A 72,089-nucleotide genomic window follows, 5' to 3' on the forward strand; every position below is an offset into this window, starting at 1 on the left:
CACAGCGGAATAGTAAAGGATAACTCTCTTGTGAAACACCATCACAGGAAAGGTCAACTGGTTGACCACAAGCCTAATAATCTTCAGGAAACTCTTCGTACACATTGTTATCTGTTACCCATCCAGGATTTTTATCCAAATATAGAAAATAGCAAGCGTAAGTACATCCCGTACTTAACAAGTTAACATGGGGTTATGAAGTTCAAAAGGGTAGACACTGGTTTACTGCAGTTAGCACTTTTAGTAAGTCAAGCTTTTATTATCAGGTATTATCAAGTTATGCTTAAGCTCTCATTTATTCCCATATGAACAGATATCAGGGTCAAGTATATCATATATCATCATAGAACAACTTAAATGATCAACAAGTAATCAGTTATTCTGTGAGTTTTCCAGGCCGCTCGTGACCATGAGCACGGCTGCTATAATAGTTTGTTACCCTCTGCAGAGGTGGTGCACATTCACCGCGAGTTGTGATCCCCATATGCCCGGGTTAATTACTCCCATGTCACTGCCAAGGTGAGCGGGCAGGGTACACTATGAAGCCATTTCATAGGTTTCTCTAACAAGTTAGGGCCGCTAGGTTTCCTTAGCAGACAGATGTAGGAACCTCCCTTTCCTATGGCACATATCCATCGCGGCTATACACATAGGAACAGAGGCAGCCCTATACCCAACGTGGCAAGCCCCATTTGCGCCAAAAAGATAACCTCTAACTAGCTAGAAAAGGTCCTATTACTGAGCTAAAGTCAGAGCCATATGACTCTCCCGGTTGCACTGTCAGTCCCAGCTTTTGCCGACAGATAAGTCCTTATGGAGGGCCGGGAGCAACATGATCAAAAGTCATTTGCACCTTCGCCCTATGGAACAGTTGTTATAAATTATGTTAAACTTTTAGTTCCATAGAATCATTCACCATCATGTAAATCAAGTACAGTTAGAGCACTAGCAATCTACCCATATGCATTTACCCCATAGGAGACAAGGAACAGAATAAACAATCACTAGGATGCCCTTATGGGTATCAAATTAGACACATGCAAATGAGTAATTGATTAAAGTGAAATAGGACATCAAGGTAGGCCCATGCTTTACTTGCCTTGGTTCACAAACTCTTGCTGGTCCTGCTGGTCGTCGAAGAATTCTTGGTCTCAAACGTTCTCCTCACCGTCTGAACGCGACCAACACGGCAACATACAACATTCCAAAAGCATTCATGCAAAGCAAACATTCCTATTATTAGAACAGTACACCAACAGTATAGAAAACAAGATAAAATGTTTGTGAAAATGATCTACGTCTCGTTACGATCACGTCAACGCGAAGTTCACGAAAAACAGAGCTAAAATGCGAAAGTTATGATTTAAACGGGATTTCCTATAGCAATATATTTAATTAAATCTAACCATGAAATTTAAAAGTTCCAAACTTGACTAACAGTGGTTCTAACATATAGATTATGAAATTACGAAGCTAACGCGATTTGAACGGATCAATTCGGAGCTAAAACGACGATTTTATAAGCAAAACAGTTCAAATGGCATTTCTATAAATACTGAAAACGTATTTTAGACTAAAGCAGTGAACTTTACGCTTTCAAAACGAGAATGCGTACTCGGGGAAATGCGCTAAGGACGGCGGGCTCTATTTCGGGAAAAGGGGGGGCTCTTTAACAAATTGACCCACGAAGGGGTATCAGTCACTGGTGGCCGTCGGATTAGAAATGATCGGCTAGAAATGGATCCGGGGGAGAGAGAAAATGATGGCGGCCGGAACAGTAGCTTCAGGCGGCCAGGCGCCATGGCCGACGGCGAAGACTCGCCGGCGAGCTTCAGGCGGCCTCCGAGGCATGAGTGAGGGCGAAAATGGAGCGGGGAGAGGCAGCAGGGGGGCGGCTCGGGCGTGGCTTCGTTTTAAAGAGGCCAAGCGAGGGGAGGGGCGCTCCCACAACGCAAGAAGATCGGGCGCGGGCGGCGGTTTCTCCAGGCGCACGCGCGGCGGTTGCGGGATGCGTGGAAGGAGGTGGGGGGAGGAGCTAGCAAGCGGGCCCGGTCGATCAGCGGCCGGGGAGAGGGAAGCGCGGCAGTTTCCAGCGGCGCGCGTGACTTGGGCCGGCGTGGAGCTAGGCTGGCGCGGCTGCTGGGCCAGAGCGGGGCTGGGCCGGTGCGGGACGCCAGGGGGAGGCAAGGAGGGCCGAGCTGACGCGGCTGCTCGGGCTGGGCCAAAAATCCAGGAAGGGAGAAAAGAAGAATTTTCCTTTTTCTTTTTCCAACCAAATTTTTCAAAAGCATTTCAAATTCAAATTTCAATTCTCTTTGAAATTTTTTATCAATACCAATCATTCACAAAATAATATACAGCAGCATGCATGCATCACTTGTAGCTAATCTTATATTTGATTTTAGTTTTATAAAATTTATTACTTTCCTATGTTTGAATGCTCACATAAATTGCTTAAATAAATCAATTTGACTTTTTTTTTAGAAAATGAAAAATTAGGGTGTTACACTTAATTAACTACTTCTCCTTAATCTTATCTCTATCTGTCCTTGATGGACCACATATATAAAGAACATATATATGTATACTAGGAAATCATCAAAGAGGACCTTCTGTGACTCTTTCAGGATTTTCATGATTTGAAGTTAGAAATTCAATTATGGAATCATCACCCTTCTCCCAAAGATTAAAGATGCCAATAAGGTCCCAACAGTACAGACCTATTTGTATGTTGAATATGATTTATAAGATCTTCACCAAACAAAAGTAAACTACCAATCACCTTGGACCTTGCTAGGGCACTATGAAAATGTGTTGTCAAAATGCATGAAGTCTCGTTCGTGAAGAAAAAAATGAAAATGTGTTGTTGAATAAACACTAGTCTTTGGTTTGAAGATTTAGTGGCTCATACTAGCATTAATTATTAGCTTGTGAGAAATGAGGCGGTGATGGATTAACTCATTTTATTTGACAAACCAAACAAAAAACAGAGTGAGATGATGGACTACTTCATTCCATAAATAAAACACCCTAAATGTGGCAAATGACTTCATTTAGTAACTAAGAAAAGTAGTTTCTAAGTATTTGAATTTGAATACAATCTTAAATTTAGCGATGTAATTATATATGTTTTTTGAAACATAAAGATCCATTTACATGTAGTTCAGGCTCGAAGTAATTATATTGAACAGGAAGAAATACATTTAAATTATCATTAAACTATATTATTGCCTAAAAGTAAAAAATAATTTTTTCCCTAAACAAATATATGAAGTAAGTAAAGGTTACATTTGATAATACACCCATGTATTCATGTATGATTCAATGTAAAAATCTTATTTACAATGATCATTGTAGTAATTAATTATTTTAAATGAGAAAACAAATAAAATCCCTCGTCACCCTTGCTCTAATTTGAGGACAACCTCTCATAGTTCGTCATAAAGAAACATCCCAATTGAACATCAAATGGGCTGCTAGACTGCTACCGAGGTTTCCAATACAAAATCCAAAATATATCATGGATTAACAAATTTGTTGTAGTGCTTTCCATCTCAACAAGAACACCTAAGAGCATCTTCACCAGATCTCCTATTCTCTCATATGACCAGTTGTGGGAGATCTCTCAAAAATAACTTTAAGATATGAGATACATTTGCTCTAGCAGATTGCAAAAACCTCATCCTGATTTAGGAGATGAGAGATCTCCCCTTTTTTAGGAGAGATGGCCCGGATAAAAGATGTGAATAGAAGATCTATGGCAATTGTTACATTTCCGATTTAGGCCCTGTTCGCTTCTGTTATAATCCATCTTTTTCAGCTTGTTTTTTTAGACGGAACAGTATTTTTCTCTCACAACAAATCAGCTGGAACAGTGTTTCGAGTTTTTTCAGCGAAGCGAACAGGGCCTTAATGGATGGGGGGAGGGGGGCGGTATAAGAGGCATGGTGAAGTAATGTGCATTTGTTGACACAAAATGTGACGCACTGTGTCCTCACACACAGCAAGCCGAAAAGCGTAGCTTCAATCGGGTTCCCGGGTGTTTTCGTGATCCGGAAGCGTGCCAGTCAGTTTGACCTGAAAACTAACAAGGGATAAAACAATTAAATGTCAAACCGGAACATGTCGGGTAATACCGGACAGTTCCACATATACGGCCCTGAAGCCACTTACAACGACATACGGCTATAGAGAGCTGTCTGCCAACAAGTTCATAAACCATTCAGCTAACCGTAAGATGAATGCACATAAAGACCTAATTGCCGAATGCATGTGCATGGGAAGACATGTTTGAACAAGTGAAATTAATTATGAGTTAATGCATAACCAAGCTCGGCAATCCAGCCGAATTGGGGTCCACGAAGAAGGAACGTACAAATAAAAACGATTAAACTAAACCAAAACCTGCATCTGCCGCACGACACCTAGTTTCGTTAGAGCTTAAACGTGATTAACATGCATGAACCCGCAACATGTAACAATCTAGATTAAAGCAATTCAGCCATTATGAGCATGTTATCTATTTAGCAATGATCGTTGAAGCACGAATAAAACCACGAAGAGAGATAAGGCCGAACAATATCAATCTAGATTGGGACAGAAGTGTGTTACAAATATATGAAAGGTTTAAAACATGCAACACTGGATAACTTAATGAATCTATTTAGATTTGCCATATCTAATATAGAGCCGATAACTATCTCGCTTTCACTAAGCATATTGAGCAAACGCCTGCCGCACGGTATTTACTCATAAACAAAGCATAAGCGAAGACTTCTTGATTGTCAAGCAAAGATCCGCCGCACGACCATTGAAAACAAACAAGACTACTTGCATCACGTCTAAATCCACCGCATGATACTAAACATGATAACAAGGTTGTCGGAACTTACGGAGGTCGACGGATCGATGATTCCTCTCGAAGAACTCGACGACACGACAAAAGGACTCGAAAGTTGGCACGGGGCCGGTTGTATTGATTTGGTTGTGTACCCTTATTACAATGGTCGAGGGTCAATATTTATACCCTAGACAAAATGTGAGTCCTTAAGGACTACGATTTACAAAGGAACTTCTAAACAAACTTGGAAACTTACGATTCCTTACCCTAAACTTATAGATTCCTTTATTAATACAACTCTCATCTTTCCGATCGGTCTTGCCTGCCATCTTCTGTTTTCCCGAATGGAGTTACCGCCTTCCAGAGTAACCGACCGCACAAGCATTTAGCCGACCGCTTGTGTTGTTTGCCGAACACCCTTCTTCCCGCATGTGGGTCTACCTGTCATCTTCCAGAATCGACCAAAATCCAGTGTTAACACATGCCCCCTCAATTTCGGGATAAAAGTTGTTTTATTCTGAAATTGACCACAAGCTCTTTCATCCTCCTAGGTCATCACCGTTCAAAACCGCAGCCGCTGCCCAAAAATTCAAGCTTTCAGCGCAACTTCGGACCTCCTTCAAATCTTCAATGGCGACCCAAGATGAAATCCCAGAGGTAAACTTTACTTATATTCGGCAACTTTCGTCTTATCCTCCTGCTCTTCTTCTGATTTACTCCCCTCTGATTTCAATCGTCTTCTAAAGGAATACAAGAGCCAGATTTTGATCCCCTATGCTGCCAACCCCGACTCCTATTTCCTCGGCCCAATGGGAAATCCTGACGCTTCTGAAATCATTGAGAAGGAAACCCAAAGAATTCCTTTCAAGTCTGGGATCACCTCGTCAAACCGATGGCCAAACACGTTCAAAAATTGGCCATTTCCCCCAATCACCGGATGGCGTAACTGGTACAGGAGAATGCTGGAGAAAAGCAGCAGCCACTGGGAAAGTCAGGACATCAGTCATTGTCTGGAATTATCTTTAGCAGAGACACCCAGGAATGACTCCCTTCTGATAGCAGCTTCTCATTTTTGGTCTGACGCCATCAATGCCTTTATCTTTGGTCATGGTATTATGACCATCACTCTAGCCGACGTATTCATGATGACTGGCTTGAATGTGTCATTGCCAGTATATCCCTACAAATACAAGAGCAAAAGTAACCAAAGAGCCGTCAGCTCTGGATGTGGATGGGTCAGACATATTCAGAACTACATGAATGCATCTGGCGCCGTCTCTGACAAAGAGTTGAAAGCCTTCATGAATATGTGGCTATGCAGATTCATCTTCTGTGGAAAATCCAATGAACCAACCCTGAATCACATGGTAATGGCTGAAGACTTAGCTGCAGGCACTCAGATCCCACTAGGCAAATATCTCTTAGGGTCTGCTTATCATATGATGCATCAGATCACCCTTCAGATGCGCCAAGGTGGAGAAATTTCTTGTGTGAATGGTCCCTGGTGGCTAATTCAAATGTGGCTCCAACTATATATGCATCAGATAACCCCTGTGAGCCTCTTCAACCTAAGTTTCCCCTCAGTTAACTATGCTGAAGGCAGCACAGCAAAGGTTAAGGCTTGTCAGACTTACGGGGAAGCAGCAGCATCTATAAGCATTGATATAGACATTGGTCATTTCTTCAAGCTATTTTTCAAAGGATTCGGCAATGTGCTCTGGTTTCCTTACAGAGAAAATGAAGATCTGACTTTGCCCTGCAAGTTTAGCTATGAAATTGGTTGTTCAGGCCAAGAATCCACAGAGATTTTCAACTCCTTTATCAAACCTTGCACTTTGCCAGCCGAATTTCATCATGGGAGATTAGTACAATCCACCTATGAATTCTATTATCCAAACATGGTGGCCAGACAATTAGGATGTGGCCAACTGCCTCCAAAATTCCTCTTCTCAACAATCATAAAGTCAAGGGAAGTAATAACAGAAGGAATGGAAGCCAAGAAGGTCTTTGAATTAGGATGGGAATTGCCAATATACGAACCATCTCCATTTGGGCTAATAGATGTTGCTCATCCCTTCTTTGTTTCTTGGTGGCAAGAATGGCATGCTCATATCTTCAATATATCAGTTCATTCTTTATGCAAAAACTTGCAACCCGATTTTGCTTCTGACAGTGAGGTAATTTCATTATGCCCATCATTTCTTGTTCTTGAATTCACTTCTCATTTTAACATCTGGTCATGCACAGGATCTTGAGTTTACTCCCCCAACCAAAGCAATCCAGTACTATTCGGCTGGTCCCAAGCCTGCCCTGGGGTTTGATGCTCCAAACTTAAAGGAATTCATGAAAACTTCTGCAACTTTGGATTTAGCACCTCTAAAGGCACTCATGAGAACTCCTGCTACTTCAGCTGCTGCATCTTCAAGAGGAAAAAGCAAAAGGAAAACACCTGAAAGTTTTCTCTTACCCAAAAAACCAAGGACCAAGAAAGCCAGATTATCCCTTAAGGCATGAATCTTTTATTTTCTTATCAGGTCAACAATCTCACTTAGCAGTAAGCCTGACTACCTCTATATTCATTACTTCCATTGCAGCCACAAGTCGAAATTCCCACACTGGGCAATACCTCAGCGTCTGCAGAACTAACCCCTGAAGTTCCTACTGAAGATGAAGAAATTCATGATAGCGAAATTTCAGAGACTCATGAAGCTGAAGGTTCAAAGGCTCATAAACCTGATGAGACTATAGGTAACATTGTTCAACCAATTCTCCTTTTCTTTCTTTTTAATAACATCTACTCTCTTATGCTCATTATCATTTACTTCACTGAAAATAGATGAAATCTTAGATGAACTGGCAAGGGAAACCTCTCCTGATCAAGCTCCAAACCTGTCCCCTCTGAATCTTCAGCCAAGTTCCCCAGCAAGCCAGGGTATAACCCATCCTGATGATCAATCATCTCAGCAGGTAATCCTTTGTTTTACACTATATTTTAGCAAAATTACCCAATCGGCTAACACCTTCTTTCTTTTCTTTTCTTTAGAAGAACATCGCTAAACCGACCACCAGTTACTCCTTCTCTATTGAGGATTACATCATTGAGAAAGGTGAAGAGATTACTTCCCATCAATCCTTATCGCTGGAAAATCAGTCCCGGCTAAAAGAGGTGATCATTCTGCTAAACAAGGATATCATCAGTCTGGTTCAGGATGCAGACCAGATAAAAGACCTCCTTGAACTTATTGATCAAGATATCCCATCTGCTCTCAAGGTTCCCCTAGAATCTGCAGCCCATCTTGACGACCATTTTGCTATGGTGAGAAGGGCAACCAAAAATATATCTTCGAGGACCGCTCTGCAGAAGGATAGATCTCTGAAAAAGCTGGAGATTAAAGATCTTCACTCTCATATCCAGACTACGAGAAATTCCTTGGCAACCTTGGAGCCTGAACTGAAAGCCATGGAGGATGAAAAAAGCAGACTAGAAGCTCAACTAGCCGAACTGAATGCCAAAATTCAGTCTCACAGGGCCCATATAACTAACTTGCCGAAGAACATAGAAGCAGCTTCACTAAAGATAGCTTCGACCATCAAAGAAGATCAGCAGATCAAGACTAAGCTATCCAGCATCCAGAGTTCTGAAGATGAAGATCAAAAAGTGCTAGATAATGTTAGCCGAATCAGGACTGAGGCTATAGAGGCAATTAATCATCTTCTGAACCAGTAGACATTGGATTTGTAATAAACTTAAGTGTGATATCTTCTTCCCCTTGATTAACCAGCTTTATGTTCATTTATTTTTATTCATTCGAAAGCAATCGGCCCCTTTCCCTTAAATTACTCGATTAGAATGTAGCCGATTGTCTCCATTCTTCTGATAGCCGAACGAATCCAATTCAAACATTGTGAGGGTATAACCGAACAATGTTGGCTCCAACAAACCAGGGAGATATTCAAGCGACGTTCGACTTAAACCATGCCTGGCCCAGTCCAGTAACGGCCCAACCGAAAGGGAAAAAACCTACTCCGCCGTTCGGGATTCTCGCCCCACAACCCCGTGGAATTCGCCACGATCCTTCGCTTCGGCTTATAAATAGACCCTTCCGTTAGCCTTCATCGCTATCTTCGCCTCAGCGTTCTCACATCCGTCTCCTTCCACTTCCTTCGTTCGATTCATTCCAGAAGAAAACCCTAACCTCCATCAAAGCAAATGACGAACAGTGGCAACCGTGGCAAGCGTCCTGCCGACGGAGAGGCTGAAGGAAGCAGAGCATCGCGCTGCCGGCGTCGTGGGTATGATTCGGCTCTTTGCCCCCTTTGCAATTTCCTTGTTCATCTCTTAATTTCGATTTTTCTTTCCTCATTCATCAGGATAAGGGTCATCAGCTCCAGCCAATACCATCTCCTTCCTCCGGTGACGGCAGCTCAACCGGGAACTCCATCATCCGGCTCCTCCGGGTCTTCCAGCTCTTCAAGCTCTTACCATTCCAATCCTTGGGGTTCGGCAGAACCAGCAGATGCACACCATCCATACTCTCACGAGGAGGCGCTCAAGTTTCGCCAGGAAAGAGACGAAGCCCGGGAGGAGCTAGGCGACGTCTCCAAGAAGTTCGGCATCGATCAAGCCGAATGGGAGGACCAGCGGAAGCAATTCTGCGACGCCATCACCGGTTTGATATCCTCATTTAGTTTTATCATCCTGGCTTCCTTTGCTTGCCGACTCATTTCTTCTTTTCTGTCCAGCTCTTTCCGCGGAGAATGACCGCTTGAAGGCGGCGGCGAACAAGATCGCCGACAAGGTGAATGCCCAGGGGGAGACATCCGAAGCACGCCTTGATGCTGTGGACGGCCGCATTGATCAGGCCGTCATCCAAGGTGTGCACCTCGGCGCTTCTCTCGGGCTGGCGGCAATGACCTCCCAAACCAACGAGGACTACTCCTCCCAGCCAGTTGGCTTCGTTGGAGGACGCCCGGACGAGATCGACGACATTGATGAACGTCTGGAGGCCTACGATGATCATGCCGCTGCCCTTGCTGAAATCACAAACCCCCAGTCCATCCTCAACAAGTTATTTGAGGAGTAGTTTGTATTAGGATGAACTTTTATAAATAATCTCGTCCTTTGGAATAATATTTACTTCTTTGACTCTTTCCACTTGCGACTGTCAGAAAAATGCTGAAAACAACTCAGTTTTGGATAAACATTCTTGTGCTAGAGGCGATGCAAACTGCATCGGCTATTTTGTGCTAAAGGCGATATGAACGATATCGGCTATTCTCAATCTTGTATCTGATTTTTAGGCCAAAGGCGATTTTCTCTTTGTCGGTTTTTCTGATTTACATTCATGAACCAACCTCAACACTGGGGTAGTATTTCTTAAGAAATCTTCCATTAATAGCTCTGGTAAACTCCTCTCCAAATAAAGTCTTTAATATGTATGCATTGCCAGGTACACATTCTACAATTCGGAAAGGACCTTCCCAATTTGGAGACCATTTGCCGAACGCTCTATCCTTTGTTCCAACTGGCAATATAGTTTTCCAAACCAAATCTCCTTTTGCGAATTGCTTCAGCTTAACCCTTTTGTTATAATACTTGGCAACGCGCATTTTATTTTTCTCAATATTTTCTAATGCCTTGAGACGAATCAAATGTAAATCTTCCAATTCATCCATCATCAGATTCTTATAGTCTTCTTCTGCCAATTCTTTCTGTAACACAATTCGCCTCGAATCTGACCGTAATTCCCATGGTAGTACGGCATGATGCCCATAAACCAGTTCATAGGGAGACGTTTGAGTGGATCCATGACAAGCCATTCGGTAAGCCCACAGTGCTTCACTAAGAACCAAGTGCCATCTCCTTGGTTTTTCATCAATCTTCTTCTGAATGATTTTAATCATAATCTTATTTGATGCTTCTGCCTGTCCATTAGCTTGTGCATAATAAGGAGAAGAATTATACAATTTAATCCCCATATCTTTGGCAAAATCACAGAATTCCGAAGAAGTAAACTGAGTTCCTTGATCAGTTGTTATAGTCTGAGGAATCCCGAATCTGTGAACTATATGTTCCTTAACAAAACTGATCATATTCTCTGACGTTACCTTCTTCAACGGGATAGCTTCAACCCACTTGGTGAAATAATCCGTGGCCAAGAGTACAAACTTGTGTCCCTTAATAGAAGGAGGATTGATCTGACCAATTAAATCTATACCCCATCCTCTGAACGGCCAAGGCTTGATTATAGGATTCATAGCAGACGCTGGAACCTTTTGAATATTGCCGAATTTTTGACAATTGTGACACCCTTTGTAATATTCAAAACAATCTTCCAACATAGTTGGCCAAAAATAACCAGTTCTCCTAATTATCCACTTCATCCGATAAGCTGACTGATGTGCACCACACAATCCTTCGTGAACCTCATACATCACTTTCTTGGCCTCTTCTTGACTTAAACATTTGAGCAATATTCCATCGATGGACTTGTAATATAACTGATCATCAAGAAACACAAATTTGAGAGCTTTGTACCTGAGTTTTCGGGAAACCTTTTGAGATGGATCTTTCAGATAATTGGTAACTTCGTATCTCCAATCACCATCTACTTGATCAGTATTTAAAACATCTTCTTCCATAGCAAAAACTTCCCGACTCTCTCGATATCCAGAAGCAGCTTGAGCTAACTTATTTGCTTCTTCATTGCACTCTCTAGGGATATGATGCAAGGTCACTACCAGAAAATTCTTCAAAAGTTCTCTACACTCCTCATAATATTCTCTTAATACATTGTTCTTGCATTCATACTGACCATTCAGTTGATTAATCACCAACTCAGAATCCCCAAAGATTTCAACAGCATCGGCCTTTACTTCTATAAGAAGCCGAAGCCCTCTAAGCAACGCTTCATACTCTGCCTGATTATTAGTAACATGAAAGTCAATAGGAACCGCATACTCAAAAGTCTTTCCTTGTGGGGAAATCAAGAGAATACCAGCACCACCACCTTTGTTACAAGATGATCCATCGAAGAACAAGGCCCAAGGCACAATGCTTATCGCCTCAACAGAAAGATCCCGATGTTGGGTAATAAAATCGGCAATAATTTGACCCTTTACCGCCTTAGCCGATTCGTATCTTAAATTAAATTCTGACAACGCTAAAATCCATTTGCCAATTCTTCCATTCAAAATCGGCATTGATAGCATATGTTTGATTACATCAAAACTAGAAACCACCACGCATTCGGAATTCAACAAATAGTGCCGAGATTTGGTACATGAGTAATATACACATAAGCAAAGTTTTTCTGCAGCCGAATACCTTGTTTCCGGGTCTAACAGCTTTCGGCTAAGATAAGCTATGACTCTTTCTTTTCCTTCAAACTCTTGCATAAGGGCCGATCCTATCGTTAGGCTATCGGCCGCCACATACAACTTAAAAGGCTTGTCAAGTTGTGGAGGTACCAGCACAGGTGGTGCCTTCATATATTGCTTGATCTCATCAAAAGCCTTTTGTTGCACGTCGCCCCATACAAATTTTTGATCCTTCTTGAGCTTTAATAACGGAGAAAAAGGTAAAACTCTCTCTGATAGATTGGATATGAATCTTCTTACAAAGTTGATTTTGCCTAACAATGATTGTAATTCTGTGAGATTAGTTGGCGGCACAACTTTGTCTATTGCTTCCATGCTCTTTTTCCCAACTTCAATTCCCCCTTTATGAACTAAAAATCCCAAAAACTCACCAGCCGAAACTCCAAAGGCACATTTGTTTGGATTCATCTTCAAACCATGCTTTCTTGTGCACTCCAGAGTTTTTCTTAAATCGGCTAAATGTCTTTCATGATTTCTAGACTTGACTACTACATCATCGATGTATATTTCTACAATCTTGCCGATCAGCTCATGAAAAATATAATTCATAGCTCTTTGATAAGTTGCACCGGCATTCTTTAATCCAAACGTCATGACTATCCATTCAAACAAACCAATATGACCAGGACATCTGAAAGCTGTTTTTGAAATATCTTCTATTGCCATAAAAATTTGATTATAGCCAGCATTACCATCCATAAAACTAATGACTTCATATCCTGCCGATGCATCTACTAGTAAATCGGCAACTGGCATTGGGTAACCATCCATGGGAGTTGCCTTATTAAGATTTCTGAAATCTATACAAACTCTCATTTTTCCATTTTTCTTGTATACCGGTACTATATTTGAAATCCACTCTGCATACTTGCATGGCCGAATAAAGTTTGCTTCTATTAATCTTTCAACTTCCTTCTTTACATCGGCCAATACCTCCTCTTTGTATATCTTCCGTGGAGGTTGTTTGTAAGGACGAAATCCAGGTTTAATGGGTAATCGATGCTCAACAATGGAACGATCCAATCCAGGCATTTCTGTGTAATCCCAAGCAAAACAATCTTTAAACTCCTTCAACAGATTTATCAACTTTGATTTATATTCTGGGTCTAACTTCGCACTAATATACATCGGCCTTGGCTTAGAATCATCACCAACATCAATTTCTTCCAATTTATCAGCCGACATAAAACCACGTCCCAACTTTCCTTTGTTGCCATCGACAGGATTTCCCATTAAAAATTACTATGAGAGCCGACTGCTTGGATCGGCTGTTGGCCTTCGCTGAAAACATTTACAGGACCTTCTTTCCACACTTTTCCGGAGAAACAATCAACGCCTTCATATTCCCAGTAGGTAGACTCTGTGGCAGCAACACTTACCGAATCATCAGCATGTACAATTTCAACATCATCTCCAATCCATTGAATGAGAATTTGATGCATGGTTGAAGGAATGCAGCAATTAGCATGGATCCAATCTCTGCCCAAGAGTAGACTATATGCCCCCTTGCCATCAATGACAAAAAAGGTAGTAATCAGAGTTTTTGATCCAATAGTCAGCTCGACATGGATAGCACCTCGGGTATCGGAAGGATTGCCAGCAAAGTCCCTAAGCACCATGTCAGTTTTCAACAATTCTTCATTAGTCATCCCAAGTTTCCTGAAGGTAGTATAAGGCATGATATTGATAGCAGCCCCTCCATCAACAAACATCTTGGTCAAAGGCTTGCCATTGACATATCCTTTTAAATAGAGTGGTCTCAAGTGACGATTCTTGATTGGTTTGTCAAAAACAGCTTGCTGTGTTAATACAAGCTGGGCCATCAAATCCTGACATTCACTTTCATCAAAATCAGAGTACACCTCTTCTTGGACATCTTGGCTTTCGGGAGCTATAAACTCTGATGGGAGGAAGAAAGCCATGCAAGCATTAGCCGAAGGACCACATCCATCAGGCTTCTTTTTAGGACGCCATATCTGCTTTGTTTCGGTAACTTCCAGTTCCAACTCCCTATTCCTCAACCGTTGCACTCTTCTTTTCTGACTTTTCCTCAGGCCTGGAGGACACCACTGTCCTTTTTGCCATATATACCTATAGGAAGTCAGCTTCTTCATCATGCATTTTATCATGTATCCAACCTTGACCTGCAAATCTTTTCCTTTGCTGATTCTTAAAATCATCTATTTTTAGGCGCCGATCATCTTCAGGAACCTTCGTTCCAAGTCTTTCATAGACGGTACGGCGGTTGACTCGAGATTGCCTATACTTCGGAATACTGAGCACTACACTCTGGACAATTATTTCTTGCAGGCAACCTCAAACCTTCATTCCAGCAATGCCTAAAGAACGAACAACCCCAATGAGACTGCTCCTGTTCTGTCATGTATTCTTCTTGCTCCCTTCGGTATACCTCTTCCTCATACCTCCGGCTCTCTTCCAAAACCATTGCTTCTTACAGTATTCCTTCTCTTGTTCTCTCTGCCACTTGTTTAGCAAAATACGTGATGTAACTCTGGGTTTAGAAGTTTGACCTTTCTCGGTTCGGCTATTCTGAAACCGAACTCGTTGCTGCAGCTCTCTACTGGTGACTTGCCGATCCTGGGTCAACAGCACCACTTTCCTTTGCTCTATCAGAAGTCAACACCTTCACCTTGCCTTTACCTTTGAGATCATTGGCAGAGACCATATTCACTAGAGAAAGAAATCATATTTTGTGGAAAAGGCTGATCATCAATTTTCATCTTGCCATCAAACCTCAAATGTCCCTCTTGGATAGCTTTCTGGATTCGTATCCTGAACACTCGGCAATCATTGATAGAGTGAGAATTAGTGTTATGGAAACCACAATACTTTTTGTCTTTCACTCCTTCAGGACGTAGCATAGGATGTCCTTCTGGCAGCTTGATGCGTCCTTCCTTTATCAACAATGCAAAAAGCCTGTCTGCTTTAGTAACATCAAAATCATAGGTTCCCTTTTGTTGTTTCAACCAACGTTGACTAACTTGAGTGGGTTCCTTTGCCCAATTTAACTCAGCTGCAGCTATTTCATCTTCATCAATATACTCAGTCGCTTCATCCAAAAAGCCTTGATACACCTCATTAGTGGCATTGTTTTTCTGAAAGCGATTATCTCTCCTGAATCCTTGGGCTTGATTACTCATAGCTGCTAAACGCTGTGCAAGTTGGCCAAGATCATCAAACTCTAAACCGAACAACTTCTCTCTGATATTCGGCAACATTCCTGCTATAGCTATTCCAGGTAGTTGATCATCTGGTAAATTTAGAGAATAACACATATTCTTGGTCTCCCTAAATCTGCGAAGATACTCCAATGGTGTCTCATTTGTTCTCATCCTCAGACTCATGAGATCGACCAACTTCTTCTCATTGGTACCCGTATAGAAATATGAATGAAACTTCTGCTCTAGTTCTGCCCACGTACCAATGGAATGAGCTGGTAGAGACGTGAACCATGTGAAAGCTGGTCCTGTAAGAGACAAAGGAAAATATCGAATCCTCCAAGCTTCATCTGAAGCAGCTTCTCCAAGCTGCATTAAGTACCGACTGACGTGCTCTATGGTACTAGTATCATCTTGACCAGAAAACTTGGTCAAATCTGTTGGAGGCTTCACCCTTGGAGGCAATGCCACTCTGTTGTACCATTCTGGATAAGGAGACTTGTATGAATAGGATTGATTCTTTGGCTTCAAGCCGAACTGATTTTGCATCATATCAGCCATCCTGTGCATCAAAACATCAATGCCTGGATCCTGATTTCCTTGTACTTGCATTCCAGAAGGCAATCCTGAAACACTTCTATACCCTGGATTTGGCACAGCATTGATAGCACTGTAATCAGTAAATTCTTGATATCCATCTCCATACATATTCTTCTGCAATCTGTTTGATGCTGGAGAAACTCTATAAGCTGAAGGTGGCACTTCTCCTGTGGTACCAAATGTCATCCTGACCATAGGTGGGATGTGATTGCTTTTCAGTGTGAGTCAATCCACCTATATTTGAAGGCGACGCTACTTCTTTTCCAACAGGCTTCTCTTGATGCTTTGGAACATTGAAAAGCGTCGGCCCACTGAGTGGTCCAACATTTTCTTCGAAATATTTATCAACCATTGGACCAAAAGTACTGATCATGATTGCTCGAAAGGTATTCAGGAAAGCTGTGTGATGGTTTGTCATGGTTTCTCCCATAGCTTTATAAACTAGGGCTGCCATCTTCTGAGCATCCTCCTCTTCAGTGTAATCAGTTTGATGCGGAAGAAGAACCCTTGGCATTGACTGCTTTTGAAACACTTTATTGCTCTTGTTTTTGGAAAAAGACATCAAGCATTTCCGTTGGTATTGCTCACATGCTTGTAGCACTAAATCCTTGTAATTATCTGGCAATTCTGCCATGCTTACATCCAGAACATGATCATTGTTGATCTCAGACGCCATCTTGAACTAACAGGTTGTCCCACCGAGCGTGCCAAAAAGTGTGTTGACACAAAATGTGACGCACTGTGCCTCACACACAGCAAGCCGAAAAGCGTAGCTTCAATCGGGTTCCCGGGTGTTTCGTGATCCGGAAGCGTGCCAGTCAGTTTGACCTGAAAACTAACAAGGGATAAAACAATTAAATGTCAAACCGGAACATGTCGGGTAATACCGGACAGTTCCACATATACGGCCCTGAAGCCACTTACAACGACATACGGCTATAGAGAGCTGTCTGCCAACAAGTTCATAAACCATTCAGCTAACCGTAAGGTGAATGCACGTAAAGACCTAATTGCCGAATGCATGTGCATGGGAAGACATGTTTGAACAAGTGAAATTAATTATGAGTTAATGCATAACCAAGCTCGGCAATCCAGCCGAATTGGGGTCCACGAAGAAGGAACGTACAAATAAAAACGATTAAACTAAACCAAAACCTGCATCTGCCGCACGACACCTAGTTTCGTTAGAGCTTAAACATGATTAACATGCATGAACCCGCAACATGTGACAATCTAGATTAAAGCAATTCAGCCATTATGAGCATGTTATCTATTTAGCAATGATCGTTGAAGCACGAATAAAACCACAAGAGAGATAAGGTCGAACAATATCAATCTAGATTGGGCAGAAGTGTGTTACAAATATATGAAAGGTTTAAAACATGCAACACTAGATAACTTAATGAATCTATTTAGATTTGCCAGATCTAATATAGAGCCGATAACTATCTCGCTTTCACTAAGCATATTGAGCAAACGCCTGCCGCACGGTATTTACTCATAAACAAAGCATAAGCGAAGACTTCTTGATTGTTCAAGCAAAGATCCGCCGCACGACCATTGAAAACAAACAAGACTACTTGCATCATGTCTAAATCCACCGCATGATACTAAACATGATAACAAGGTTAGTCGGAACTTACGGAGGTCGACGGATCGATGATTCCTCTCGAAGAACTCGACGACACGACAAAAGGACTCGAAAGTTGGCACGGGGCCGGTTGTATTGATTTGGTTGTGTACCCTTATTACAATGGTCGAGGGTCAATATTTATACCCTAGACAAAATGTGAGTCCTTAAGGACTACGATTTACAAAGGAACTTCTAAACAAACTTGGAAACTTACGATTCCTTACCCTAAACTTATAGATTCCTTTATTAATACAACTCTCATCTTTCCGATCGGTCTTGCCTTGCCATCTTCTGTTTTCCCGAATGGAGTTACCGCCTTCCAGAGTAACCGACCGCACAAGCATTTAGCCGACCACTTGTGTTGTTTGGCGAACACCCTTCTTCCCGCATGTGGGTCTACCTGTCATCTTCCAGAATCGACCAAAATCCAGTGTTAACAGCATTATAATTTGAGAACTCTTGGTTGGATAGGTTCCTTGTGGTGGAACTTGTCCACCAGGGTTTAAATCATCGACTTGATGCTGATACTCATACTTTTCTGCATTTATTTCTGGATTTAAAAAATGCACTATAATTGAGAAAATGAGTGATTAATAATGCACACTTCCCAAAAAAGTGCACTATGATTTAGGAAAAGGACTAATTAATAATACACACCACAGCCTAGCTATCTGAATGGCTATGCTGTCCCGTGGCTCCTTGACTTGGACCAGTTTAATTGTGTAGTTGAACTGAACTCTGGAAAAAAAACAAAGGTACAGAAAATAAATAAAACATCTAATTGAATAACTGGTGAACCGGAGTATCGGAAATGCTAGATGACTCTTGACCGATTTCAAAGATAGCGAAATGGGCGGTCCTGACATGCTGCATGTAGCCTAATATGAACTATAGTCCCTAGGAAAAGGGTTAAGTCCAATTTACACCCTCCAACTTGCAACAAAGTTTGGATTTTAACCTCGAACTTCAAAACCAGACAACTTTGGCCCTCCAACTCTCGAAAAAGTTCAACTTTCGACCTTTTGGGCGGTTTTGCGAGTGAACAGTAAGTTTTGATATTTTTGGGAGCGCCAAAATTTTATATTATTTTTTCGAGCATCTTAACGTCCTCAAATGAAAAAACTCAAAACTACAAAGTTGTAGATCTCATCGAGGTCTACAATTTACATATAAAAATTATCTTCATCTGACATCGTATTGAAGGGTTTTCTATTTTTTGAAATTTGAGTCTCATCACGCGATAAAATATGGTGCTGAAATTTTATATTATTTTTTAGAGCATCTTACTGTCCTCAAATGAAAAAACTCAAAACTACAAAGTTGTAGATCTCATTGAGGTATACAATTTACATATAAAAATTGTCTTCATCTGACATCGTATTGAAGGGTTTTCTATTTTTTGAAATTTGAGTCTCATCACGCATGAAACAATTTGGTCGCGTGATGAGACTCAAATTTCAAAAAATAGAAAACCCTTCGATACGATGTCGGATGAAGATAATTTTTATATATAAATTGTAGACCTCGATGAGATCTACAACTTTGTAGTTTTGAGTTTTTTCATTTGAGGACAGTAAGATACTCGAAAAAATAATATAAAATTTCAGCACCATATTTTATCGCGTGATGAGACTCAAATTTCAAAAAATAGAAAACACTTCAATACGATGTTGGATGAAGATAATTTTTATATGTAAATTGTAGACCTCGATGAGATCTACAACTTTATAGTTTTGAGTTTTTTCATTTGAGGACGTTAAGATGCTCGAAAAAAATAATATAAAATTTCGGTGCTCCCGAAAATATCAAAAGTTACGTTCACCCGCAAAACCGCCCAGAAGGTTGAAAGTTGAACTTTTTCGAGAGTTGTAGGGCCAAAGTTGTCCGGTTTTGAAGTTCGAGGTTGAAATCCGAACTTTGCTGCAAGTTGGAGGGTGTAAATTGGACTTAACCCCTAGGAAAATGAGGCGTTTTTGTTGGCATCTGCTATGGGTGTGTGTGTGGAAGGAAAAAAACGATGACCAACCAACACCATTCAAGCTAGGGAAATCCGGCCCGAATCTATCTATTTGAAAATTTCCCAATGGAGAGAGGCGTGGCTCTAGATGCCGGACCATATTTCAAAGATGCATTTGATGATGGTGAGGTATAGAATATGGCGGTACCTACAAGACTTTTAAATCTAGTCACAGTCTTTTGTTTTGCTCTCGCTGCAATTAAGATAGAATGTTAGAAGTATAGAGTTTAGAGTTTCGATTCCAAATTCCTCCAAAATGAAAGATCCAAACGGCCCCTTAGATTCCTACTTGGTCATGTATCAAAGTCCACCTAGCACATATGTATCAATTATGCCGACTATGTAATAAATATAATTGCCGACGGTCTAAAGGTTTAAGCCATTCCAATTATTTTCCACACTCTTCATTAGTGAGTAATATGGACGGCGAGCCGTCGAATATGGACGAAATACCATGCTATCGTGGCCAGCTATCCAGGCACCTCGCACTTCCAAAAGAAATCTCTATTGCCTACTTTAATTTGTCTACTCAATCGTCTAGTATTTTCACATCTGAAAATAGTGGCTTGCCATTCAATTCCAATAAACAACCAGACAGTGACAGTGGTGGTAGGGGTGAAGAAGAAAATGGCATGTCATGGCTGGCCATTCATGTCATCTGAAACCTTCAAAATAGAATCTTCATTGTCTGTTCAATATTCTCATACCTAAAAATAGTGGTTTTAGAGATCCAATTCTGGTGAACCTCGTTCACACATTTTCTGAAACATGATTTGTTTTGGAAGTAAGGTTAAGAAACTATTAGCGTAGATAGCATGAGGTTACCTTGTATAACAAAACATTATATTTCTACTGTGATTTTAAAAGATTGTAAAAGATTTTAAGTGCACCTCTCTTCAAATCTCAATCCGCCATTCAAGATCAGCATAGTAAATGCCTTATTCTTTTCTCCCATTACCCTCTCACCAATCCCATTGCAACGCGCGTTTAATAGTAGTAAAAACGAGCTGCGACCAGTTAATGGACTTAGCTACCCAGCAGATCAGGCTAATCAGTGTCGGGCTCGAAGAGGCAACACAACCCCTCCGAACAAAATCCATTCTACCTCATTCAGAATTGACGGGGTTCTTGGCAGGCCTTAAGGAGGCTGTGAACTTTGGGATCTCTCGGATTTCCATACAAACGGACACTGTGTTGGTGAAGGCAGTAGTGGAGGGGGATGAATACTTCCTGTCAGAGATGGGGGGAGTGATAACTGAAATCAAGCATTTGATGCATGTCTTTAGATTTTTTTTCCTTGTATTATTAGTGTTTGCTCTCGAGTTTATAATAAGGTAGTGTATGCCATTGCCTCTATTGGTTTGTACAAGTCCTAGTGGGACTAAAATCACTTGGGATGATGTACCTCAGGGTGCTGAGGAGTTGGTGTCAACGATTCAGCTGAGACTGATGAGAAATGAAAAGCTTTGAAAGTTCAAAAAAAAAACTATCGCCACACACCCCTGGAAAAAAAGTTCATGCTACCTCATTGAACTATTGTCATAATTTGAATTTTTTTTGTCCTAACTCAAACAATGATATCTTAGTCCCTAAATTCTTAAAACATGGTTATTGATTCTATAAAGCAGATGCGAAGAAGCATATTTATTTTTTTTACCACAAAGACATGAGGTTTAACCAACTCATGTTTGGGTTTAGATATTTTATAAGGAATCTCTGTCCAAATATTGGTTTTTCAAAATATGGTAGAGTTTGGCGTTAATCTTGAGAAAAACCAAAGAATATAAACGCGAGACAAAACTACCTCTCTCAAGTCACACTAGCCACCAACCGCACAAGATGAAAAGTTAAATTTGTCATGGTTACTGGTATAGTGGTATGAGCACTTCCATGAATGAGCTGTTCCTATATGGATGTTTATTTAAGCAGAAGATACAATATTTCTTAATTTGGCAATTTTTTGTTCTAAACTGCAATCTAATGTTTGTTCTCTCCTACACGCTGCAAGCCCCATAAGCTATCCTTCAGCCGCTGCCCTATTTTTTATGCATATAATTATAAAAGAGAAAGAGGGGTTGGAGACCGGAGGTTGAAGATAAAGCCTCCTTCAATTTAATGTTCATATATCCTTCACTCGACATATAGCAACATGAGGTTTAACTTACACTTCTATGGATTTAGGTGTTTGTAAAAGTTTCTAACCAAATTTACCGCTTCCATCTCAAACTATGTCATTTTTCCTTTTTATTATACATTAAATATACACTATGTCTAAATAATAGTAAATAATATGGCTCCATTCGCTTTAGCTAAAGTAGTGTCTGCAAGCCTAGCACCAACAATGTATGGCTGCAGCAGCCGCTTCTTTAGCGTAGCCGAACAGACCATATGTGTTTAGAAAAGCTAAAACAATCTGTAATTAGAAAAAAATACGATTAAGATGATATAGTTTGATTATTTTTCATATTAATAAATGAGAAAAGCCAAAGAATAAGCAACATCACCATAAGTCACTCTACTAGTCACCAAACCGCACAAGACGACAAAGACCCGCACACACCTGAGCCGAGAGAGAGCCGCGTGGCCTCCTGCGAGTGGGCCCCGCGCCCTTCTAGAAATTTCCACCGCACTCCACTCCACCCACTCCCTACTTGACACCGCACCGGCACCGGCGTACGGCAGGCCGCAGCAAAAGCACGAGCAGTGGCAGAGCAGCGTCCGACGCAGCAAGCGTGCACGCAACAGACGACGCTCCAGCGGTAGACGCCAGCAGGTCCGGACGTCCGGTCAGCGGATCACCTTCCGCGCTCTGAGCTCGTCCCCACCACCCATGGCGTCCGCGCCTTCCGCCCCCGCCTCCGCCGCCGTCAAGGCCGCGGTCCTCCCCATCTCGGTCCAGCCGCCGTCCGCCAGTGGCAGTAGTGGCGCGACGCGCTGACGGTGCCGGCCGCCCTGCGCGCCCTGGGCGGGCGTGGCCGTGGCGCTGCGCTGGTGGCGTCCGCCGCGCTCGATGACCTGCGCCCGGCCATCGACGAGTACCCCGAGGGCATCCTGTCCGGGGAGTGGCATGGTAACTTCTCCCTCCTCAGCTACGCCGACCTCCGCGCCTAACTCGAGTCCCAGATCGCCTCCTCCGACCAGGTACGTCCGTCCACTCCACACCCGCCGACTTCTCTCCCCTTTTCCCTCTCTCCTCTCTGGGACGATTCGATATGAATTGGTTGTTCTTGGCTGGCAGATGAGCCCGGCGGCAAAGCTCGGGGACGTGATGTCGCGCCCCGTGCAGGTGGCCACGCCGGGGCAGCGGCTCGCGGAGGTCGATGCCTTCTTCGCCGCGCAGCAGTACTCGGGCCTGCCCGTGGTCGACGAGGATGGCAGGTGCGTTGGTGTGATCTCCAAGAAGGACAAGGCCAAGGCGCCTAATGGGGTCGGTTCACTAACTGCTCCTCCTTCTCCTTGTTGCCTGTCACTTTGTTATGCCTGTTAAGTGCTTAATTGGGATGTTCCTACAGATAGAGTCATAGAGTTATCAAATCATTAAAAATGGGGATGGAGAACCATACCAATCACTAATTGGAGGACCGCAATGTTTTTTTTTAAACCCAGGAAACTGCATGACCCGCATTTAGCACACTGTGGATCAATTTTGTAAATGAAAATGTTTTACACCCTTTCAGTGTGTTCTTTAAGCATATCCTCAATTGGCTCTTTTCAGGTTTAGTTTGGCCACATGTTCATCTCGATCGCTTGCTGTCATTCCCTTGCTCGATCATTCATTTAGTTAAAATAATTAGAATTTCGTTTTTAACATGTACAGTATGCTACTCTTAGTTGTACTTCCTCCATTTTAAATTGAAGTCGTTCATGTATCTAGACATAATAATGTATATCTTAAGTGCAGTAACAAACCTATATATATCTTAGAAATGCTAGAACGGGCTTACAATTTAAAACAGAGGGAGTAGTATAGTATGTAAGCATGACTGCTGAAATACAGCACTACTGTTAGGATCTGAACCCCTGATTTAGTTTCCACTCAGTTTGTTATAAAAAACAACCCTACTCAGTTATCTGTGTCACCTGTTGAGAGAATCTAGGCTGAACCAGAAAGGAATCCTTGGGGATATGATCAAATTCAAGACCAAGGGTTGTAGCATGTCTGATGCTTGCTGTGTCAGACATGCTAAAGTGAGCAACATACAGAAAAGATAAACAAGTGGTCCAATCCTAAAAATTAGAGCTTAGTGAAAATTTCTGGTCTCTAGTAGGATTAGCTTAAATGGGTATATTATGATTGTTCCTTCAACAAGAGACTTTGCAATGATTCGGTCAGTGGTTTTAGTGATATACTTTACAAATTAGCTTACCTTCTTCAAAAGTTGCTCAGTCCTGAAACATTTAAAGTATTTTCTAAAAAGCATAAATGTAAAGGTAATTTATATGTTAGCCCTGTTTGCAGTCAGATGCTCATAATCCAATTGAATTTTATTCTTAGTTTGTTTGATGCATTTTGGACTGAAGAGAGGCTTGGTACTGGCTGTTTCGTTCATCACATATTGTAACTTTCACCTAAACAATCTATAGTTTTGTTGATGATCATGCATAAGACACGAGAGCTCTCCCATTTGGAATAAATATTTTTTTTGTGGGGTTTAGCGCACTCAGTTCTTTGGCCGGTATCTATAGTTACATTTATAAACAGCTCAGCCCCAGGCCGTGTATGGGCCTAGTGGTTGAGAAACATTTCCTAGTGGGATAAATAAATATTTCTTTAATGAAACATGTGCTCAGAGCATGTTAAAGAAGATGCATCCATTTCCGATATCTTTGGTTTGCAAACTATCAACTAATTTTTCAAGCTTGTTGTCAAGATGCAGATGGAGTCAACTGTAGGTGAAGTGATGTCATCTCCTGCGATAACCCTGACGCCCCAGAAGACGGGTCTTGGGTAAACCTTTACTCCCCTCTACCCTAATAACACTTGAAGTCGTTACAACAACTTGCTAACAGGTTTCTGCTGGATATGATGAGCAGAGGCTGCAGCACTAATGCTTAAGGAGAAGGTTCACAGGATACCGGTTGTGAATGAACAGCAGCAAGTGATCGGTAAGGTTTTATTTCCAGATTGCTTGCTTTTTTTTTTGTACTAGGAGTACATCAATAAAGTCTATATCTAAATGGAGCAACGAAACTTTTCAGCAGTGCAGTTTTACTTAGCTGCCTTGAATAATACTGTTTTACGTTGTTATTAAGAGCCCTGTTTAGGGTTTGGACTTGGTAAACTTTTTAAAACACGCCCTTGACAAATTAACTGCAAGCTGTGAGTCTGTGACAATAAGGTTTCACTAAAGCAATCAAGATGCAATACAATGCTAGTGGTCTAGTTAACTTTAGGTGGAAGCTAAACATAGTTGATTTGGATTTAGGAACCTGTTATCCGGATTTTCACCCTGTTCGTTTGGGCTTGTTTGACTTATAAGCCGTACTTTTTCAGCCAACGAACAGTATTTTTCTCTCACACCAAATCAGCCAACAGTAATTTCAGCTATGGCTTATCAGCCAAACAAGCCCAAGGGAACAGGGCGTTTATTTTTTATTTTTTTATTTTTTTATTTTTGCTGAAAATATACCTAGTAGAAATTACCCACCCTGCTCCTGACACCCCTGGCTTTACTCCCTGCGAATTTTATGAGGACACATTTGCGGTACATAAACTAAGTACGTACTAGTTTCTTACTCTGATTCTGCAAATGATGCCCACATGATAACCTTTACCTTTCATGATGTTAACAGGAATTGTGACTCGCTCGGACGTATTCCAGGCACTTGAGGCCAACAACAACAAAACATGAGAGTGAGGTCCCCTGTTAGGCTTGTTCTTGCCAGATGTTGCCCTTTGTAAATATCAGTTGAACTAGTCAGGTACCCCACGCGTTGCCGCGGGCGCAAGCGAGAATAACAGTGGGCAGTCATAGTGTACCACTTCCATGCGCCTGTGTATCATAGTTTCTGTTGATTAAGATGTAAAAAAAATCATAAAACCTGAATTTGCATGTCATCCCATATATATGGTAGATAAGGAAAAAATATTGTGAGACATGTAAGATGAAAACTAATCAGGCAGGGCGCAGGCCTCGTGCGCATCGTCGCTGGTTCATCACAGCCAAGCCTGCTTCCAGCCCATGAGTGCCGATTTCGTCCAGGAGCCCAAGTGAGGCCCAAGCCCAACAAATGGTTGATGCCCATCCGGAGGCGGCCCTAGCCGAGGACTGCAACTGCATCTCCTATCCCGCCTCCTTCCCCAACTCCGGCCAGCCGCCAGCCACTGGTCGGTCTCCCCCGTAGGCCGTAATGGCCGACCAACTCCGGCTGCCGACGTGAGCGGGGCCCGATGGCGTATTGCGTGTGCGCGCGCGCGAACGCCTTCTTGCTTTCCCCCTTTTGATCCGACGGATGGCTTTCGAGATGCCTGCAGCCGGCAACCGGTAATTTGGACTTGTTTTTACTGCATAATTCGGCAACTTTCTAGATTTTCCATATGCACGCATGTGCTTTGTTTCTGCTAGTTTCCGTCTATCGATTATTCTTTTTCATCACAGACGCAAGCTTTCATTATAGAGGGTTTTTACGTGTGTGCCATTAAAAAAGTTTGAAATTACACAGGCCATTAAAAAAGTTGGCCGCACACACATGCTACCGTTCTGAATTTCTTTACTCTCCAAGCCATTCCGTCCGCTTTTGAAATTACCATTTTACCCTACGGTGGGGTCCGTTTGTCAGCCACGCGCTCGGGCAAGGTGCAGGCGTGCCTCCCACGCCACCGCGGCCAAGAAGAAGGAGATGGCGGGGAGCTGTAGCGGCGGCATGAGCCCCGACAGCGACGTCGAGGGCCCCAGCGTGCAGGGAGGCGGCCTCGTCCCCAACGGCGACGGCGAGAGCCAGGAGGCGGCGCGCGTGGAGCTGCCACAGCCGGTCCTCGCCGTGGATCTGACGCAGCGCGCGTGGAGGTGGCGCGAGGACGTCCGCCCCGGCCGCCGCGGGGGCGCTGAAAGGTCCCTGTTTGGTTTTGGTAATTGAGTGACAACCTAGGTAGACTAATTGTGTTTATGTGAGATATACAGGTGATTAGTCCACAGGTATATGTGTGTGAGCAACATATGCCATGAAGGTGAAATTGGCTTGGAGATGTTGCAAAGCTCACACATGTGATGATGAAGGAGCTTAAATGCACATGAGACATGACATTGAGTCATGTGATCAAGGTGGAGAAGATCAAGACAAGACTTGGCTTGATGGACCGGTTGTAAGCGTGAAGGGCAAGTCGAAGGCTTTGGAGTGATGGACCACGTGGCGGTAAAGCTTGAGCAAGACTTGGCGCCGATGGACGATGGCAACGGTGAAGAGCAAGTAAAGTCAAGATCGATGAACCAATATGATCACGTGATGATATGAAGTGGATCATATCATTGTTGATCGTGTTGGTACATATGTTGCATCGATATTGGAGGAGATGGAATGGAATGCGCAAGGCAAAGGTATAACCTAGGGTATTTCATTTCACCGGTCATAGGTGTGTAGAGAAGTTTATGACCGGGTTTAGGATAGATGGTCGTACTATCAAGAGGGGCAAACTTGTTTGCATATCGGTCATCTAGTGCCACTTGAGTGATCTAACTTTGCATCGTCACTAGGATCGAGTGTGAAAGGACCTAGGATGCCGCCTAGAGAGGGGTGAATAGGCATTTCTGAAAAATCAACATCTTTAAAAACGGAAACGATTAGTAATAGGAGTTTCCAAAATGGAAACTCCAAACCAAAGTAATACCACCCCTCACAAGTTAGCCACAAAGTATATAAAAGATACTAGATAAACCTAGGGAGCCAAACAGCGGCAACCAAAGAGTTGAATCAAAATGCACTAGTTAGTTAATGTCGGAAGTCCCGACAGTTTGGGTCAGAACTTCCGACGTGTCAGAAGTCCCGACGTTTGGGTCAGAACTTCCGACGTGTCAGAAGTCCCGACAGTTTGGGTCAGAACTTCCAACGCAAACTGTCAGCACTTCCGACCCCTACGGGAAATGAACTACAAGTGCTAAAATGAACTTTGTGATGCCGATGACTTACAAACCCACTTCCTAGTGGTAAGGTAAGGTGTTGGGTCACTCTCTTGATGTTGATAAGCTACCACTCCGTAGATCGAGGCCCAAACCCTAAGAAATAGCTAGAGAGAGGAAGATAACCAAATACATGTAAATCGAGCAAATCACAACAACAACAAGCACGCGGGAGACAAGAATTTATCCCGAGGTTCGGCAGCCCCACAAAGGAGCTCCTACGTCCTCGTTGTTGAGGTGACCACTTTGGTCGGAGTCTCTTCCACCTCCTTGCCTCACTCAAGGATACCACAAAGGTCACTTGAGTTACTTCACTAGAAAACAAGGGTAATACAAACTTCCCAAGGCTCTTCCACAAGATAGAAGCTCTTGGGCGATGTCTAGCCGGCTAGGGGAAAATCCCCAAGAGTAACAAATGCAAATCAAACCGGCTTGACGAAGAAATCAAGTGCTCAAGCTTGCTCAAAGTGTTTTTCTCACTCAATCCACTCTCCAATCACTCAAACCCTTTAGGAATTGAAGTTGGAGACAAAGGAGAGAAGAGTGGCGAGCCTAGAATGCTTGGGGGCTGTTTGGACCGAGTGTTCGTTGCAATGAAATGAGTGGACATCGGTTAGAATGGAGGAGACGGGTATATATACTCCAAGGCAAAATCTAACCGTTCAGATCTACGTCGGGAGTTCCGACGCAGATCTCGGGACTTCCGACGTATGAAGAAAACACTGTTCATACGAGGTCAAAGTCCACCCGAGACAGCCAACGTTGGAACTTCCGACGAACGTCGGGACTTCTGACGGTTGGAACTTCCGACGAATGTCGGGACTTCCGACGTGCACAGTCAACAGGACAGTAGAACCATCGATGCCGGGACTCCCGGCTTGGGTCGGGACTTCCGACTGTCGGGAGTTTCGACTCACGTCGGGACTTCCGACATCCACAGTCACCGCGCAGGTTGTGGCTGGGAGTCAGCACTTCCGGCAAGAGTCATGACTTCCAACTGTCGGGAGTTCCGGCTTACGTTGGGACTTCCGACACCGACAGTCACAGAAAATTATTCTTTGTGCTCGTGAAGTGCTAGAGTGTCTCTCTTTTGATTTAATTATTATGCTTGAGCACTCTATCTTCCTCAAACCACCTAAACTTGCATCCCTCTTAATAGTACGGCATACCTATTAACTCAAGATCAAAAGAAAAACGAAATTAAACCTTTTGAGTTGATCTTCTTTAAATTGATGCCGTGTCTTTCAATCTTCATCAAGTGAGGGTGCCAACATGTCAATATTGATCTTGTCACTTGAGCATAGCCATCTTGAGCATGTGACTTGATTCCATTCATCAAATATGAATAACTCCAAATGCATCAAGTCACTTTAATCAACTTGTCCAATATAGATTTGATCCTTCACATCAATATGACCATCTTAGCTTGATTAGTACCTCAACTAAATGCAAGTACTTTCTTCTTCACCCTAGCTAGGTTCTTCAGCCGCCAAGCCATCGCTTGCCCTTCACCCTTGCTTAGTACCTCGAAGCCTTTCCTTGCTATCTTCACCATCTCAAGCCATTAAGTCACATCTTGTGTTGAATCATCCATTCATATGTATTGTTATCTTTTTTATTTCAATTTAGCAAGCTTCAAATATGAGACCATTCCATATGCAATCCCTCATGTCTCATTAACTAATACTCACGAGCTTGCTTTTCACATAGTACATGGAAATCCAACCATAAACAAGTATTTGTATGAATTCCATTTGCATTGTTGTCTTGTGCTTGAACTAGATTGTTTATACAACAACACATCATGTTGGCTTTCATTAAGTACCTGTGAGATAACCTATTACCTGTCCACACTTAGCAAACGGGTTAGTTCTTTAATCACGTTGTCATTCAATCATCCAAAACCCACTAAAGGGCTAGATGCACTTTCAATCTCCCCCTTTTTGGTGATTGATGACAACTTGATTAAAGCTTACAAAATGATATAAACATTTAAACTTTTGGGTTCAATGATTTATGAGAGGCTCCCCCTTAATATGTGCTTATGATTAGAATTCATAAAATGACCTCAAATGTCAATTGCACATACTAAAACATATAGGAGACTCCCCCTAAATCATTGCATCCGTGGGGTGCATGTGTGTGTGACAAAGTTAAACCATGATGCATATGACAAGATATATCACACAAGAATAAATATAAAGGCATCACATCAAATATTTTCATTCTAGCATGCATAGTCCTTATGAAAATAAATATAACACATGTAATTCACACATAGCACTCATTACATATTTTCTCAAGTCTAGAAACCACCGATATATAAAAAAGATCATGTCTCAAGAGATACATAGATAAAGCATAAGTGAGTCTCATCTCTCACATGATACAATCTATCTCAAATCCAAGATACATCAATGAAGCTCAAAAACAAGAAACAACAGCCTACAGTACATATCTTCAGGTACAAAGATAAGCAAATGAAACTATCCTGAAGCTTTAATCAGTCTCTCTCCCCCTTTGTCATCTATCACCACAAAGGTCCAACAATGACATACTAAGGACAAAGGGGCTACAAGCTGTCACACAAAGCACAAAGGGTGCTTAAGGTTCAAACTTTGTACTAATCTCTCCCTTTGTATTAAACTCTCCCCCTTTGTCATCTTAAAGAGGCTGTACTTGTCACTTGTTTGCAATTCAAAATAGATCAAGTACATTGGTTTACTAGCTCATGAACAAACTCATACACTAACCACTAGATTATATAATCATTCAAGCAATAGTGGTATTCTATGAGTCTAAAAATTTTCATTTGTAATGCATGATCCTATAAGCATGTACTATATGCACTAACCGCATATTAGTAAGGGATGAAAAATGATCATGCATAATACAATGATACCTTTGCTATATTGAAGAGGAAGATAGTCATATAGATTTCAATTCATTTCTCCAATAGCACCATGAAGTCCAATTATAAACTTGGTGAAGACCAATAGATACCAATTCTTTGAATTCCTATTCTTCACCCATATGAATTGAGAATCACTAATGATCAAGTGCACTCTTCTTGTTGTGGTTGGCTTGCTTCTTCTTTGATCATTGCTTGCTTGAGAGAACTAAAAGATGCACCACTTGTAATACCACTTGAAATTTCATGATATCACTTAAAATTTTATGACTTGTTCTCTTTTGGGTGTTGCTTGCTTTCTAGACTAATCTCTTGATTTTCTTCAACCAAGTACCTCAAATGTCCCTTTAGATTACCACTTTGATTTTAGCCATCCAAGCCTAGGGCGAAGTGACCTCTCTTCAAAGAACTATCCTTGATACTTACTTGAAATAACTTAAAAGAAAATCACTTGATCCACTTGAAAGATTTTGTTTGATTGATCCATATTATTGGACTTAATTTGATGAATAACTTTGAATCCTTCTTTAAGTCCTTTTCTTTCTACTTGTTTAAGTCCTTTTGTTTCTATCAAAAGATCTCCAATTATCACTAGAACTTAAACTTCATCTTCATCTTGATCTTGGTCTTGATCTCTAGCTTGAGTACCAAATGTGTACCAGATACACTCTTCAAACAAATTGTCTTGTACTCATCATTTGTCATGCTTCTATCTCAAACCAAAACCAAAACATAGGTACCTCAATCACTTATAGATATGATTCTAATTTGAGGACCTTTGAATCTAAGTGACTTTTGATCAATCCAATAATTGTCACTTTCCTGGCAGATTCTGTACTCTTCAAAGAATAAATCATATCTCCCAAAGTACATATCCAAAAACCACAAAATTTGATGAAGATGTGACACACTAAGCCTTCTAGTAGCTATAAAAATTTTAGCTTCTTTTGACTTCTATATTGCTACCAGATTTCATATCTTTCCACACTGCTACATGCTGAAAACTGCTGCACTATAGCTGACAAGATCTACTCCAAATCCGAAGTATCACTTATCCAAATCTCATGAAATTTGCACAGCAACTAATACCATAAGTGTAGAGCATGAAGACCAAATTTCAAGCCAATACAAATAGATTTGGTTGCTCAAACATGTCAATGATCACTGCTAGCTCAGATTTTCAATATTGGACAGATTTCAATACTTGAGCTATTTTTCTCCAAATTGAACCAAACTTGAATCAACTTGTTTGAATACTCTCACAAGACATATGTCCATTCAAACCACTTACTAGAAGAAATCTTATGAACATATCCAATCAAACCAACTTCAAACTTGATTACTTAAGCATTTAATCCATTCAAACATCTCATAGCAAGCAACATATGCATATATATCCAATTCAATTAACTCATATGCACCCAAATAAACTTTGATCAACAAGAGATATATCTTAATAGCTTATGATCATCTTTGCAAGCTTCAACTCCACTTATTTGTAGGACTTCAAATATATCAATAAATTCCCACAACTTGAATATGACACTTGTATGTTGATAGCATATGGACTTTACTCAATTTTGACTTGGCATTGAGATAGAATTGCACTAGGTTTCAATACTTGACTCAACATAAGATGAACACTAATAATTCCATTGAATCAAGTCTTCAATGCCATGGTACCTACAAACAATCATCCACTTTTTGATGGTACTCAAACTAGTTTGGGTCCTCTCATGTTAGACGTAACATACTTAGGCATAGCCTTAGTATGAATAGCGGAATTTTCTTTTTGCAATACTAACCAATAAGGTACAATAACAAACCTTCCTAGGCATAATATTTGCATCAATTGAAATAGGCTTAGGATTCTCACTTAGGGGACATGTATTAGCCAAGAATTGATTTTCTCTTTTTTGAATATTTGGCAAATTTATGATTTTCAAAACTCGAGAGAGATTTTAAAGGGACATAGAGATTTTTATGGACTTGAGAGAACCATGTCACATGTGATTAGGCAAATAATCAACCAAGGGTAGCAATAATCACAATATGACATGACTAGGTCACAAAGACCCAAAAACCACATGATTTTCAAAAACCACACCACCTACACATGCTAGTTAGGGATTTTGAAAAACATCTATCCTATATCACACTAATGCACACACTAGCATATAAAGGGCCTTAGATGCACTTACAATGCATGTATGTAAATACATACCTTTGCCTTGAGCCCACAATATCACCACTGAGATAATACATGGCATGACAACATCATGTTGACCTCACTTGTCAAATAATCATACCATATATGAAATCAATTTTCATCCAAAGGACTACAAATAATACTAGATAAATTTGTTAGTCCACAGTATCACCACTGAGATAATACATGGCATTACAACATCATGTTGACCTTACTTGTCAAATAATCATACCATATATGAAATCAATTTTCATCTAAAGGACTATAAGTAATGCTAGATAAATTTGTTAGTCCACAATGGTGCAAAATAGAAACTGAGCTCCCCCTAAATAAGTACCACAAGTAATTTGAATGACTTTCAACAAGCACTTTATTCTTTTAAGAATTTGGGAGTCAATTTTCTATTTTGACCCACACAAAGTAATTTGCCATATTTAAATTTCGTTGAGACATACTCACAACCCACTTAGGTTTGATAGATCACAAGCTTCTGAGCAAATTAAGGATATATGAAATCATATGGATCAAACCTCAATTGCATCCCAATTAGTGCTCTGGTTCCTGCCATACCAGACACGTCCGGTAGACATACCGGACACGTCCGGCATGTGAAGAACATAAACACTTTTCCTTTCTGCCCTGGCCATACCGGACATGGCTAGTAGGCGCAGGATAGAAACAATTGAAGCGCTGCTTGTGATTCTTCGTTTTAGCTCTAGTACTTCTTGTATGCCTGCATCTGAACAAATGCATTGCTCTACTAGAGAGCCATTAAAAGCATCACATGGCAAATATGATAATGATTAAATAAAACTAATTAGTCACTTCCAATTCTTTCACAGATATGCTTATTTGTGAGCCATTGAGCACTAAACACAAAGTGGCTATCCTATAAGGTCTTTAGGTACTTGTTACCAATGGTAGAGATGAAGTAAACGATATGGTTATTGATTTATCATCGGGTCAACCATATATGAGATTATGATAAGAATTGATTGATAGATTGAGTGAATATTTTTAATTTACTTGCTCAACCACCCTGAAGCTTTCATCTCACCACCAAGTACCTACATTATCAACCTAAGCACATTTTGGTACCCAACTCTTGTTGGGTCCTTTTGGGTTAGTCAACAAGTGCTTAGGCACCCAAATGGCCTTAGTACTAGTTTGTGGTGAACACATCACCTTGCTAGTGCTAACTCCTTTTGTGGTCTTCCTAAGCATATTATCATAAACAAATGTGTTCGGCTTAGGAATGTTACCATTTGGGCAATCATAGCTTAGATGCCCCTTTCTTTTACAAGCATAGCATATGCGACCTTTGTTTGCTTTATGTTTGTTTTGCTTGTATGGACATCTATCAACCTTGTGGCCAATCTCATTGCATTCATAGCATCTTCTTGTTGCAACTTGGGCTACCTTTCTTGACTCTTGATATATTGGGCATTTCTTGGTAGGATGCCCCAATTTCTTGCTCATGAGACAAGCGCTTTGTCCATCACTCTTTACTTGCTTGGCCTCCTTGATTGAAGCCTTTTGAGTGGCGGCTTCAACCTTGTCGGCCCAATTCTTATGTGGACACGTAGCCCACTCATGTCCATACAATCCACAACCATAGCACATACTTTTTCCATGTTTCTTGCTCTTGGTTGTGTTGGCCTTGCTTGAAATGTGATTCCTTTGTTGGGTTTTGAAGGAAGCAAGGTTTGAACCCTTCTCAAGCTTCTTCACCATGTTATCACGGTTATCTTGAGAAGGTTGTGCTTTCTCCTTACCCTTCAATCGAATCACATCTTTCTTTAATCTTTTCACCTCTTCTTTGAGCTCTATGTTTTCTATAAATTTTTGCTCAATATAAGATTGGCTTGCTTGAGAAGCACACTCATTAGCACAAGAAATATTCAATTGAGATTGTGTACAAGTGAGTGTGTGAGTAGGAGATTGAGATGATTTTACCGTTGTAATCACAACCTCATGAGCCACCTCAAGCATGATGTTTGATTCTACTAATTCTTCATGAGAGCACTTGAGATGAACATAGTTTGCTTGTAGCACATTATATTTGCTTGAGAGTTCATCTAATTTTGCCTTGAGCTCAAAGTTTTCCTTCTCTAGTTGTGAAACACTAGAAGAGGAGTTAGTAACTAAAGCATGCTCAATTGATAATTTTTCATACCTCTCATTTATGGCCTTTAGCTCTTGCAATTTGGAGATGAGAAACTTTTCTTGATTTTGAAGTGATTGCTCTTGTTTCTCATTCTCTTCCTCTAGCTCATCATTCTTCTCAACTAGCTTCATGAGAATGAGCTTGTCTTTGTTGCTTAGATGATCAAGAGTGTAGCTATCTTCAATTTCAATATCACTCTCTTCTTGATCATCTACTCGTGCTATCTCCTTGGCTTGATCTTTGTTGCTAGCCTTCTTCTTGCTTTTCTTGGCCATGAGACACAAGTGATGAGTATCATGAGATACTGAGGTTGACTCATCACTTAGCCGCCACCGAGCTTGAGCCTCATCATCACAGACTGCCTGCTATTCGACTGCCTCAGCCATACCGGACACGTTTGGTAGGGATACCGAACACGTCCGGTATGTGCTTGTAGACAGCGCAGTCACCTCGGCTTGCACCTCTTGCTCTGGCTCGACGCTCTTGAGGTCTTGTGAGGCTTCTTCACCACATGAAGACATAATGGACATATTTTCAATTGACTCGACCTCAAGTGCATCATCGCATTTGGATTTTCCATATACCTCAACGAGTTTGGTCCAAATGAGATGAGCACTCTCAGGAGGTGGTTGTCCATTGAATATTGCCTCATCTTGAACCTCTACACTCAATGTACTCAAAATGATATTAATAGCTTGAGCATTGAGTTGCACGCATATTTCTTCCTCTTTTGATAAATTCTTATAGTTGCTCCAATCAACTATAGGAAGAGGTATGCTTGCAAACACAATATGCTCAACAAGAGGACTAATATCTCTAAAAGCATTGAGTACATGAATTGACCAAGATAGAAAGTTTGAACCATTATTTTGGAGAAGCATCGGCTCCAACTCGATAGGCGTCGACATCCTTTTCTCACGGCGGTGAAGCTTTAGGTGAGAACCTCGCTCTGATACCAATTGAAAGGATCTAGGATGCCGCCTAGAGGGGGGTGAATAGGCGTTTCTGAAAAATCAACACCTTTAAAAGCGGAAACGATTAGTAATAGGAGTTTCCAAAATGGAAACTCCAAACCAAAGTAATACCACCCCTCACAAGTTAGCCACAAAGTATATAAAAGATACTAGATAAACCTAGGGAGCCAAACAGCGGCAACCAAAGAGTTGAATCAAAATGCACTAGTCAGTTAATGTCGGAAGTCCCGACAGTTTGGGTCAGAACTTCCGATGTGTCAGAAGTCTCGACGTTTGGGTCAGAACTTCCGACGTGTCAGAAGTCCTGACAGTTTGGGTCAGAACTTCCAACGCAAACTGTCAGCACTTCCGACCCCTATGGGAAATGAACTACAAGTGCTAAAATGAACTTTGTGATGCCGATGACTTACAAACCCACTTCCTAGTGGTAAGGTAAGGTGTTGGGTCACTCTCTTGATGTTGATAAGCTACCACTCCGTAGATCGAGGCCCAAACCCTAAGAAATAGCTAGAGAGAGAAAGATAACCAAATACATGTAAATTCGAGCAAATCACAACAACAACAAGCACGCGGGAGACAAGAATTTATCCCGAGGTTCGGCAGCCCCACAAAGGAGCTCCTACGTCCTCGTTGTTGAGGTGACCACTTTGGTCGGAGTCTCTTCCACCTCCTTGCCTCACTCAAGGATACCACAAAGGTCACTTGAGTTACTTCACTAGAAAACAAGGGTAATACAAACTTCCCAAGGCTCTTCCACAAGATGGAAGCTCTTGAGCGACGTCTAGCCGGCTAGGGGAAAATCCCCAAGAGTAACAAATGCAAATCAAACCGGCTTGACGAAGAAATCAAGTGCTCAAGCTTGCTCAAAGTGTTTTTCACACTCAATCCACTCTCCAATCACTCAAACCCTTTAGGAATTGAAGTTGGAGGCAAAGGAGAGAAGAGTGGCGAGCCTAGAATGCTTGGGGGCTGTTTTGGCCGAGTGTTCATTGCAATGAAATGAGTGGACAACGGTTAGAATGGAGGAGACGGGTATATATACTCGAAGGCAAAATCTAACCATTCAGATCTACATCGGGAGTTCCGACGCAGATCTCAGGACTTTCGACGTATGAAGAAAACACTGTTCATGCGAGGTCAAAGTCCACCCGAGACAGCCAACGTTGGAACTTCCGATGAACGTCGGGACTTCCAACGGTCGGAACTTCCGATGAACGTCGGGACTTCCGACGTGCACAGTCAACAGGACAGTAGAACCATCGATGCCGGGACTCCCGGCTTGGGTTGGGACTTGCGACTGTCGGGAGTTCCGACTCACGTCGGGACTTCCGACATCCACAGTCACCGCGCAAGTTGTGACTGGGAGTCAACACTTCCGACAAGAGTCATGACTTCCGATTGTCGGGAGTTCCGGCTTACGTCGGGACTTCCGACACCGACAGTCACAGAAAATTATTCTTTGTGATCGTGAAGTGCTATAGTGTCTCTCTTTTGATTTAATTATTATGCTTGAGCACTCTATCTTCCTCAGACCACCTAAACTTGCATCCCTCTTAATAGTACGGCATACCTATTAACTCAAGATCAAAAGAAAAACGAAATTAAACCTTTTGAGTTGATCTTCTTTAAATTGATGCCGTGTCTTTCAATCTTCATCAAGTGAGGGTGCCAACATGTCAATATTGATCTTGTCACTTGAGCATAGACATCTTGAGCACGTGACTTGATTCCATTCATCAAATATGAATAACTCCAAATGCATCAAGTCACTTTAATCAACTTGTCCAATATAGATTTGATCCTTCACATCAATATGACCATCTTAGCTTGATTAGTACCTCAACTAAATGCAAGTACTTTCTTCTTCACCCTAGCTAGGTTCTTCGGCCGCCAAGCCATCGCTTGCCCTTCACCCTTGCTTAGTACCTCGAAGCCTTTCCTTGCTATCTTCACCATCTCAAGCCATTAAGTCACATCTTATGTTGAATCATCCATTCATATGTATTGTTATCTTTTTTATTTCAATTTAGCAAGCTTCAAATATGAGACCATTCCATATGCAATCCCTCATGTCTCATTAACTAATACTCACGAGCTTGCTTTTCACATAGTACATGGAAATCCAACCATAAACAAGCATTTGCATGAATTCCATTTGTATTGTTGTCTTATGCTTGAACTAGATTGTTTATACAACAACACATCATGTTGGCTTTCATTAAGTACCTGTGAGATAACCTATTACCTGTCCACACTTAGCAAACGGGTTAGTTCTTTAATCATGTTGTCATTCAATCATCCAAAACCCACTAAAGGGCTAGATGCACTTTCAGAGTGGCGTGGCAAGTTGAGTGACTAACATCCTTTGGGAAATTATTGTGAAAAGCTAACACACATACACATGGTGGTGTACACTTTGTGATGTTGGCACATTTACAAAGGTGGTGGTGTTTGCAGGGGTGAGATGGGTTTGGGTCCCTCTCGATTCGGCGCTTTCGGGAAAATGGAATGCCTATTTTCTATTGCGCCGGATGCAAATTCTTGTGGTTGGCACATTAGAGCAGGGGTGAAGAAGTTAGAAGTGAAAACGAGTTGATCGCAAAGATGCTGGCGTCGGTCAACTGACCGGACGCTGGATCTAAAAGCACCGGACGCTGGCAGGGTGCGTCCGGTCAGGCTGACGTATGGTGACGCAGAAGCTAGCGTGTGACCGGATGCTGGGCTGCGTCCGATCACATGCGACCGGATGCATCCGGTCGAAGAAATACGCCTCGGGTACCTTACTGGAAACAACCGGACGCTGGGGTCCAGCGTCCGGTCAGTTGAAGCTGCTGCGTCCGGTCAGGTCAAGTGACCGTTGGAATCGGGACACGTGGCCGTCTGCGGGCGACCGGACGCTGAGGTCCTGAAAGGTCCTAATGGCTAGAGGGGGGTGAATAGCCTAATAAAATTTCTACAACAACACTTAACAAAGTGGTTAGACAATTATAAGGTGAAGCGAGTGTTGCGCTAGCCTACTTAAAATGCAAGCCACCTACCACAATTCTAGTTTAGATAGTGTCTATTCACACAATAGCAAAGACACTATTCTATGTTAGTGTGCTCTCAAAGACTAACTAAAGAGCCACACCAACCAAGCAAGCAAGCTCTCACAACTAGCTACACTAAAGAGCTTGTCAACTAGTTTGCGGTAAAGTAAAGAGAGTGATTAGGATAGTTATACCGCCGTGTAGATGAAGTACCAATCAATCACAAAGATGAATAACAATGGAGACCAATCACCTCGGAATCAAAGGATGAACACAATGATTTTTACCGAGGTTCACTTGCTTGCCGACAAGCTAGTCCTCGTTGTGGCGATTCACTCATTTGGAGGTTCACGCGCTAATTGGCTTCACACGCCAAACCCTCAATAGGGTGTCGCACAACCAACACAAGATGAGGATCACACAAGCCACGAGCAATTCACTAAAGTACCTTTTGGCTCTCCGCCGGGGACAAGGTCAAGAACCCCTCACAATCACCACGATCGGAGCCGGAGACAATCACCACCTCCGCTCGACGATCCTCGCTGCTCCAAGCCATCTAGGTGGCGACAACCACCAAGAGTAACAAGCGAAATTTGCAGCGAAACACGATCACTAAGTGCCTCTAGATGCAATCACTCAAGCAATGCACTTGGATCACTCCCAATCTCACTATGATGATGAATCAATGATGTAGATGAGTGGGAGTTCTTTGGCTAGGCTCACAAGGTTGCTATGTCAATGAAAATGTGTAAGAGATAGCCCTTGAGCCGGCCATGGGGCTATAAATAGAGCCCCCATCAAATAGAGCCGTTATACCCCTTCACTGGGCAAAACGCGCTCTGACCGGACGCTCCGGTCATACTGACCGGACGCTGGCCCTCAGCGTCCGGTCGCCCAATGGACGCCACGCATCACCAGCTTCAAATGCTGTTCGTCAGATTTCAACGGCTACGAAGTTGACCGGATGCTCTGGTCAAAACTGACCAGACGCTGAAGCCCCAGCGTCCGGTCGTTTCCAGTAAGCTCCCTGAGGCATGTTTTTTCGACCGGACGCGTCCGGTCCACCTTGACCGGACGCAAACCAGCGTCCGGTGCTTAACCCTACCCACTGTGCCATCTGACAGCTCGACCGGACGCAGCCTTTCAGCGTCCGGTCGCTGAGTGACCCAGCGTCCGGTCAGTAGACCGACGCCAGCATCATTTCAACCAACTCCATTTCAACTCTAACTTCTTCACCCTTGCTCAAATGTGCCAAACACCAAGAATTTTGCATCCGGCGCAATAGAAAATAGGGACCCAAACCCATCTCAACCCTGTAAACACCTTGTGCACATGTGTTAGCATATTTTCACAAACATTATTAAGGGTGTTAGCACTCCACTAGATCCTAAATACATATGCAATGAGTTAGAGCATCTAGTGCCACTTTGATAACCGCATTCCGATATGAGTTTCACTCCTCTTAATAGTACGGCTATCAAACCTAAATGTGATCACACTCTCTAAGTGTCTTGATCACCAAAACAAAATAGCTCCTACAAGTTATACCTTTGCTTTGAGCTTTTTGTTTTTCTCTTTCTTCTCTTCAAGTGTAAGCCCTTGATCATCTCCATGCTATCACCATTGTCATGTTATGATCTTCATTTGCTTCTCTACTTGAAGTGTGCTACCTATCTCATGATCACTTGATGAACTAGGTTAGCACTTAGGGTTTCATCAATTCATCAAAACCAAACTAGAGCTTTCAGGTCCAGCGTCCGGTCAACACGACCGGAGCGTTCGGTCGGCCCGATTTTTGCCCAGTGAAAGGGTAACGGCTAGTTTAGCCCTTGGGGCTATAAATAGAAGTGGCCTTCGGCCATGGCTGGTAGCTGAGCACCTTGGGGGACTTTGTGTCCATGCTTGAGAGTGCTTAGGAGCCCTCCATCTCACACATACTTGATAGCGATCATCCGATTATGTGAGTGAGCGATTCTAGTGCGATTGCATCGTGAGGTTGCATCGAGTGGCACTAGGTGATCGAGTTGCAAGCTGGTGGTGCTTGTTACTCTTGGAGGTTGCCACCTCCTAGACGGCTTGGTGGTGGTCTCCGTCGAAGCCCGCAAGAAGCTTGTGCGGCGCTCCGAAGAAGCGCTTGTGAGGGGCATTGTGCTCGCCCCGCGGGAGCCGCGAAGAGCAACTCTAGTAAAGCGTGTCATTGAGCTACCCTCACTCAAGGGGTAGGTTCTTGCGGCGCCCGACGTGCGGGCTTAGCGGGTGATGCTAATTAGCCGCCGAACCACCAAGTGAGCGGTCGACACAACAGAGACTAGCGTGTTGGCAAACACGTGAACCTCGGGAGAAAAATCATCGTGTCAACCTTGTTCTTCCCGTTGGTTTGCATCTCCATTACACAAGCTTGCAATTACTTTTATACATATTAAGCTTGTGTAGTTGCTCTTGTAATTAGATAGCTTGTGTAGCTTGCTAATTACCTTCTTGCTTGTGTAGCATAGAAGTAGCTCCCTTGCGTGGCTAATTTGGTTTTAGTAACCTTGTTAGTCACATTGCTTAGTTTGTGTAGCTAAGTATTTGCGCTCACTAATTAGGCATTGGTTGCCTTGTTATTGAGCATTGCTAGTGAGCTTTGTTAGCTTTGTGCTTTTGCTTACTAGCATGTGTAGGAGCTCTCTTGTTGCTTAAAATACTAGTGGCATAGGTTTATGTAACCTTGCTCCTAGAATTGTTTAGGAGAGCTCTAACTAGCCCGGCACCTTTGTTGCATAATTGTTATCTTTGCAAGGTGCTAGTGAACATATATAGTGGGGTATAGTCTTGGCTAGACCGATAGTTTTAATTCCGCATTTGTATCGGTTAGCCGACGCGATTAAGTTTTAGAAAAGACTATTCACCCCCCTCTAGTCCGCCATCTCAACCCTTCAGGCGCCCGGGCGAGCTCGGCCCCGACCGCCTGAGCTCGCCGACCTGGAACTTGGCCACCACCTAGTCCGCTAGCGTCACGTCCTGCCGCTCCCTGCCCACGTCCACGGGCCTCAGCCCCGTGACGAGCTCCAGCACCACGACGCCGAAGCTGTACATGTCGCTCTTCTCCGTGAGCTAGAACGAGCGGTGGTAGTCCGGGTCCAGGTAGCCCGGAGTCCCCTACGGCGCGGTGCAGCACACGAGCTCGCGGGCGCCCCCCGTGGCGCAGGCGTCCGGCGGCGTGAGGAGGCGGGAGAGGCCGAAGTCGCCGAGGCGTGCCCTCATGTCGGCCTCCACGAAGATGTTGGACGAGGTGACGTCGCGGTGCACGACGGCGGCCTTGACGCCGAAGTGGAGGTACTCGAGCGCCGACGCGATCTGGGCGGCCATCACGAGGCGGGTCCGCCAGGGGAGCGGCGGGGGCGGCGGCGCGGCGCCACCAGTGCCGCCGACGCGGCGGTGGAGGTGTAGCGAGAGCGTGCCGTTGAGGACTTGGTGATGGTGGCGGAGGTGGAGGGGAACGACGGTGACAGGGACGGCGGGACGTGGAGGCGCTTGACGGCGGCGGGGCGGCCGGCGGGCGGGAGGTACGTGAGGAACACCGTCCTGAAGCCGCCGTCGCCGAGCTTGCGCGCCGTGTCGAAGCCCGTGGTGGCGGCGCGCAGCTGCTCGTAGGTGAAGGACGGACGATGGTGGTGGAGCCTGTGCCGGCGGAGGAACGCGGCGGCGCGGGACGCCGCCGAGGAGGAACCCCCCGCTGCCGGCGGCTCCCGCGGAGCGAGAAGCGTCGTCAGCGAGATGCGCGAGAAGAGTTTGAGAGAGAGAGAGAGAGAGGATACGGATGAGAGAGGTATTATGGACGTTTTGACTGACCTGAACCACTTGTCAGGACTCCCAGACGGTGAAAAACGAACGGAATGTGGATGGAATGGCTTGGAGAGCAAAGAAGTTCAGAACGGTGGCATATGTGTGCGGTGTTCAGAACTTTTTTAATGGTCTGTGTGTAATTATAAACTTTTTTAATGGCACATATATAAAAGCCTCTTCATTATATAAAAGTGCCACTCATCTCTAGTTGCAGGTGTTCATGTTGTTGAGTCCTAATCTAGTACGGTGGCCTGTACATCTACCCAAAACCGTTTCATTCGAATTAGCACGTTTCTTGATCTTCGCTTAAACTTATCTGGTTTGATTTTATGCTAACAATCCATCCCCATCCATCTCTCTTTTTCTCACCGACAACACCCAAGTCATTCCAGCACTACACTATTGCTGCCACAAGTCTACAAATATAATATTGTTGGACTGCTGCAGCAGCCTGCAGGATACATTAGATTATTACTAGTACCTAATCATAATTAAGCTGCTTCTCTAGATGCTGCTGCTCCTTGTATAAACTAATTAACTAGGAATCATCAACGAATTCAACGTCTGATCTGGTGACAGCGAAATTGTCTTCCCATCAAACACTACTTGACTCCTTCCTACACATGGGGGTGGTGGTATATATTATCAATCAAAGTAATATTATTCGAGAGCGGCGTTCACCGCCTTTGAGCACAAATTCTTTTTCCTTACGCGGAATCAGGCGCAAGATACCGTTTGCTAAGAAAGAAGGGTTAAATTCAGTGTGCGCAGTTAGAATTAGAACCCGCGGTATTACATTACATGACATCCAATTGTGATGTTTCCGGCGCTAATATATGGTACCAGACTACCAGGGGGGAGGAATGGTATAATATATTCCTTGGCTTTATTTTTTGTTATTTTAGCTTTAACGTGCTGTCAAAAAGATCAGAAAAGAAAGATTAGCTACGCAGATCCATCAGCTGTCAAAAGATAGCACTGTTCAATTTCAGTCCCAGGCTACTCTCCATTGATCTTAGCTTCCAGGAACCATCCCACCGCCCCAAGTATATATTACAAAAAATCGTTTACATAAGCAGCGAGATTCTTCGCAAACAGTGCAACATTGCACATGGGAGCACCTTGTACCAGCATCAATTTGCAGATATAGTGGATCAACTAGGTTGTTGATCGTCTTTGTTTTATGTCCCCCATTAATCTCTAATTATCCAATCAAGGGATGCTCAGTCCTTCGAGAGCATCCCCCCTTTGTTTATGACCCTTCTAGCAGCCAGGAGGTTGTAGACCAGGGTCGTGTTTGGGTGAGGGCTGGTGCTTTGCTTTGGGGCAGCTAACACATCAGTAGTCTCAGGTTAGGCTGTTCAGTCTTTGCAAAGGGCGCGAATTTAACAAAAAACTAACCCGAGCCATGGAACTGGCTTTGTATTGGGACTGTTCTATCTTTTAATACAATGATGTGCAGCTCTCTCGCGTTTTCGAGAAAAAAACAGTCAGCTATAAAGGCCAATTTTGCCATTCAACCTTCATGGATTACCCATTCCTGAACATTACTTATGTAAACAGTTGGTCGCCGCAATTTAGATGCAAAGGGTAATTTAACAACTTCTGAACCTGAAGGTTTAGTGTAGAGTAGAGAATTATATTCCAAGAGTTCTCTGTTCTCCCAGTTTCCAAATATATGCCACTTTCTGATGAAACCATGCATATTCCCGACTTAGCCTCCACTGTGTAACCCCCCAAGTGGGGTAGGAGCCGGGTGTTTCCTGTTTTTCTGTGCGTCGGTGGGGCTAGCCGGACTTTCGGACTTTTCTGTACATAAAACCTCTTTACTTCCTTAATTGAGAGGCAGAGCTCCTGCCAGGTTTTTGAAAAAAAAATGAAACCATGCATATTCGGGGAACATTCATTTTTTTAAGGGAGTGTCGTCCAATCTTTTGAACAGGCCGTATTTTTCGTTTTCTGAAGAAGGAAGTATTCGGGGTTCAGAATTCGCCCATTTGTACCTCCCCTCAGTCTTGATTGAGACTAGGTATGTACTACTGCATTACATATATAAATTTTTACAACAGTTTGGTATTAATACAAGAGACCCTCTTCTTTATAGCATAAGAGAAGAAAGGAAATAAAGTGTAGTTGGGTGAGCTGTTTCTCTGTGTATTATATATTGGATGTGTTTGTAGCAAATAAACTAGGCTTGACAGTTTGAACCTGGTGACAAGAAAGTCCACTTGGTCGGTTGATTCGGCAAAAAATAATCCGCGAGATGATGCGGCTACTTCTATAGCCACTATCTCAACAACAACAACAACAACAACAACAACAACAACAACAACAACAATAACAACAACAACAACAACAAAACCTTAAAGTCCCAAACAAGTTGGGGTAGACTAGAGTTGAAACCCAGCAGAAGCAATCAAGGTTCAGGCACGTGAATAGCTGTCTTCCAAGCACTCCTATCTAAGGCTAAGTCTTTAGGTATATTCCATCATTTCAAGTCTCATTTTATTGCCTCTACCCAAGTCAACTTCGGTCTTCCTCTGCCTCTCTTCACGTTACTATCCTGGCTTAGGATTCCACTACGCACCGGTGCCTCTAGAGGTCTCCGTTGGACATCTCCAAACCATCTCAACCGGTGTTAAACAAGTTTTTCTTCAATGGTGCTACCCCTAATCTATCACGTATATCATCGTTCCAAACTCGATCTCTTCTTGTATGACCGCAAATCCAACGCAATATACGTATTTCCGCGACACTTATCTATTGAACATGTCGTCTTTTCGTAGGCTAACATTCTACACCATACAACATAGCAGGTCTAATCGTCGTCCTATAAAATTTGCCTTTTAGCTTCTATGGTACCCTTTTGTCACATAGGACACCAAATGCTTGCCGCCACTTCATCCACCCTGCTTTGATTCTATGGCTAACATCTTCATCAATATCCCCGTCTCTCTGTAGCATTAACCCTAAATATCGAAAGGTGTTCTTCCTAGGCACTACTTGACTTTCCAAACTAATATCTTTCTCTAGTGGTAACATTTCTTATAGCCACTATCTCAACGACTACAATATTAGCATCGTGTAATTTTTTTTAGAGGAAAGGGTAGCCCTCTACTGGTTAAAATGTATTAACTAATAGAAGAAATATTATGAAAGTACAAAGTGTTTATATTTATATTAATTTGTGCTGATCGACAACGTGATATCACATTTAGTGCATGAAGTTAAACTGCTAGATGATGAAATAATAAAAAATAGAGAAAATTTTCATGTTTCATAAGATATCATTTTTTTTAATTACATAAAAAACATAGGCACACTAAGCAGGAGTTCGCACATTAGTATATCAATAGTTTTGTTTCCAATGTCATGTTCAAGCAGAGTTATTCGCGCACAAAAAGGAAGTGACAATAATAAACTCATTATAGGTAATTATAATAAAAAGGGAAACCCATAAACAGGTGATAATTATAAACTAATTACAAGTTACACTAAAAGGAAAGCCCTACTGAAAAGTGAATATCGCTCACTGCTCCGCTAGCAGTGTTGTTGTTTAGGATTTGTGTATTTAAGTTTTGGAAGAGCATAGAAGCACCTCGCAACTAGCCAAGTGATTTATCATTATTCAAAGTTGGAAAGAAATATGTAAAGCATGTCATTTTCAACATATCCTAGAGCATTTGTTTTCTTTCCATAAGGTCATTAGCAATTTAGCATGATAACTAATACTACTTAATCAGGAGATGCTGACAGGGTTAATTATCTATGCTTCTCCCTTGCCTCTTGGGACTGGTGAAAATGTGTTCAAAGGGATGTACTATTATAAGTTCTTTATTTCCTCCCTATGCTAGCCTGTGCCGGTGGGGATCGACCCACCAAACCCAAGATTTTGTTATAAAGTTGTGCCTCCTTTTCATTTAACAAGTAATATAAGACCAAGATGAGAGTCTTGAGAAATGTAAAGAAATGCAGAGTCAGGGCTTTGAGCTAGCTGTCCTCCTGCACATGGGTTTGTGTTGATAATGGCATTTAGTTAGTTACATGTGGCGGGCTCTTCTCCGCTACTGCGTGCTTACAGATACTAATATTATTCCTGAAACTATTTGACTGACATCTAGAGATAAAAAAAAGGGAATATGTAGAAACTCTTATTTCTTATAGGACATTTCTCATGATATTTTCTCAATGTGCTTGCGCAACTTTGTTTCTCTCAGCCTGATTAGTCTTCAGTTTTTTCTATCCAATATTGCTTTGCATCGACGACGAAACAAAGTGTGACATATGCTCTTGGATACTCCCTGTTCGCTGATGCTGAAATTTGACTTATGCTGAAATGTTGTGAGAGGAAAACCCTGTTTCATGGCTGAAAAGTAGTTCTGAATAAGCTCAAGCGAACAGCTTTCAAAAATTCAATAAACAGGACGTCTTTTTTCTTGCCACTGAGAACAAAATGAAGGAAAGGATGAAAAAAAAAACTGTAGTGCCGCTAAGTGGAATTCCAGCCAGACATAGGCTGTGACGCGTGCTAACGTTGAAGAATGCTCCTACACTGTCGTTGTTTAATGCTATAAATAAAGGTGGTCAGCTCTTCCAAGTCCCAGGCACTAGCTGCCTAGCTCCGTTCTGCCAAGAAACGCCTCCTGCTCTCCTCCCTCCTCCATCATCCTCGCCATGGCTCTTGAGTCTGTTCCTACCTATCTCAGTGATTTGGGATCCCACCAGGCTGCCAGAGCCCAGCAGCAAAGAATCAGGTACGCTTCATCGTAGGTTCGTTCCTAAATTCTGCTGCGAAATTTGTTCGGCTTCATCTGTTTCATTCTAATGCCTTCTCTTCAATTTCTGTTCTGTAAAAAAAACTCACCAGGAAAGATGAACGCGTCTGGACCTCAGACACATATACACCCTACGACGATGGGCACCAGTGGAGGAAGTACGGCGAGAAGAAGCTCTCCAACTCCAACTTCCCAAGGTTTTTAGTCCCTCTTGGGTTCTTCATCCCCTTGCCAATAGAGTTTTATTCTCCAAATAAGTTTGTTGTTTCAGTTCATGCATGCATCCCCTTTGTGTGCAAAAACCTCTCTTTACTACTACGAATCGTCAATTTAGTTATTACTATATCTGTAATGTAATGAGTTTGTAGGACCTGTTACTGGGTGAACTGCGTACTGAGGGTGGTTACCTCTAATCTTTGGAATTAATTCAGGAACAAGCTTTGCATGCCTTGTTTTACTGGAAGAATTCCTAGTTTTTAATACCTTTAATTTGTTCTATAATGGCTTCTAGTAGTATAATAAGTAAAGATGAACTATACATGCTTTTCCTATCTCTAACGCTGTAATTTTCTTCTTAAATGAAGCGTGTTATGGTGGTTTTGTAGGCACAAATCTTGACCATTCCACTGTTTTTGTTTACCTCTGATGGAGGATATATCAAATTGTGTGTTTGTCTACTAGTCACTTCTAAGACGACAAGAAATCCTTTTCTTGTCATTACGGTTTTGCATAATCCTCTATCTGCCACTGTTAGTGGCATAGGTGGTCCCCATATGCCATTGAGACATTGGTGACAAATAAAGAACTGCAAAATTTGACAATGGCAAATAAGGAATTTCCCTTTTTTGTTACCATATATAGGCCATAGCCTTGATTGATTGAAAGAAACAAATTGTTTTATGTAACGATTACTGGACTAGGAAAATAACCTTCACAGTATAGCAATCGTTCTTAATTATTGACAACTCAACTAGACAAATAAAAACCTGTAAAGTGTTACTTCCCATATGAATATAGTAATATACGATCCACATGCCACCTTTATTACCTGCCATTTGCAACTTGTTCAAATAATCAAATCTTATACTTCACTAGCAACTAAAAGTTCCATCATTTGCTTAGTGCCCTTGTGTTCTCTAACTCAATTTTCAACTATTACTAGTGTGAATGCCGACAGTCTCTGCTACCCTTTCTTTTAATTTTCCTGGAGAGTGATTGGAATGCGGTCTCTTCTTAGCCCATTAAGAGCATGTTGACAGATCAGAACTTTTGTTTATTTTCCTAAAAGGCGGTGGAGGTAGAAGATGTCTCAAAGGTGTTTATCAATGCTGTTCCACCTAATTTATGTGGACTAAGTGTTAATAGAGGGGGAAAGGACATGACTGATATCATTAGTGGAAGACCTGGAGGCACTTATTATCACAAAACCAAGAAATGAAAAGTGGGTATAGACTGTTTTGGTTAGTAAGGAGTAAGTTATCCTATTGAGCACTAAGCAGTCGGTAAAAGTATTTAGATTGGCCTCAGCAATTTTGGCCAATAATTCACCTCTTTCCCTTCCAAGTGAGATTTCAGTACATGTCATCCTGTTTTCAGGTTCTATTACAGATGCACCTACAAGAACGACATGAAGTGCCCGGCTACAAAGCAAGTCCAACAGAAGGACACAAGTGATCCACCATTGTTCTCTGTCACTTACTTCAACCATCACACCTGCAGAAGCAGCATCTCAAATCCCATAGAAAGCAAGAGAGACACTGCTGCGCAATCGGCCTCAAGTAAAGCAGTGTCGATCTGCTTCAGCCCGCATTATTCTTTCAGAGATGAGCCACAGTCAGCAGTAGCACATTCTTTCAGAGGCAACCAACAGCCAGCTGAGAGAAGCGCCTATGCAACAAGCTGGTTTCAGTGGACCGCCGCATCGTCTCCGTCTCCTACCAGTAACGACAGTCCGGTTAAGATGGAGGTTGACACATTCTCAGGAGCAAGCGCTTCGGCCAGCTCCAGCAGCATGGGTTCTCTGCCGAGGACGAGGACGTTGGTGCCGATCGGTCAGTCGAGATGCATCGAGTACTTCCATTTCTTGTGATGAGAAGAAGGTGGCCGCTTGTAACACTGCTGTGCCGTCCCGGGCATGAACCACAGGGACCCAACCTACAGGTCCCCATAGAGATGTTCCTGCCCTGTTGCTTACTTATTTACTGTCAGATTGAAGCCACATTTTGGTGCTTGAATATGATGTGAAGAATGGCATTGGCATTGGAGTTTCTTTTATCTGGTAGACTGAGGCCACAGTTTCGTGATTGAATATGACGTGAGGAATGGCATTGGAGTTTCTTTTATCTAGCACCATTTGTTTGTTTAGGGATGATAGTAGTATGTATGGAATTCCTGACAGAAGGTTTGCCTGGTCATTCTGCTAGCTCTACTACTGAAATACTAGCCAAATTTGAACATAATACTAGCGTGGGAGCCCACGCTTCGCGTGGGAAGGAGGGCGGAAAAAAAAGGGGAAAAAAGACGCAGTGGTGTGCACTGTTTTACAATGGGCGCATACTGTTCTGTATCGGCCTTGTAATGTTCTTTGGGCACTGTTCATCACGGTCCGGTACTGTTTATTGTGGATCCAGTACTGCTGATCTACAGTATATATGAGTCTTGTCTCCGGATGAACAGAGTGAAATGCGCACATTTAAAGTTTTATATATACTAGCGTGAGCCCCCACGCTGCGCGTGGGTAGGAGGGCGGGAAAAAAAAGACATAATGGGTTTGAACTGTTCAATAATGGGCGCATACTGTTCCTTAGCGGGGTTGAACTGTTTCTTATCAGGCGATACTGTTCTTTATCGGGCGAGGTACTGTTCATTGCGGACCCTGAACCCAGCGCTGCTGATCTACAGGGATCTGAGTCTTGTGGGAAGGCGGATAAACAGTAATTGCGATGTGAAAGGCCTCAAATTTAAAGTTCGTATATATATATATATATATATAGATAGATTATATAGATAATATGTCCTGGGCAACACAAGCCAACCTATTCAAATCTAATGATTCAGAACTAAAAATCACTGCTCATCTCTGTCAACAAATGTACTTTAAACATTCCTGTATGTTTTGCACAAATATTTGCGTTTAAAAAAATTGCACAAATATTTATAGAAAAAGGACGAATAGTCGAACGAATGAAAAAGGGCAGAGACAAAGGGAGTATACACTCTCTAAATAAACAGTTCAGTTTTGGAGACAAAAGATGACAATCTTAGCTCAATCGGATGTCTAGAGTTGGCACATGGACCAGAAGAATTTCATTGTAATCATGTTTTTAATCATGTGGATTGTGACCGTTTAGGCCGAAACGCAAATGCTACTAGCTAGTCGTTGTGTTGTGATGTTGGGCCTCGACATCCAAGCACGTGGGCTCAGTTGTTCGGTGCGTGGAGCCTGTTTGGGCTGTATTGTACCGCTGTGGGCTTGTCTAGTGGGCATGCTACAGTTAGTGGGCTTTGCAGAGTTCTCTCGTGAACTGGCTAGTGATGATGTGATATTTTCTCTTGCTTTTTTCTTTCCTTGCAGACTGTTACTGTTTTTTTAGATAATGGGAGTATATCCGGCTTCACCCTCTTCAAAAAAAGAGATCAGTCGGTTTGAAAAAGAAATGGAGAGATGAGTCCACAAATTATTATTAGAGCATCTCCAGAACTTTTGTAAAACAACTCCCTATTTTGACTTTTTAGCAAAAAGGGGAAAAATATCCTCCAACAATTTGGTAAAAGAGCTTCTTAAAAGTAAAAAAAGTTACCAAATATCCTATCCAACTCGTAAGTTTTCGCAGTCAAGAGGAACTCCATTCCGCTCCCCATTCGGTGTTTTTCTCGGGGGATCAAAGTAAATTGGACGCATAAGTATTTTTTTTTAAAAATAAAGAATTTTTATGTGAGAAAATGCTAAAAGACAAAGGAACTAATAAAAAAAGTTCGGTTGGTTAGAAATAGTTCATGTTCTCAATGTAAAATCGTTTAGGAAGCTAATAGAGGAAACTATTGGAGAGGGCAACAAATTGAGGTTGCTACTTATTTTGTTAACTCGCTACATTTATTCGTTAAGCAAGTTAATTATAGCAAACACACCTGGAGTTGCTCTTAGAAGATGGAGCATCCTCAACTCAAACACAGCCAAAAAAACAAACAAAAAAAAAATTCTCAATTCAACATTGAGCAGCCATCCGTGGAATGGGAAAATATGCATTGACTTCATCCCAAGAGCCCGACGACACGCTTGGATTAATAACATGTAAAATTGGCAGAAGAAATTGAAGAAATCCGATCGTGAAATTAAATGATGGCAATGTTTTTTACATCGAGAGAGAGAGAGAGAAAGCCGGTTTCAGTGTCAAGAAGAGATTATTAGAGGACAATTATTTTATTACAAGAGTTATAGCATAGGGTGGTAGGAAAAAACACAGGACGACGAAGCCAGGATGGGGAAGACTCCAACAGATTCAAGGTATGGCAGTCACCGCAGATTGGAGGCCAAACCACAAATAACATCAGCGGGCATGCATCCTACTTTTTTTCTCGATCGGGTCTATGCCCGTTTTTCATTAAGCAAACAGAAAATTTTAAAAAATTACAAGACTGAAACACTAAGCAAGTAAGGCCATTAAATATTTAATATTGTACTATACGGTTGTAGAATTTAGCGACTAAGGCGGCCAGCCCTAAACCTACGCATGAGTCGTAGCCGCACCCTTTCTATGCCTCCTTCGTGGGCGATAGCGGCAGAGCGAAGGCCTGCTGAAATTCTTCAAATGATGCCTCATCGGGGATCTCTGTGGTGGTTTCAAAGCCTAACCTCTTCATTGTAACCTTCCTCGCCTAAACTTCCGGCTTCCGTGGCCTGAACTTATTTTTAGCCGCTAGATGAGCGTTACGCTTGGGCACGAGATCATCGATCATCCGCATCGGAGTCGATCACCTTCATCACCCTTAACCTAGGAGGGGACGTGGCGAGGGGCTGGTTCCTAGCTAAGCTAGCTAGTAGTATAGCGGTACCCTTGGAGGACGCACACAATGCAAGTGGCTGGAACGACGACATAGGCCACGTTCATTTCTCTTATAATTCATCTTTTTAGTTAGAATAGTATTTTTTTCTCACAACAAATCAGCTGGAACAGTGGTTCTGCTTATTTTTCAGCGAAGCGAACGGGGCCTAACTATAACAAATTAAATGAACCCTGCAGTTTTGTATATTTGCTTTCATCAATTCATCATTATGTGTGTCCTGTATGTCCACGTGAACTTTGAATTGGAATTTCCATCGAGGCCACGTTTAGTTGGTGCCTGATTCGGCACCGCCCGAATCGGTGAAAGTACTGTAGCTACAGTACGTTTTGTTTTTGTTTGCTACTAATTGTCCAAACATTGACTAATTAGACTCAAAACGTTCGTCTCGTAAAGTACAACCAAATTGTGCAATTAGTTTTTGATTTCGTCAACATTTAGTACTCCATGCATGTACCATAAGTTTGATGTGACGGGAAATCTTCTTTTTGCATAGTGCCAAAATTAGGAATTTGGTGGAACTAAACCGGCCCCGAGTCGTCTCGCTCTCCTCATTTGTCAATGCAATAATCCACACGCATATATGCAGTTAATGCCCTGCCGGAAGATACACAGAACAGGGGAGAGATGCACCCTCTCTTTAGAGAAACTAGTAGAAAGTGAATAATCCATCGTCTGCGTGTGGAAAGGAAGTGCACAAATAAGTAGTACTCCATGAAAAAGAGACAAACAAGGCAACATGAGATGAAAAAGAATGAGCAAAATGGGTGGTACAGCGCAAATCAAGCGAACATATATGCGTGTGGATTATTGCAGTGACAAATGAGGAGAGCGATCATCGTCCTATAAAAAAGAGACGTCACGGGACTAGTGTTGATAAACTTTTTTAAGTTTGACATCATCCATGGCCGCCGGCTGGTCGGAACCGTCGTTGCTCGCTCTGCTCTACGTCGTACGGAAAAAAATGTTGAAAATGCATGGTGCAAGCGTATGTTTCAAGTGTTTCAGATGTTTTAGAGGTATGTTGCAAGTGTTTTAGATAGATGTTGCAAAAGTAGATCGGTATATTAAGTGTTTCAGATGTTTTAGAGGTACGTTGTAAGTGTTTCAGATAGATATTGTAAAAGTAGATCAAAATATTTCATATGTTGCAATGGTTGTACATGTATATTGCAAATGTCTGTTCCCAGTGTTTCATCAGTGTTTTCAGACGTATGATGCAAATGTGTTTATCTAGATATTGCAAGTGTGTTTATCTGGATGTTGCATATGTTTTCATACATACGTTGCAAGTGTTTTATCTGAATGTTGCGTACATTTTGCAATGGTTTTCAAGAGTTTTTCAGGGTTTTTTGCAAGTGTTTTAGAAGTATATTTCAAGTGTTTCATCTGTCTTCAGACATACATCGTAAGTGTTGTATTTGGACGTTTTAAAAGTAAATCGGTTGTTATACATGAGATACGTGTGGAAAATAGGAGGGGCGCGAGAGGTCCCTACGCGTAATCTAGCGGCACGAGCCCCGCGTGGGCACGCGGACAGAGGCGTGCTGATGCAAGCGCGGTATAGAGTGCGGCACGTGTGGGGGGAATGCAGCGCGGCCGTTGGGATGCTAGCACTACCTTTTTGGTAGGTCGTTGGAGTAGCTCGCACAGTCAACCGTATTGACCGCTCTCTTTCTCTCTTTACTACTACTAATTACGTTGGCAATTGGCATGCATGACGGATTAGACTTACGTAGACAGAATGTTGCATTCCTTCAAAGACCCACCGATCCAGCTACTCGTCGTTGCTGCCAAGCAAGTTTCACACAATATGTTGCACTTCAATCAATTACGTACATCATATCGCATAAATTGACTACCAGAGGTATACAACCCTTCTCTAGCTTAGTGTCGAGTTAACCTAGCTAGGACTTTTGTTCAGCCCTTGCCAAGAGCAAACAGACGAATCTTATTTGCGAGATGGTAAAAGAGCGAAACCATATTTCATAATGGCAAAATCGTCATTTTCTCAATAGCCCAACATCATGAGTGGGTTGATCGTTTTTTAGGCCCCGTTTGGCAGGGCTTCACTTTACTAGTGAAGTTATTTTTTTTTTGCTTCAGCTCCACGAACAGTTCCACCGGTGGAGCTGAAGCGGTTTTGGTAAACCGTTTGGCAAAATGGCTTCCCTGTGAGAGCATGTTTTTAGGGGCCTGGAGGAGGAGCCGGGAGAAGTCACTTTTTTTTTGGCTCCATCCCACCCCAAATCACTGTGAAAGCATATTTTTAGGGGCTTCACAAGTGAAGCTATTTTACTTTACCCCGTTTGGTAGAAAACGGCTTCAAACGGCTCCTGAAGCCGGTGGAAAAGCCCTGCCAAACGGGGTCTTAGTTGTGCCCGTGCCATCGGCTTCGAGAAAAGCAGTAATAACTAAAGTCAAAGGTATTCTTCCAAACTGCCATATTTAACTTTCCATCTAATGCTATAATGCACCTCTCTATCCTGTTTATGACCCAGGCTCAAAACTTGTGCTCATGTGAGTTAAAGAACGACATGTGTCTAACGATGATTCTAGGACATGTTGTTGGAATACAATTGTTACATAAATCATCGAGCCTCAGGTCGTCCTGATGACACTATAATGTATACATTTTATTGTGACACATGAACAAGTTCGCTAGTATTTTGAAAAAAAAAATTATCCACCTATAAATTCTCTAATATATTATCCCCATGACATGTAAATAAGTTGAGGAGCCATTGTCTTCTACCAAGCAAAATTTGGAATAAAAAATGATTTTACTTGTAGGTGGGGACATTTTTTTACAATAATGCTTAGACGTGGGTGTCCGTCCGTCCGTCCGTGGCTTTTCAGACCGTAGAAATTTCCCCATTCACCACCATGTTGTCCGCTCGCTCCAACCCACTCCGCGTGCCCCTGCCGCCATCCCCCGCCGTGCGGCTCCACATCCCACGCCGCGCCGCGTTTCCCGCCACACTGCGCTCCATCCCCCGCTGTGCCTCCATACCGCTAGCCCTGGGCAAATTCAACCGAGAACCGAAAACCGAACCGAAAGAACCGAAACCAAAAACCGAAAGAACTAGAACCAAAAAATTCGGTTCCTGATATTGAGAAACCGAAATAACCGAAGAAAATTTGGTTCCTATTCTCGATTAACCGAATTAACCGAAAAGAACCGAATTACATGAATTATACTTCACTTACTTGCATTTTGTAGGATTATGTTTGGTTTATGTGTAGTGTTTTATATTTGAACTGCTATATATTTGTGTTACTATGTTGCTATTGTTTTCTTATATATTATTATTATTAAAAATGAATATAGTGTTGCATAAATTTGCCTTAGAACAAGTATATTTATTATTGTCTTGAGGTCTTCTAAAAAAAATTCGGTTAGTTCGGTTAGAACTGGAACCGAATCGAAATAACCAAGAACCGAAATGCTCGGTTCCTAAAATTTTTTGGAACCGATCGGTTCCCGTTTTCTAGGAACCGAATTTCATCAATAACCGAGAGAACCGAACCGAAACCGAACCGAGAACCGAACGCCCACCCTGACATACCGCACCGCACGTCTCCGCCATCTCGCGTCCCTGCCATGCCGCGCTCCATCTCTCGCTGCACCCCCATCCACCATCGCACCCCACTCTGCCTCGCTTGTCATACCACCAGGAGAAGGTCGCCACCGGCCGTGACATTGTCTCCCGTGGTCAGCCTAAGACACCATGGCAGAAAGCCACGCCACCACCGACCCGAGCTTGCTGTCGCTACCACAGTTCTCCACCAGGAATGCAGCCGCGACACATGACCTCAACAAGAGAAGATGTTGTGCTGAAAGCGTATATTGCAAACCTATGTTTCAAGTGTTTTCAGATATTTAAGAGGTATGTTACAAGTGTATCATTTGGATGTTGTAAAAGTAGATCTGAATGTGGCATATATTGCAAGTGTTTCAGAGGTATGTTGGAAGCCTTTGTTCAAAATGTTTCATTTGTTTTAGACATATGTTTTAAGGTTTGATCTAGATATTACATATGTTTCACACATACGTTGCAAGCGTATGTTTCAAATTGTCGGTGTAGAAAGTGACCAACACGTAAATATTTGTAGTTTTGCTTTACGTTGTGATCGGATGTGGCCTAACACTCAATGACACAGGGTTTATACTGGTTCAGGCAGCGTACCCTACGTCCAGTTTGAGTCGGTCGGTGACTTTATTCCTGAACCTAGGTGCTCGAAGTTTGCTGTGGGGTTACAAACGGAAGGGAGAAAGATGGAGGGTACAAGAGGTCCGGTTGGACTCTGGTCTGAAGGGCTAAGAGTGACGGGAGCTTTGTTATGTGCTAAGTGTTCGAACATGTGCTCGAGGTTTGAACCTAGTAGTTCTGTTGTGGTGTGTGAGTGAACTGAGGAGTCTATCTGTTGGGAGAGAGCGCATCCCCTTTTATAGATGAAGGAGACGTCCTTACAAGCGAGAGAGAGAGAGAGAGTATGTATTCTACTAAGTCTTGTTGCCCACGCCGTCGGGTACAAGATGATGGTAGGCGTCCATAACACTGTTGTTGTCAGACGTATGTGGGAGGTTTTACTGTATTCACCATGTATGGTAGATGACGGTGCCCACAACACTATTGATTTCTAGAGGCATGTGGGGGAGCCTTACCACATTTGTCTGGTATGGAGTTGATGGCGCCCACAACACTACAGGGCAAATGATGGCGCCCACAACACTGCTTGGGTTCTGGCATGCCTGGAAGGTTGTAGCGCACCATCTTGACATGTCATGTCGCTTACTATCCTACAAGTGTGCAGGGTACGGTCCTCGGTATCGCGGTTGACTTGAGTGCCCTACTTTACTTGCTCCATCCGTTTCTTGGTCCTCACCAAGCGGGCGTCCCCGGTCGGTTGGTTCCAGTCGAGTCTGACTGCACTAGTCGGACAAGAGCTATAAGCAGGGGTTCGGTGTATCCCCGGTCGGAGACGCGGGTCAAAGTTGGAGGCAGTGTGTTGTTCCTCCTTGGCCAGGCCTTTCGGTCGGAGAGGTGGGCCGGAGTCAGAAGCGAGGCCTTTCGGTCAGAGAGACGAACCAGAGTCAGAAGCGGGCATCATTCCTCTTTGGCCAGGCCTTTCGGTCAGAAGCCTGTTCACCCTTCTGTCCTGTTGTTAGGTTTTTGGGCCGGCCCAGGAGTTGCGTGTCGTTCACAATGTCGTCTGCTAGGTTAAGCCTTTGCTAGGAAGCCGTTCTATGAGGGACCCCGAGTTTATGAACCCGATAGGAGCCCTTGAGCCCCTGGGTGATTCGAGTAGAATCGTCTGGGATTTGTGTCTTGATGGTGGGTGCGCGCGAGCGCACCCGCAGGTGTAGCCCCCGAGCCCCTGGGAGATTCGGGTAGAATTATCCAGGGGGTTTATGTTGCTAGCGGGGGAATTTTGTGTTTTGTCAGCGGGTGCGCGCGAGCGCACCCATGGGTGTAGCCCCCGAGCGATTCGGGCAGAATCGCCTGGGGGTTTGTCAGCAGACAGTTTAGGGATCGGGCGAGACGAAGTCACGGATCCTGCCGTTGAGCACACCTGAGGCATGTTAGGGATCAGGTGAGACAGAGTCATGGATCCTGGCGTCGAGCGTGCTGAGGCAACTTAGGGATCAGGCGAGACGGAGTCGTAGATCCTAGCGTTGGATGTGCCCAGACAGTTTAGGGATCAGGCGAGACAGAGTTCGTGGATCCTGGCGTTGGGCGCTGCTAAGGTAGTTTAGGGATTGGGTGAGATGGAGTCGTGGATCCTAGCATCAGATGTGCCGAGGCAGTTTAGGGATTGGGTAAGACAGAGTTTGTGGATCCTAGCTTCGGGTGTAGCCGAGGCAGTTTAGGGATTAGGCAAGATGGAGTCGTGGATCCTGGTGTCGGATGTGCCGAGGTAGCTTAGGGATCGGGCGAGATGGAGTCACGGATCCAGGCATCGGATGTGCCAAAGCAGTTTAGGGATCGAGCGAGATGGAGTCATGAATCCTAGCGTCGGATGTGCCAAGGCAGTTTAGGGATTGGGCAAGACAGAGTTCGTGGATCCTGGCGTCGGGTGCAGCCGAGGTACTTTAGAGATCGGGCGAGACAGAGTCGTGGATCCTAGCATCGGACGTGTCTGAGGTAGTTTAGGGATCGAGCGAGACAGAGTCGTGGGTCCTGGCGTCGGATGTGCCAAGGCAGCTTAGGGATCGGGTGAGACAAAGTTCGCAGATCCTGGTGTCAGCCGTAGCCAAGGCATTTGGGTGTCTTGAGCCCATGAGCCCTATTGGGCTTGGTAGGGGTCGGTTGAGTTTTGTGCGTTATCTCATCCGTGGTTTCTCACAACTGGAGGGGCTGAGCTAACGTCGCTTGCCTCGATGGCTCGAGTGACGCGCTCGGTGAGCTCGCTAACGGGTACGTTCGAGTGAAATCTAGGTCCATCGTTTATGATGGGGTCGGCATACCCCTCATGTGACATTCCACTGCTCCTTAACCTGCAACCCGGCAGATGCCTAGGTTGTTCCGGAGACTGACCCGGGTGGCCCGCTAGCCTCCCCTCGATGGAGATTCTGTGGGTTTGGCTGAGGTTAGGATCAAACGAGATGGTTGAGATGACCATATCTTCTTCAGGGCAGACTAGGTGAGGGCCACTCGGGGCTCATCTACGTTTTCTCCCCTAGCTCTATTTGACATGAGACGGCCTTGAGCCCTTTGTGGGCCAGCCTTCGAACCCCGATCGGTCATTGTTCATGTTGAATGGGGCAACTATCGCTTCATGATGCCACATGGAGCGTTGTGATGCATTTAACTGCATATGCAATGCCTCGGATGTATGAAATGAATGAGTGCGTGTATAGATGAATGAATGATTATATAAAGAAATAGTGGGGGTTGATAATGTTACCTTGATGACTCAAGTGATGGGGTTTGAGGAGCTCCAATTAGAAATGTCCAACCGAGATCCACGCTCGTCGTTCATGTTGGAGTTGGCATGGCCCACATGGGGCATCCCTTTGCTCCTTACTTGTCTCTTGGCATTTGCCTGAGCTGTCCGATTGACTTAGGAAGCCCCATGGTCTCTCCTAGGCGGAGATCCCATAGTTGGGCCTTTCCAAGTCCTGCCTAGGAAGGCGGAGGGCCACCTGCGTGTGGTGGTGCTTTGTTTCTCACGCCCGGCGTACGGTAGTGGTGGGCCATACCTAGTCCATGTCCTATCTAACCAAGCGATGTTCCATTGGGCAAGGCACGTCCCATCGGTCAGGGCATGTCCTGTCATTTCCCATCTGCATTGAATAGGGGAAGGGAGAGGGTTTTTCGCCCCAATCCTTTGCCCTTCTTCAACCGCTGCATCTCCTCCTTAAATAGGGGAAGGGAGAGGGAAAGGAGAACTCACAGACCCATTCATGATTTTGGAGCGCAATGTCGAACTGGAGGTCATCCAGCGTAGATGAGGTGGTGCTGGCCGCCTTCGCCGTGAAGGGGCTGCTTCCGCCCAAGGAGGTGGTGTTGGCCGCCTTCGTCGAGAAGGGGTTGCTTCCATCAAAGGAGGTGGCCCACTGGAGGGTACTGCACATCGCTGGCTTCATCACCGTCTATGAGGCTTTCATCAGGATAGAGCCGCCCGTGGACTCCTTCCGGTGAATCTTCTCCGGGTGAGTTTTGTCAGAGGGGTAGACACTCAGGACTACGCCGGTGGGAGGTTTCGCCCTTGTAGCTACTCAGGTTGGCTAGTTCATAAAGTTTGATGAGACATCCTCCAGCCATGGTGGCCATACTTCGGCGGGCAGCGTCCCTGCCTAGGAGTTGCCTCAACCGCATGAGAAGGTCAGGAGCTCCATGCTCTTCTGCTGAGCATCTATGGGTGTGACGCCCTTAAGGTACCCGTTGCGCTCACTGAAGTCAAGGGAGTGGAACCAGGCGAGGCCCTTGCAGTGGTGGTTATGTCCGGTGGCATGTGCCGTGGCCTCACCTTTGGCATCAGCCGATGCCGCTGAGCGGCCATAGTAGCATTTGGAGTAGAAGTAGTCAGCAAATGTAATTGTTAAGTTCATGAGGGAGCCCCCGTGTGAACAATTTTTGTATCAATGAATACATCAGTTCTGCTTTGTGATAGAATCACTATCCATTCCTTGTTTTTTATCCTAGCATAGCTTTGTTTTTATCCTTTCTTTTTTGCACCTGCCCGTTCGTTCCATAGGCTGCAACTTTAAGAACCTAGGCGTGGCCCGTGAGGCTTGGCTACTCGTAACCGTAGGTCATGGCAGGGTGCGCTCGGTCGGGAGTAAAAACAAAGTCACATAGGGTAATCAAAGGAATGGAATGCCCTTTCATTCAGGCAAAAAGTTTTTACCATGTGATAGTAAAAAAGAGAGGTAGTATTTAGTATTGTACCCTCATGGTGCCCTCGAGCGACCTGGGCTGAAAGTGTTTAGGCTAGGGTGCTTTACAGGAGAAAGTGTTGAATAAAAGCGGTAAGACCAAATTTAGGGGAAAAATGACGTAGTTGTTCAATGTTCCAAGTGTTGGTGAGAACGTTGCCGTTGTTGTCCTTCAGTCGGTAGACGCCCGGACAGATCACCTCAGTCACCATATAGGGGCCTTCCCATGGTGGAGAGAGTTTGTGTTTCTCCTTCATTGATTGGGTCCTTCGGAGTACGAGATCATCAACTTCGAGGATCCTCCCCTTGATCTTCCTTTCATGGTACCTACGAAGAGTTTGTTGGTAGCGAGCAAAGCGAATGACTGTCATCTCGTGGGCCTCCTCGAGTAGGTCGACTGCGTCTTGCTGAGCCTTTGCGGCTCGGTCGTGGTTGAAAGCCTTCACTCTTGGGGCGCCATGGTCGAGGTCGGAGGGCAACACTGCTTCAGCTCCATAGGCTAGGAAGAAGGGTGTGAACCCTATGGATCAGTTTGGGGTCGTTCTCAGGCTCCAAAGGATCGCTGGGACCTCTACAACCCATCACCCAGCGTACTTGTTGAGTCAGTCAAAGATGCGTGGCTTAAGTCCTTGGAGGAGCATGCTATTGGCACGCTCGACCTGACCGTTAGTACGTGGATGTCCGACTGAGGCCCAGTCGATCCTGATGCCGTATCCATCACTAAAGTCCAGGAACTTCTTCCCTATGAAGTTAGTCCTATGGTCAGTGATAATATAGTTAGGAACGCCAAACCGGTAGATGATGTCGAGGAAGAATTTGACTACCTCTTCCGAGCGGATGTTGGTGATGGGCTTGGCCTCTATCCACTTGGTGAACTTGTCGACCATTATGAGCAGGTGAGTGAAGCCGCCCGGGCCCTTTTTGAGGGATCCTACCATGTTGAGGCCCTAGACCACGAATGGCCAGGTGATGGGGATGGTTTGAAGCTCATGCGCCGATAAATGAGTTTGCTGAGCGTAGAATTGGCATCCCTCACACCTGCGGACAACCTCCTCTGCATCTCATAGTGCGGTGGGCTAGTAAAAACCTTGGCGAAAGGCTTTTCTGACCAATGACCTTGAGGCTGCATGATATCTGTAGATCTTGGCATGGACCTCGAGGAGGAGCTACTTCCCCTAGTTGGTAGGGATGCACTTCATGAGCACCCCCGATGGACTCTGTTTGTAGAGTTTGTCACCGAGCATGACGAAGGTCTTGGCGCGTCGAGCGATCCATTGGGCTTTAGTCCTTTCAGGTGGGAGAACCTCTTTGAGGAGGTAGGCGAGTAGCGGTGCTTGCTAGTCGGTTTGATCGAGTGCCAACATGGCAACATCGGTGGGTGATGTCATCATGGAGGCACTAGGGTCAAAGCCCTCGAGCACTGGCTTGGCATTAGGGTGTGTCTAGATTGAACCTTCCAGGACATGGGTGGACGGCTCATGGAGATCATTGATGAAGATCCTACTCGAAGATAGATCCTGCCTGGTGGCCATTTTTGTAAGAAAATTAGCAGCATCGTTGTCCTTTCGGAGGACGTGATGCAGCTTGATCCCCTAGAATTTGTCCTCGAGCTTGCGCACCTCCTAGTAGTATGCTGCCATAAGGGGTTTTTTGCAGGAGGACTCCTTTATGACTTGGTGAACGACCAACTCTGAGTCACCATGGACGTAGAGTCGCGTAGCGTCGAGCTCGATGGCGATGCACAGCCTGTTGATGAGGGCCTCGTATTCCACGGTGTTGTTTGAGGCCAAGAAATGGAGGCAGATGGTGTAGTAGAGCTTGCTCCTGTCTGGGGAGATTAGAACCACTCTAGCCCCTGAGCCGGATGCCATTATGGATTGTCGAAGTACATTGTCTAGTACTCGTGGGTGACGTCCAGGGTCGGTAGCTGGACCTCCGTCCATTCGACGATAAAATCTACGAGAGCCTGAGATTTAATAGTGGTATGGGGGATATACCTAATGTCGTGGCCCATGAGTTCGAGTGCCCACTTAGAGATCCATCCCGCGGCGTTGTGGTTGTGGACGATGTCCCCGAGCGGGTATGAAGTGACGACCGCTCGGGGTCGGTTAAGTAGTGTAGGAGCTTCCGGGTCACCATTAGCACAACATATAGGAGTTTCTACACCTGGGGGTACCAGACCTTAGGGTCGGTGAGTACCTCCCTGATGAAGTATACGGGTCGCTGGACCTTAAGGTGGTGTCCAGGCTCCTCCCTATCGATGACCAGGGCGACGCTCACCACATGGTTGGTTGCTGCGACGTAGAGGAGGAGGGGTTCTCCCCATTCTGGAGTGACAAGGATTGGGGCCGATGTCAGTGACGCTTTGAGGCTCTCCAGAGCCTGCTGAGCTTCCTAAGTCTAGACGAAGGCGTCCGTCTTTTTGAGGAGCTTATAGAGTGGCATCCCCCATTTGTCGAGCTGGGAGATGAATCAGCTCAGGGCAGCCAGATAGCCGGTGAGCCTTTATATGCCCTTGACATTGCGTATAGGGCCCATGTTGGAGATGGCCATGATCTTTTCGGGGTTGGCCTCGATGCCATGATCGGACACAATGTATCCAAGCAGCTTCCCCTTTGGAACCCCAAAAACACATTTCTCGGGATTCAATCTGATGTTGAACCTTCAGAGGTTCACGAACGTTGTGGCCAAGTTTGTGATCAGGTTGCAAGCTTGAGCCATTTTGACCACTATGTCATCAACATAGATGGTGATTGTTGGTTTCGACTGCTCGGTTTGATCAGGCTAATCGAGCGGGTCGATTTGGTCAGTGAAGCATTGCTGCATGCACCTTTGGTAGGTGGCGCCAGCGTTCTTCAAACCGAAAGGCATGGTTACGTAACAGTACAAACCATACAGGGTGATGAATGAGGTTACGAGTTGATTAGACTCTTTCATCGCAATCTGGTGATAGCCTGAGTAGGCATCTAGAAAGGAGAGGATCTCGCATCTAGAGGTGGAGTCGACTATCTGGTCTATGCATGGCAAAGGAAAGTGATCCTTCGGACATGCTTTGTTGAGGCTAGTATAATCAATGCACATTCTTCATTTCCCGGTCTTCTTTTTAACAAGAATAGGATTGGCAAGCCAGTCAGAGTGGAATACCTCTCTAATGAATCTAGCTACCAGGAGTTTGGCAATCTCTTCGCCTATGGCCCTGCGCCTCTCATCATTGAAGCGACATAGGCATTGCTTAGCAGGCTTTGAGCCTAGGATGAGGCATAGTGCGTGCTCAGCGATGTCCTGTGGTATGCCCGGCATGTCAGATAGCTTCCATGCGAAGACATCGCTATTGGCATGCAAGAAGTCGACGAGCTCACATTCCTATTTGGCTGGGACCTGGGTCCCAATCCTCACCATCTTGGTTGGGTTAGTGGGGTCAATCCCCACCGCCTTGGTTTCCTCAAGTGGGTGGAAGGCCATCGAAGAGGTTGGTTTGTTGCAGTTCGGGACTACTGGGGTCGACGACTCCCCGAGCTATGGGAGCTCGGACGAGTTGATGACCGTGGTGGCGAGCTCGAAATGCTCATGGTCGTATGTGAAGGTGTGCGAGAAGGCGCTGCCCATGGTGATGACGCCGTTTGGTCCCGGCATCTTTAGCTTGAGGTAGGTGTAGTTGGGGATCGCCATGAATTTGGCATAGCATGGCCACCCTAAGATGGCATGGTAGGACCCTAGGAAGTCCACTACTTTGAAGGTGAGGACCTCCGAGCGGAAGTTGGCTCGATTGCCAAATGTGACGGGCAGGTCAATCTACCCGAGCGGGTACGCCTACGCTCCTAGGATCACGTCATGGAAGGGAGAGCCCACTGGGCGGAGTTCCGACCGGGGGATGCGCATGGCGTCAAGGGTGTCGACATAGAGGATGTTGAGGCCACTGCCTCCATCCATTAGCACCTTGGTGAGGTGCTCCTTGTGGACGATGGGATCGACAACGAGCGGGTAGCATCTCGGTTTGGCGACGTGGGAGGGATGGTCCCTCTGATCGAAGGTGATCGGAGATTCCGACCAGCTAAGGAAAGAGGGGATGGCTGTCTCGGCGCATGCCTCTCTATAGCGTACCTTGTGCTAGCGCTTGGAGTAGATGGCGTCGGATCCCCCAAAGATCATGATGCATTCCTCAAGGTCGGGGAAGCTGTCCCCATCCCTTCCCACCGTGCCTCCTTTCTTGGCTACCGCATCTTTGCCATCTCCTTCTTTTGGCCCGCCGACCTGTCGCAAGATAAGTTTGAGGAGCTCATAGTCCTTGTAGAGGTGTTTGATGGGGTAGGTGTGGTTGGTGCATGGGCTATCCATGAGCTTGTTGAAGTGGTCAGGCAGGCCCAGCTGGGGCTTCTTGCCCGCACAATTAGCAATGGCGACCAACGTGGTGTTGGCCGATCGACACTGATCCTTTTTGTTCTTCTTGCCCCTCTACATGGAGGGGTCCTTGTCTTGGTCCTCGTGCTTGGCCTTGCTTTTGCCTCGGCCTCCATTGAAGACTGCTCCAACCACCTCCTCACCGGAGGCATGGTTTGTGGTGACGTTAAGCAGGTCATGGGTGGTACGGGGCTTTAGGCAGCCAAGCTTGTGGATCAGAGACTCACAGGTTGTTTCGGAAAGGATTGTGCTGATGACGTCCATGTTGACGACATCAGGGAGTGTCGAGTACCATAAAAAGGGGTCCCCTAAGCAAAAACCAAAAAAAATCGCTTAAACCTAGTCAAAATCAAAGCCAAGAGACAACTACTAGCTAACCCCTAGCCTTGTCCGAGGCTACTGACTCTCTACCTCGCTCGAGGCCTCGCACGAGAGGCCTCGGACGGCCTACCGATGCTCCACCTCGAGTGAGGCCTCGCACGAAAGGCCTCGGATGGCCTATCGATTCTCTACCTCACTCAAGGCCTCGCACGAAAGGCCTCGCACGACCTATCAATTCTCCGCCTCGCTCGAGGCCTTGCACGAAAGGCCTCGGACGGGGAACCGATTCTCCATCTCGCTCGAGGCCCCATGTGTAAATCCTTAGACGAGATGCCGATTCTCCACCTCGCTCGAGGCTGGCTCGGCAACAACCCCATCGTCTCCGCCTCGACCGATCTCCCTGATAGAATGTCACGTCTAATTAATGCGACCAACCACTCCCGCAACATCAGTCGGACGATGGCTCGACATGGCACAACGACCGACGAGATGGGAAGTCGCATCAACACCATGCCATCTGGGATGGGACGAGGCAGGGGTTACCGGCCGCTATGCTCGGTACTGTGCCCATGACCGACGCCTGCATGGCACTGTGCTACCAAACCCCTGCTCTAGGAACAACACGGCGTGGGGACTCAAGTCTAGGTCACTATAGCCTCGGAATCAGTGTATAGGACCAATTGCTCCCTCTAAACCTCGGCAATCCACTTTAGGGTCTCGGTAGCCTCGAGATTCGCGCCCACTGAGCCCCCCACGATGGCTCGACCTTGGCACCAACTAAGCCTCGGCTCTTTACACTATCAACACACAGTGACCGGCACGTTGCCCGCCATGCCCTGCATCAAGCTATCACTGGAGCTCCCACATCACACAAGATCGGGTGTGACCGGCGCATCGCTCTAGTGCATCAAGGACAAAGACCGCTCCGTCGACCATACCGCCATAGTGACAAGCTACAGGGCTCGGACACGCTACCTCCACTTATAGGACACTACGTAGCGAACACATGTATCACCCCGGTCCCCCCTTCAACTATAAAAGGGAGAGACCAGGGCCGTTTCTAGGGGGACAGAGGGGCACGAACACGGACAGACAGACTCACTCACTCGCGCGCAAGCAACACTCTGTAACACGCACGCTTCCCCGCTGCCTGAGATTAACATCCCAAGCAATTCACACCGCTCCACGTAGAGACCTAGGACTAGCTCCCTCTCTCACCCTGCTTGTAACCCCCTACTATAAGCACTTCGGTAGAAGAAATACAAGATCGATCTTTTAGACTGGACGTAGGGCATCTATTGCCTGAACTAGTATAAACCTTGTGTCTCTTTGCATCACCATCCAGGATTAGGGGCATGCAGTATATTTTCACTAGTTGGTTGAGGGCCCACCGGTCCAAAACACTGACAGTTAGCGTGCCTGGTAGGGGTTCTACTGTGTGTTAGCTTCATCGTCCCAACAAGTTCCGGATGGTAGACCCCATACGACCACTGCGTCTCATCATGGTGATCTGGTTCGGGAGCCTAGAGTTCGTGTCTCTAGGATGTGAGTATGATATGGTACTCCTCACACCCAGAGCCCCACCGACCGAGGATGACATCGTGCACCGGTAGCCTAGGCATAGGCAGCGCTCGGGCCGCCGCTCTCACCATGCTCGCCAGGCACAGCGCGAGCAGGACCACCCCGACACCACACAAGCTCAGGGTGACGCATCGCGCTCCACCGGTACCTCATGCCCGGCTGTTGCTACAGAGTCCCTGGTTGGGGACCTGTCTAGCTTAAGCCTGAGCAAGGGAAGAAGGTCAGTGGCGTGCAGCGACGCCCCATCATCAAGCTCTACCCCGCCACCTCCTGAGGAGCCAACTCCGACGGAGCAAAGCCCGACAATGGCACCATCCCCGTACCCTTTTGGGTTTGGCAATACCGCCGCCACCTATGCTTCCGCCTATGCTTCCGCACACGCGGAGCCCTCAGGATGCCACTAATGCTTCGCCCTCAACCTCGACTCCTCGGAGGAGGATGAGGCATGGGCTAGAGCAGACTTTTCTGGGCTTTGCGACCTTGAAGCTATGCGTCGCTTCTTGGCCGTGAGCGACTACTGCTTTGGTTACTCCGACTTCGACAATGAAGACACTTACAACCCCACTCGCGAGTGTTTCCACATCAAGCTTGGGACGCTGAGGGCGAGCGATGAGGACGAGGGGGCAGATGACTGTTCCTCGCTTTGCCAGGGGGCAGGCAATGCCACACCTCCACGCATCGTGCCATCGGCAGCACAGAATGAGAACCCTGAGGAGCTTCGATGCCTTGACTTGGAGTAGCTCCGCAAGCTTCAGGCCAAGGTCGAGGAAGATCGACTCCTACTACAGCAGCTCTGAGACACTCGAGCAAGAGCAGTAGGGTCACGGTGAGGGTGGAGTAGCCCGGTGAATGGCTCGCGACGTCAATCGCCGCATCAACAACGACGAAGAGGGCAGGCAACCCCCTATCTTCAATCACATTAGCCAGAACGTCACAGCGGCAGCAATGCTACTCTGAACAATGCTTGAGCCCTCTACCACGGAAGGGCAACAAGCTCACAGTGAGCTCCGAGACCTCCTTGAGACTGCCGTGGTGCAGCAGGCCAAAAGTACCGCCTCTCGATGGCGTGGAGGCACCTCAGAACTTCCTACGACACTGCCTCAGTAGGATAGGGAGGCCTCGGTTCGCCTTGAGCTCGCTTGGGCCTTGACGGCCAACAGAGTCCCCTCGGTGCATGATCGCCTCGGTGACCGACGCGAGGCGCAAGGCGACCATGATGTGGTCAGCAGGCGACGGTGCCATGACAACGAGGGGCCTGCCCAGGGCTACCATCCACACCAAGGTGGCCGCTACGATAGTGTGGAGGACTGCAGTCCTTCTCTTGAGCTGCCTAGCCCTCAAGTTTTTAGCAGAGCTATCCACGCTGCTCATTTCCTAGCCTGGTTTTGGCAACCGGCCAACCTCACGAAGTACAGCGGTGAGACCAATCCCGAACTTTGGCTGGCCGATTACCGCTTGGCTTGTCAGCTAGGCAGCGCGGACAATGACCTGCTCATCATCCGCAACCTCTCATTGTTCCTGTTAGACTCGGTGTGAGCCTGGCTCGAACACCTCCCTCCCTCGTAGATCCACGACTGGCGCGACTTGGTAAGGGTCTTCGTCGGGAACTTTCAGGGCACATATGTGCACCCTAGGAACTCCTGGGACCTCAAGAGTTATCGCCAGGGGCTGGACAAGTCTCTCTGAGACTTCATCTGGCGCTTCTCCAAGAAATGCACTGAGTTGCCAAGCATCGGCGACTCAAAAATTGTCCAAGCTTTCCTCTTTGACACCACCTGCTGAGACCTGGTCCGAGAGTTAGGCCGAAACATGCCAACCTCGGCAGCCACGCTCCTTGACATCGCCACCAACTTCGCCTCAGGCGAAGAGGCCGTTGGGGCCATCTTCCCCAACAACGACGCCAAGGGGAAGCGGAGGGATGAGGCCCCTAGGGCCTCGGCTCCCCACCTCTCTAGGAAAAAGAAGAAGGGTCACCAGGGGAAGCAAGAAGTCCTCGAGGCCAGCCTAGTCATGGCCACAGAGCGCAAGAATCCCCAAGGCCCTAGAGGCCCTAGACTCTTCGATGATATGCTTAAGAAACCCTGCCCTTACCACCAAGGCCCAGTGAAGCACACCCTCGAGGAGTGCACCATGCTCTGGCATTACTATGCCAAGCTCGGGCTCCCCGATGACGATGCTAAGAAGAGGGGCACCAGCGATAGGTATGATGATAAGGACGACGGGTTCCCCGAGGTACACAATGCCTTCATGATCTTCAGCGGGCCTTCAGCGTGCCTCATGGCACGCCAGCGAAAGAGGGAGCACTAGGAGGTCTTCTCAGTGAAGGTGGCTGCTCCCCGGTACCTCAACTGGTCTCAGGAGGCGATCACCTTTGATCAGGATGACAACCCCAATTATGTCCCGAACCTCGGGCAGTACCCACTCGTCGTCGACCCGATCATCGGCAACACTCGGCTCACCAAGGTGTTGATGGACGGAGGCAGCGGCCTCAACATCGTCTACACCAACACCCTGGAACTCATGGAGCTCGACCAGTCATAGCTCCGGGGTGACACCACGCCTTTCCATGGCATTGTGCCGGGGAAACACACGCGACCCCTCGGGCGCATCGACCTGCCCATCTGCTTCGGTACTCCCTCCAACTACCACAACGAGATCCTCACCTTCAAGGTGGTTGGGTTCAAGGGAACCTACCATGCCGTCCTAGGGTGGCCATGCTATGCCAAGTTCATGGCGGTCCCCAACTACACCTACCTCAAGCTCAAGATGTCGGGCCCCAATGGCATCATCACTATCGAGTCCACGTACAAGCACGCATACGACTACGACATCGAGTGCATCGAGTACGCCAAGGCTCTCGTAGAGGCCGAGACCCTCATCATCAACCTCGATCGACTCGGTGCTGAGGTGCCTGACTCCAAGCGTCGCGCCAGGACTTTTGAGCCCATGGAGGCCGTCAAGCTCGTCCTGGTCGACCCCAACGGCTCCGACGACCGGGCGCTGAGGATCAGCGCCACCCTCGACATCAAAAAGGAAGTTGTGCTCATTGACTTTCTTCGCGTGAATGCCAATGTGTTCGCGTGGAGTCCCTCAGACATGCCGGGCATACCGAGGGAGGTCGCCGAGCACGCCTTGGACATCTAGGCTGGCTCCAGACCGGTGAAGCAGCGCCTATGCCCATTCGATGAGGAAAAGCGCAGGGCCATCAGTGAGGAGGTGTAGAAGCTTTTGGCGACTGGGTTCATCAAGGAAGTATCCCATCCAGAGTGGTTAGCTAATCCTGTGTTAGTTAAGAAGAAAAATGGGAAGTGGAGAATGTGTGTGGACTACACTGGTTTGAATAAAGCATGTCCAAAAGTCCCTTTCCCATTACCTTGAATCGACCAAATCATCGATTCCACTATGGGATGCAAAACCCTATCTTTCCTTAATGCATATTTTGGTTACCATCAAATCAAGATGAAAGAGTCCGACCAGCTCGTGACTTCTTTCATCACACCATTTGGCATGTACTACTATGTGACTATGTCGTTTGGCCTCAGAAACGTAGGGGCCACATACCAGCGGTGCATGACCCATGTCTTTGGCGAGCACATCGGGTGAACCATCGAGGCCTACATGGATGACATCATGGTCAAGTCTAGGAAGGCCATTGATCTTGTCGGCGACTTGGAAATAGCCTTCAGAGGCCTTAGAGAAAAGGGCATCAAGCTCTACCCAGAGAAGTGTGTCTTCGGGGTCCTCCGAGGCATGCTCTTAGGATTCATAGTCTCGGAACATGGCATCATGGCCAACTCGGAGAAGGTCTCGGACGTGACCAACATGGGGCCAATCCAAGGCCTCAAGGGAGTACAAAGGGTTATGGGATGCCTTGCAGCCCTGAGCCGCTTCATCTCGCACCTTGGTGAAAAAGGCTTGCATCTGTACCGCCCCTTGGGGAAATTGGAACGCTTTTCTTGGACCCTCAAGGCTGAAGAAGCCCTCATCAAGCTCAAGGCATTGCTCACCAATCCTCCTGTCCTAGTACCACCGGCCAAGGGTGAGGCCCTCTTACTCTACGTCACTGCAATGACCCAAGTGGCCAGCGTAGCCATGGTGGTCGAGAGGCAGGAAGAGGGGCATGCCCTACCCATCCAACGACCTATTTACTTCATCAGCGAAGTGCTCTCCGAGACCAAGACATGCTACCCCCACATCTAGAAACTGATCTACGCCATAGTCTTGACTCGACGCAAGCTGCGTCACTACTTCGAGTCCCACCCGGTGACCGTGGTGTCGTCTTTCCCCCTGGGATAGATAATCCATAACCAGGAGGCCTCGGGTAGGATAGCCAAGTGGGTCGTCAAACTCATGGGGGAAGCCCTGTCTTTTGCGCCTCGGAAAGCAATCAAATCTCAGGTCTTGGCCGATTTCGTGGCTGAGTGGACCGACACCCAACTACCACCTGCTCAAGTCTAGGCAGAATGCTGGACCATGTACTTCAATGGATCCTTGATGAAGACCGGGGCAGGTGCGGGTCTACTCTTCATCTCACCCCTTGGAGTGCACATGTGCTACATAATTCGGCTCCACTTCGCCGCCTCCAACAATGCAACCGAGTACGAAGCCCTCGTCAACGGCTTGCAGATCACCATCGAACTTGGAGTATGATGTCTCGATGTACGAGGCGATTCGTAGCTCGTTGTC

The 72,089-nt window shown here is 44.9% G+C and overlaps 3 protein-coding genes and 2 pseudogenes across 3 annotated transcripts; 4 read left to right on the forward strand and 1 right to left on the reverse strand.

Annotated features, from left to right (window-relative positions):
* Positions 1–4,801: 4,801 nt before the first annotated feature.
* Positions 4,802–7,412, forward strand: LOC136505720 (uncharacterized). The gene is made up of 2 exons (XM_066500862.1): positions 4,802–7,017; positions 7,088–7,412. Exons 1-2 carry the CDS (start codon positions 5,650–5,652, stop codon positions 7,352–7,354), a joined length of 1,635 nt encoding a protein of 544 aa, XP_066356959.1. The 5' UTR covers positions 4,802–5,649; the 3' UTR covers positions 7,355–7,412.
* A 1,612-nt stretch (positions 7,413–9,024) lies between these two features.
* Positions 9,025–9,965, forward strand: LOC136505721 (uncharacterized). Its single transcript, XM_066500863.1, has 3 exons — positions 9,025–9,133; positions 9,212–9,510; positions 9,584–9,965. The coding sequence occupies exons 1-3, from the start codon at positions 9,051–9,053 to the stop codon at positions 9,922–9,924; spliced, it is 723 nt and encodes a 240-aa protein (XP_066356960.1). The 5' UTR covers positions 9,025–9,050; the 3' UTR covers positions 9,925–9,965.
* A 12,308-nt stretch (positions 9,966–22,273) lies between these two features.
* On the forward strand, positions 22,274–25,746 carry LOC136504467 (uncharacterized; annotated as a pseudogene).
* Positions 25,747–25,946: 200 nt separating this feature from the next.
* On the forward strand, positions 25,947–50,258 carry LOC136505245 (probable WRKY transcription factor 38). Its single transcript, XM_066500393.1, has 5 exons — positions 25,947–26,134; positions 44,824–44,910; positions 47,588–47,635; positions 47,749–47,853; positions 49,253–50,258. The coding sequence occupies exons 1-5, from the start codon at positions 26,103–26,105 to the stop codon at positions 49,743–49,745; spliced, it is 765 nt and encodes a 254-aa protein (XP_066356490.1). The 5' UTR covers positions 25,947–26,102; the 3' UTR covers positions 49,746–50,258.
* On the reverse strand, positions 41,964–43,235 carry LOC136505577 (LEAF RUST 10 DISEASE-RESISTANCE LOCUS RECEPTOR-LIKE PROTEIN KINASE-like 1.5; annotated as a pseudogene).
* Positions 50,259–72,089: the final 21,831 nt, after the last annotated feature.

This window comes from Miscanthus floridulus, chromosome 14 (genome assembly GCF_019320115.1).
Source record: "Miscanthus floridulus cultivar M001 chromosome 14, ASM1932011v1, whole genome shotgun sequence".
Classification (NCBI taxonomy): domain Eukaryota; kingdom Viridiplantae; phylum Streptophyta; class Magnoliopsida; order Poales; family Poaceae; genus Miscanthus; species Miscanthus floridulus.

Coding starts and splice junctions, on each gene's coding strand:
- LOC136505720 (XM_066500862.1), top strand. CDS start 5,650: ATGGGAAATCCTGACGCTTCTGAAATCATTGAGAAGGAAACCCAAAGA. Junction 7,018..7,087: donor ATTTTGCTTCTGACAGTGAG/GTAATTTCATTA, acceptor GGTCATGCACAG/GATCTTGAGTTTACTCCCCC.
- LOC136505245 (XM_066500393.1), top strand. CDS start 26,103: ATGGCTTTCGAGATGCCTGCAGCCGGCAACCG. Junction 26,135..44,823: donor ATGCCTGCAGCCGGCAACCG/GTAATTTGGACT, acceptor TCTTTTGAACAG/GCCGTATTTTTCGTTTTCTG. Junction 47,854..49,252: donor TCCAACTCCAACTTCCCAAG/GTTTTTAGTCCC, acceptor TCCTGTTTTCAG/GTTCTATTACAGATGCACCT.
- LOC136505721 (XM_066500863.1), top strand. CDS start 9,051: ATGACGAACAGTGGCAACCGTGGCAAGCGTCCTGCCGACGGAGAGGCT. Junction 9,134..9,211: donor TCGCGCTGCCGGCGTCGTGG/GTATGATTCGGC, acceptor CTCATTCATCAG/GATAAGGGTCATCAGCTCCA. Junction 9,511..9,583: donor ATTCTGCGACGCCATCACCG/GTTTGATATCCT, acceptor TTTTCTGTCCAG/CTCTTTCCGCGGAGAATGAC.